Source organism: Triturus cristatus, chromosome 7 (assembly GCF_964204655.1).
Source record: "Triturus cristatus chromosome 7, aTriCri1.1, whole genome shotgun sequence".
NCBI lineage: Eukaryota > Metazoa > Chordata > Amphibia > Caudata > Salamandridae > Triturus > Triturus cristatus.
In genome coordinates this window covers 7,444,310-7,515,663 of record NC_140590.1, presented here as the reverse complement: position 1 = coordinate 7,515,663, position 71,354 = coordinate 7,444,310, and the positions used below count along the sequence as shown (strand labels likewise).

Genomic DNA, 71,354 nt, shown 5'->3' with positions numbered 1-71,354 from the left:
TGGAATCTTAGCATAGTACAATCCTTCCAGCTGCACAGCATTCCCTGGCCAAGGCTCCTCCCCCTGGAATCTCAGCATAGTACAATCCTTCCAGCGGCACAGCATTCACTGGTCAAGGCTCCTCTCCCTGGAATCTCAGCATAGTACAATCCTTCCAGCGGCACAGCATTCCATGGTCAAGGCTCCTCTCCCTGGAATCTCAGCATGGTACAATCCTTCCAGTGGCACAGCATTCCCTGGTCAAGGCTCCTCTCCCTGGAATCTCAGCATGGTACAAACCTTCCAGCGGCACAGCATTCCCCGCTCAAGACTCCTCTCCCTGGAATCTCAGCATGGTACAATCCTTCCAGCGGCACAGCATTCCCCGGTCAAGGCTCCTCTCCCTGGTATCTCAGCATGGTACAATCCTTCCAGAGGCACAGCATTCCCCGCTCAACACTCCTCTCCCTGGTATCTCAGCATGGTACAATCCTTCCAGCGGCACAGCATTCCCCGCTCAAGACTCCTCTCCCCTGAATCCCAGCATGGTACAATCCTTCCAGCGGCACAGCATTCCCCGCTCAAGACTCCTCTACCTGGAATCGCAGCATAGTACAATCCTTCCAGCGGCACAGCATTCCCTGGTCAAGGCTCCTCTCCATGGAATCTCAGCATGGTACAATCCTTCCAGCGGCACAACATTCCCTGGTCAAGGCTCCTCTCCCTGGAATCTCAGCATGGTACAAACCTTCCAGCGGCACAGCATTCCCCGCTCAAGACTCCTCTCCCAGGAATCTCAGCATGGTACAATCCTTCCAGCGGCACAGCATTCCCCGCTCAAGACTCCTCTCCCTGGAATCTCAGCATGGTACAATCCTTCCAGCGGCACAGCATTCCCCGCTCAAGACTCCTCTCCCTGGAATCTCAGAATGGTACAATCCTTCCAGCGGCACAGCATTCCCTGCTCAAGGCTCCTCTACCTGGAATCGCAGCATGGTACAATCCTTCCAGCGGCACAGCATTCCCTGGTCAAGGCTCCTCTCTCTGGAATCTCAGCATGGTACAATCCTTCCGGCGGCACAGCATTCCCTGGTCAAGGCTCCTCTCCCTGGAATCTCAGCATGGTACAATCCTTCCAGCGGCACAGCATTCCCTGATCAAGGCTCCTCTACCTGGAATCGCAGCATGGTACAATCCTTCCAGCGGCACAGCATTCCCTGGTCAAGGCTCCTCTCTCTGGAATCTCAGCATGGTACAATCCTTCCGGCGACACAGCATTCCCTGGTCAAGGCTCCTCTCCCTGGAATCTCAGCATGGTACAAACCTTCCAGCGGCACAGCATTCCCCGCTCAAGACTCTTCTCCCTGGAATCTCAGCATGGTACAATCCTTCCAGCGGCACAGCATTCCACGCTCAAGACTCCTCTACCTGGAATCGCAGCATGGTACAATCCTTCCAGCGGCACAGCATTCCCTGGTCAAGGCTCCTCTCCCTGGAATCTGGGCATGGTACAATCCTTCCAGCAGGCACAGCATTCCCTGGTCAAGGCTCCTCTCCCTGGAATCTCAGCATGATACAAACCTTCCAGTGGCACAGCATTCCCCGCTCAAGACTCCTCTCCCTGGAATCTCAGCATGGTACAATCCTTCCAGCGGCACAGCATTCCATGCTCAAGACTCCTATCCCTGGAATCTCAGCATGGTAAAATCCTTCCAGCGGCACAGCATTCCCCGCTCAAGACTACTCTCCCTGGAATCTCAGCATGGTACAATCCTTCCAGCGGCACAGCATTCCCCGCTCAAGACTCCTCTCCCTGGAATCTCAGCATGGTACAATCCTTCTAGTGGGGCTCTTTCATGGTTGTGAGACCTCACCAGGGAATGTACTTTTAACCATTTTTATTAAGATCTTCACACAGTACATTACCGCAAGTACTACATGTATATATCGTACTCGGATCAGATATATATCTGATATGTTTAAAAAATACATTCCTCCCAGACTGCTTCGCTCAACCTCTGCATCTCTGATCATGGTACCCAAATACCAGAGAGCAAGACTGGGAGGATGGGCTTCCTCTGTGGTTACAGCTCAGGCATGGAACAGACTGCCGCCCCAGTTACGCCTAGAGGCAAATATATTAACATTTTTCAGAGCTCTAAAAACCTGTTTGTTTACATAGGCTTTGTGTTGGACTTGGCCCTTTTTGCGGGGTCATCCAAGAACTTTTTGCCTGCCCCTGTATTTTTTCTGACCTGTTGTTGGTGGTCTTCTGTCTCTGGGCACCTTACCACTGTTGATCAGTGCTTAAGTGCATATGCTCTCTTTTGTAAATTGTGTTATGGATTAGTGTTTCCATTATTGGCATGTTTGATTTACTTATCAGACCCTAGTACAGTGCACCATGTGTGCCCAGGGCCTGTAAATCAAATGCTGCTGGTGGGCTTGCAGCACTGATCGTGACACCCACAGAAGCAGCTTGTAAAGTGTGTCTCAGGCCTGCCATTGCAGAGCCTGTGTGCAGTCTGGGACTGCCATTTCGACTTGGCAAGTGCACACACTTGCCAGTCCCCAAACCTTCACTTTTCTGCATGGTAGTCACCCCTAAGGTAGGCCCAAAGTACCCCTGTGGGGAGGGTACATTGTATGTGAAAGGTAGGACTTGCCCTGATGTGTGCTGCATGTCCTGATAGTGAAATACTGCCAATTTTGTTTTTCACTATTGCAAGGCTATCTGTTCCCATAGGCCAGAAGGGGGAGTTAGTTTATAACATGTTATAAACATAACTAACCCCAGGAACAAGATAGGAAAATAACGTTTAGTATGCTTGAACTCGGAATGTATGGTGATTTTTACATTCTGTGTTTGAAAATTCCACTTTTAGCAAGTAGGTATTTTCTTGCCTAACGATCCAGTGTGCCTCTGCTATGTTTGTGTATTGCATGTTTGGCTTTTGGTTGACAGGGGGCTGGAGAGGGCTGTGGCTCCAGAAGTCTTATGAGTCAGGGCTGGGCTGAAAGGACCTGGGTTGCATTTGGAGTAGGGGGGGGGGAGATTTCCTTTTCACCTGAATGGTCCTGGTCTGCCTTCAATAATGCTGTCTCCACCTCCTGCCAGGAAGGTGAACCAGTGAGGACAGAACTGGTTTTGGCTGGGTACAGACACTCTCTGCCTTCCGAGAACAAAGGATTTGTGTGTATAAAAAGAGGGGCCCAGACATTTAGATCACTTCTGGGAAATCAAGAGGAAACCTTTGCCAAGGAGAAGAGCCGAAGAAGCTGAGGAGGAATACTGCCCCTGTGCTGTTTGCTGTCTGGGGTTGGCCTGCAGTGGCTACTTGCTGCCAAGGAAAGGAGAAAAAGGACTTTGCTGTTTGCTTTGTCAACTGCTTGAAGAAAAGATCTCTAAGTGCTTGAAAGTGATCTTGCCTCCTGTTCTGAATTCTCAGGAACACAAAGTCTTCACCCCATCTGTCTGCCTGCATCTAGAAATGCTGTTTTAGCTGCTACAGAAGGAAATTGCAACCCCAACGCCGGCGAGTGATGCCGTAATCTGCACCGAAGCAGTGAGCGCTGCTCCGACTTGCGAAGTCGACCCATCGCCGGCCTCCGTGCCACACCGACGCCAGCGAGCGGTGCCGTAACCTGCCTGAAGCCATGAGCGCTACTCCGACTTGCGACGTGGGTCCGACGCCTGCTGCTTTGCCGCATCGACTCCGAAGCCGACTTCATCATCATGGAGCCGATCTTCGACGTGGGTGACTCTCCGAATCCATCGACATTGCGCCATCGTAAGGAACAGTGGTTTTGGTGCCATTGTGACGTCATCTCCCCGACGCAGTAAGGAACCGTCGTCTCACCTGCCCTGGGGTCGTAAGGAGTCGAACACCGCACAGCGCCAACAAAGCAGCACCTCTCCAACGCCGTGAACTGTCTTTGTTTTCACCATCTTCCAAGGTACTGTTCTGTGTGGGCCCAACGCTGCACACCTCGCAGTTGGCGCCGTACTTTGGAATTTTCACCATTCACGTCATCATTATAACTCCAAGTGGAGTTATTTGTTGCTACAAGCTTTATTGGAGTGAATAACCTATTTTTGAAGATAACTTGATGACTGTACTGTGGATTTTTGTCGTTTGGTCTTGTTTTGGTTTAGATAAAGACTATTTATTTTTCTAAACTGGTGTGGTGTCCATTTGTAGTGTTTTTACTGAATTACTGTATGTGTTCACAAATGCTTTACACACTGCCTCAGAGATAAGCCTGTCTGCTCGTGCCAAGATACCAAGGAGGTGAGCAGGGGTACCTACCTCTGCCAACTAGAGACCCCCATTTCTAACACTTTGCCTGGTGCCGTTGAGTGTGCGAGTTGCTGTATAGAGCGTATTCATTTGCTAGATCCAGGACACCCTCGGGTAATAGCACGCGCTATATAAACAACAACTAAATAAATTAATGAATAAACAAACAAATAAATAACCTTACAAGCCTGGGTACCCAGAGTTCAATGTACTAGGGATTTACAGGTAATTTACATATGCCGCTCAGGGATTATCCAATACATATGCCACTCAGGGATTATCCAATACATATGCCGCTCAGGGATTATCCAATTTTATACACTTTAAGAGTCAGAGCACATACACTGGGAGTTGGACGTATGCACTCCAGTGCTCAGAATCTGTAAACCATCAGTCAGATAGACTGAACTCCCTGCCCAGGACTGAGGTTACAGCTGGACTCCAGACCCCACAGGTGGCACTTTTCTGGTTACTCTCTTGATCCGACTGCATGTGTGCTCTTGAACGGGAGGTATAGGGCTTGCTGTTCCGATCTGTGAACTCTATGGCGGGTACTGTCATTTACCACTAGTGTCCAGGGCCTAATGTACCGATGCGCTCCCTCTGCCTAACCATGCAACGCCCTTGTACACTTGATTCGCCAGTTCTAGACCGTACAAGCAGCTAAAGGTTTTTTCCAGATTACTGCGGATCATTCAAAGAAGGAAATGGAATTAAACAGATTTGGGAACCTTCTATAGAAGAAAAACACATACTTTAGAAACAAAGGCAATCTGGTGAAGAAAGTAATGTAACGAGTAAAACTCGGATACAAGACTGCAGCTGAAGTCAAAAAAAGAAATCGAGATGGTAGAAAGTTATTAGAAAGAGGGAAACCACTGTATGATAAAGCAGGAAAAAATTAATTTAAGTTTTTGGGGATTAAAAAAACTGGTGAACACCTAAACCTGCAAAGAAGAGAGTTGAGCTTGAAGCTCAGTGAAAAATTAAAATCAGTAAAGACAATTTGGGAGTCATCTAATTAGAAATGTAACTCAAATCCAAAAGAAGAAATGAGAGAAAATAGCATAATAGTGTGAAAAGAAAAAACTTAAAGAAGGGAAACCAAGGTTAAGGATCCTTAAAAATTTGCTGAGGAACAGAAGATGTAGACGTAACACCATTCAAGGACCCGAAGGACAGAAGATGCAGCCATAACTTCCTTCAAGAACCCTTGGGACAGAAGATGCAGGCAGAACCCCCATCAAGGACCCCAGGGACAGAAGGTGCAAGCATGACACACTTCAAAGTCTTCAGGGCAGAAAATGCAGATATGATTTCTTTTAAGGACCCTAGTGACAGAAGATGACACTCTTCAAGGACCCTAGTGACAGAAGATGCAGACATGATATCTTTTAAGGACCCTAGTGACAGAAGATGACACTCTTCAAGGACCCTAGTGACAGAAGATGACACTCTTCAAGGACCCTAGTGACAGAAGATGACACTCTTCAAGGACCCTAGTGACAGAAGATGACACTCTTCAAGGACCCTAGTGACAGAAGATGCAGACATGATATCTTTTAAGGGCCCTAGTGACAGAAGATGACACTCTTCAAGGACCCTAGTGACAGAAGATGCAGACATGACAGGCTTCAAGAAGCCCAGGGACAGAAGATGCAGGCAATAGCACACTTCAGAGCCTCAGGACAGAAAATGCAGACATGATATACTTCAAGAACCCTAGATACAAAAGATGCAGGGATGACACCCTTCAAGGACCCTTGGGGCAGAAGGTGAAGGCATTATACTCTTAAATACCCCAGGAAAGAAGATGCAGACATACACATTTTTAAGGTCTCTAGCGACAGGAGATGACACTCTTCAAGGATCCTTTAGGCAGAAAATGCAGACATTGCACACTTCAGAGCCCCAGGACAGTAGATGAAGACATGACACCCTTCAAGAACCCTAGATACAAAAGATGCAGGGATAACACCGTTCGAGGACCCAACTGATCAAAGATGAAGACATGAAACCCTTCAAGAACCTAGGGACTGGTAGATATAACACCCTTGAACAAACCACGGGCAAAGGATATAGACATTGCATCTTTTAAGCACCCTAATGACAGAGGATGACACCCTTCAAGGACCCTAGTGACAGAAGTTGCTGACATGACACCCTTCAAGGACCCCAGGAGAGAAGATGTAGACATGACACACTTCAAGGACCCTAGAGACAAAAGATGTAAGCAAAGCACCATTGAAAGATCTAGGGGACACAGGATGCAGACATGACACCCTTCAAGGACCCCAGGACAGAAGATGCAGACATGACACCCTTCAAGGACCCCAGGAGAGAAGTTGCAGGGATGACACACTTCAAGGACCCCAGGAGAGAAGATGCAGGGGTGACACGCTTCAAGGACCCCAGGAGAGAAGATGCAGACATGACACACTTCAAGGACCCCAGGAGAGAAGATGCAGACATGACACACTTCAAGGACCCCAGGAGAGAAGATGCAGACATGAAACCCTTCAACAACGTAGGGACTGGCAGATATAACACCCTTGAACAAACCACGGGCAAAGGATATAGACATTGCATCTTTTAAGCACCCTAATGACAGAGGACGACACCCTTCAAGGACCCTAGTGACAGAAGTTGCAGACATGACACCCTTCAAGGACCCCAGGAGAGAAGATGTAGACATGACACACTTCAAGGACCCTAGAGACAAAAGATGCAAGCAAAGCACATTTGAAAGATCTAGGGGACAGAAGATGCAGACATGACACCCTTCAAGGACCCCAGGAGAGAAGTTGCAGGGATGACACACTTCAAGGACCCCAGGAGAGAAGATGCAGGGATGACACGCTTCAAGGACCCCAGGAGAGAAGATGCAGACATGACACACTTCAAGGACCCCAGGAGAGAAGATGCAGACATGACACACTTCAAGGACCCCAGGACAGAAGATGCAGACATGACACACTTCAAGGACCCCAGGAGAGAAGATGCAGACATGACACACTTCAAGGACCCCAGGAGAGAAGATGCAGACATGAAATCTTTCAAGAACCTAGGGACTGGCAGATATAACACCCTTGAACAAACCACGGGCAAAGGATATAGACATTGCATCTTTTAAGCACCCTAATGACAGAGGACGACACCCTTCAAGGACCCTAGTGACAGAAGTTGCAGACATGACACCCTTCAAGGACCCCAGGAGAGAAGATGTAGACATGACACACTTCAAGGACCCTAGAGACAAAAGATGCAAGCAAAGCACCATTGAAAGATCTAGGGGACAGAAGATGCAGACATGACACCCTTCAAGGACCCCAGGAGAGAAGATGCAGTCATGACACACTTCAAGGACCCCAGGAGAGAAGATGCAGGGATGACACACTTCATGGACCCCAGGAGGAAGAAAGATGCAGACATGAAACCCTTCAAGAACCTAGGGACTGGCAGATATAACACCCTTGAACAAACCACGGGCAAAGGATATAGACATTGCATCTTTTAAGCACCCTAATGACAGAGGATGACACCCTTCAAGGACCCTAGTGACAGAAGTTGCAGACATGACACCCTTCAAGGACCCCAGGAGAGAAGATGCAGACATGGACACTTCAAGCACTTCAAGGACCCCAGGACAGTAGATGGCAAAATTACACACTTCAGGTCCCAGGATCGAAGATGCAGGCATGACACACTTCAAGGACCCCAGAGGCAGAAGATGCAGACATGACACATTCCAAGGACCCCAGGAGAGAAGATGCAGGGATGACACACTTCAAGGACCCCAGGGGCAGAAGATGCAGACATGACACACTTCAAGGACCCCAGGAGAGAAGATGCAGGGATGACACACTTCAAGGACCCCAGGAGAGAAGATGCAGACATGACACACTTCAAGGACCCCAGGAGAGAAGATGCAGGGATGACACACTTCAAGGACCCCAGGAGAGAAGATGCAGACATGACACACTTCAAGGGCCCCAGGAGAGAAGATGCAGACATGGCACACTTCAAGGACCCCAGGAGAGAAGATGCAGACATGACACACTTCAAGGACCCCAGGACAGAAGATGCAGACATGACACACTTCAAGGACCCCAGGAGAGAAGATGCCCATTGCATTTTTTAGGGACCCTAGTGACAGAAGATGACACTCTTCAAGGACCCCAGGACAGAAGATGCAGACATGACACACTTCAAGGACCCCAGGAGAGAAGATGCACATTGCATCTTTCAAGGACCCTAGTGACAGAAGATGACACTCTTCAAGGACCCCAAGACAGAAGATGCAGACATGACACACTTCAAGGACCCCAAGACAGAAGATGCGGATATCACACTGAAGAACCAGAACCTTTTGGACCTGGCGGCGCAGGGTACGCCTTAATCTCCTGGGTTCTCCTGCTTAGCTACACAGAGACACGGGAACACTCTGTCGGCGTAAAAGATCAGAATCATTAGCTGCAGCTAGTACAGTTGTCCCAGAAGTACACGAGGTAGGTTCTCAGGAGACTGCCACTACACTCCGTGGCGCACAATCTTTTATAGCATGTATGAAAAATATACATTAACCAAATACACACCCAGAGTACATAAGAAAGAGCCAATAAGGAAAGTTGGAAAACAGGACAGAACCAATAGGACAAGTTTAAAAACAAGTGTCAGATGACTCGAAGAAGCCTTTCCTTCAACTGTGTTTGTCACCCCTCCTTCAAACTAATTCATTAACGAATCTACAACTAACTTGCAGGTGGCGAGATACGTTTGTGTGTATTGGAGGACAGTTGTGAAACGAGAGAATGCTAGCAGGGGACAGCGAAGGCCAGACGATAAGATAAAGTCAGAAAAGAATAGTGTGAGCCAACAGATAGTTGAAACGGGGATTAGAAAAACCAGACAGGGATTAGTGTATTCGGCCAGACCTAACACCAGCTTTGCAAATAGAGGCAGAAGGTTAATTTTGACACAAAGCTGCAGAAAAAGCAGAAAAAGACTTCGACCGTCGTGCTGCCTGAGTGAGGGCAACACAAGATGGCGGCGGAGTTTCCTGAGACCCTCCTTTTGCCAGAACTCAGGCAAGATACTCAGGCTCATATTAATCTGAGTCAATGTCAATGGCCATAAGGTCATCGAGCTGTTGCTGTAGCATCATCCTGATATTCTCCGTTCTTTGTGGCTTGGTTTTAGGGATGCACATAGTGGCACAGAGGTCACAGATGGCGGGCCACAGTGCATACAAAGGCAACAAGAGAATATGATGGCTAAAACTACTCCAAGGAACGTCAATATTTTCCAACCCCATTTGGACAGTAGTCCCCAAAACCACTCCAATAATGACCAATCTCCTTCGTCTCGATGGATCGACTCAGAGATCATGTGTAACTTAGAGATAGCTTGGTATACTGTTGGAGCGTCATTTGGTATAAAAATACAGCAACTTGACCCGATCAATTTGCATACTCCACCACGGTCTGCAAGAACAAAGTCTAAGGCAACTCGGTTTTGTAAAGTCATGAGACGATCTGCCTGTAGTTCTGCCGTGATATTACTTAAGGCTCCTACAGTGATGTCTATAGTGGTTTCTACGACACGAACTAATTGCCTTATATTTCTGCTGTTGGCCATTGGACCCCAAAAAGGAAGAAATCCTTTGAGGAAATCTCCTCCCTCTTGTCCTGCTGTGTCCTCGGAATTAATAATCCCTCTGCCGTATCTATTTCGATGATGATTTGCAGAAGCGGTGTATGTAGGCGGAAGAAGGAAAGCTATATAGCAAGTACCGGAGAAACCTGTTGGTAACCACGTGTAAGCCCTATTATCACAAATGAAATATGTGCCTTGAGACGGCACTAGAGGAGGCGAGTTTTGAGAGGAGTAGACATATGTGTGGGAACAGCTATTTCTTTGTATAGAGTCAGCAGACTGACCATTTATCTGTAAACAGAAATTGCCCTGATGTGGTATAGTCCAAATCGGTGAAGACTTCCCTTTTTTAACTTTATCACTAAGGCTAGTGACATATTGGGTGACATTCCAGTTAGTGTACGCTTTTCTTTCGTCAATGGAGATCTTACTATTTTCCATGATTTTAGCCATAGCTACCATTCCCTTTATCAACGAACTATGACTAAAATCCGGATCACTAACACGTGAACTAACGGATCGTCTGAATTTGCTTTGATAGGCATTGGAGAAGATGACAAAATAAGCCCAAGCAGAACCTTCATAGGAGAACGGAAGGGCCAAATACGGCATTCCATTTTCTACGGTATGTGGCATGAGTCCACACACCCAACAGTCAGTTGTATTGATTACTAATTGATGTTGATGTAACAACTGGACAAAGGAATTGTTGTAATATTCAGTTCTTCTAATGAGTTCATGTTGAGGAAGGGTATGAAAGAGATGTGGAGAGACAGTAGAAGAAGTCGAAGAGGTAGAAGGAGAGACAACTTTTTGCTGCAGAGCCATGACAATCCAATTTATACACGCCAAAAGAATACACAATAATATAATAATACATAAAGCAATACCACAACGACTATATATTTATTTGCAATAACTCTTTTTATCTTTATCTTCTCTTTTGCCTGATGTAGTTTCCATCTTTCTAAGTGGATGCTCAGGGCAATCTTCCTCAATCACTTAATCACGATTGTCTGCCGTCCTATGACACTGCAAGTCCTGCAGGCCTATTGCCACTATTCAGGTCGCAACTAAGACTCCTACCGTGATCTTGCAACCGGGACAGAATACTACATAGGAGAGAGAAATCTTAAGAGTTCTTTGGTCTAGGTCTCAAATTATAATGTTCTTTGTTCGGTGTAGTCTGTTCTTGGAACAATGTTTGTGGATTGGTCGTATTCAAGCGACGATGTGATGGTATTGCTTCCTGAAGAATGTCGTTGTCCTCTTTCTCAGACAATGTTCCATTCAGGTGTGCATCACTGAAAGGTACAAATTGTGGAACTTTCTCATTCTCAGAGTCACCAACACCTCTACGAACCCACTGATCGAAAGGTAGAGGCAAAGGCACTTTCTTACAATGCACACCGTGAATCCAATTTTTTTTTTCCTTTGACTTTAACTGCTGTTCTCTTGGTTAAAAGTACTAAACGAGGCTCCTTCCACCTGGGCTCCAAATTTTTTGTCCTTTGGAAATTCTTGGTGCAGACCCAATCACCTGGTCGGATGGAATGACCTGGGTCTGTGGAAGCCTCCGGTAAAGCACTCTGAACCTGTTGATGGAGAACACGCAATTTAGTCGTAAGGTCATGCAAGTAGTCAATTAACATTGGATATGGTAAGTCTGAGTATTTCTTAGGGTGAGGGACTCCCCATACGTTAGCCGGGCGCCCAAAAACCACTTCGTAAGGGCTAAGTCCCAAACAAGAGTGTACTGCAGTTCTGGTGGACAGAAGAGCTAATGGCAAAGCATCGGGCCAATTGAGTCCTGAACTAGCCTGAACTTTTGCTAGTTTTAACTTTAAGGTTCCGTTGTAGCATTCTACTAAACCCGCTGACTGTGGATGATTTGCCGCATTAAACTTTTGCTTGATACCAAGTCCCGCACAAACTTTTTGCATGACTTGGCCCACAAATTCGCTCACATTGTCACTCCAGACAATGCGCGGCAAACCAAACCTGGGGAAAAATTCTTTTAGTAGAACTTTAGCTGTTGATAAGGCTGTGTTGTCTTTTAGAGGGTATGCCTCTATCCATCTTGAAAAGGCGCATACTACCACCAGAACATATTTGAGGTTGTTGCATCGCTCCATATGAATATAATCGATCTGCAACACCTCGAATGGATATGTCGGAGGAGCAAAGTGACCTGCTGGAATTGGGGTTCCCTTTCCTGGATTGTACATCAAACAAACAATACAATGCTTCACTACATTGTCTGCACAGTTCGGAATTTCTTTATTTTGCCACACTGGAGCTAGAAGCTTGCATATACCTTTTGCACTTAGGTGAGCTGGACCATGTGCCATAGTGTTTGGAAAAATAGGGGTGCCCCTGTAATTTAGTCCTAAATCAGGGTGCTTCTAGCATTTGTTAGCAAAACAATTTAGGAACAATTATTTAAAATCACAATGACCTGCAAGGCGAACAAATCAATAAAATATATGTGACATGGAATACAAAAGTATATATGAAATTCACTTTATTTGTATCACATTAAATGTAAAAAAGGGGGAAAAATTACATGTCATGTTACACCCATTGTAGTGACGTTAACATAGGGTCCATTCTGATCTACTGGAATCGACACAACTCCCTTACTTTGTCCATGGCTGTCCTAGTTAGTGTGAAGACTTTCATTCTCGCTTTCAACATAACAATCTTCATTATAATACTGTGTAGACTTAACATTTTGCTGATCAAAATAGTTCACAGAATTGGGAGGAGGAAGGGAACGTTGTTCTTGGGTTGACATGCCTCGACCTCTACCTCTGTTTGCTGCCTGGAGGCCAGCACGACCTCGTGGAGCAGATGATGCTCCATTGCGCTGCAACAAAATCGGACAACTACTTTTAAAATGATCTTCTTCTCTACAATAGGCACATTGATTAGGTCCTAACAAAGGTCGCGGAATATATGGCTCAGGTTTTTGATACAACCTCTGAAACTGTGGAGGCTGCTGAAACTGAGGCTGAACATAGCGAGGAGGATAAGCTTGCTGCAAGAGAACCTTTGTTTTCAATTCTTTTGTCTTCTTCTCTTGCTTTTCTTTTTCTTCTTTATCTCTGTTTTCATAATATTGTGCAGTAGCCAATATCTGGGCAGAAGAAGAAACAGCCCATGAACTTTCATAATCTTTCAATTTGTATGACAACTCGGGAAGCAAGTTAAATACAAATTTGTCCACAAATAATCGCTGACCACCTTCTGTAGCCATATCTTGACCACTGTGATCAATAAATGACTCTTCGAAACGAGTGAAGAAATCAGAGACACTCTCGTCTTTCTTCTGTTTGCATGCCGCTAATTTATCCCAATTAACTCTCAATGCAGGCATCATCCTTTTCATTAATGTAATAATCCTACCAGGGAGTTCCGAAATCAAAGCGTCAGGCTTTGCGCCACCCACTTGATCTCAATCTGTGGCAGTTATAACATCCCAATTAGCACCTAACTCCTGTGCGTGATTCTCTTTACGAATCTTAGCCCATATTGTCTGTGGAACTACATTTCCCATCAACACATCAATATCAGCTAGGTTCATGATGCAAGCATCAACTGTCTGTGATAATTCTTTGTAATAACCTGCAGGGTTCTTACGAGGATCCGGTAGAGTCTGCTTAAGGGCCAAAACTTCAGATCTCTTCCAGGGGACATGTACCCATATACGTTGAAAGTGAGCAGGAATAGCTGGATTAGAACCTACTCCAGCAACCTCTTCCTTCCATACTGGAGGAACCTCTCTCATGGGATAGCTTTTCATTGTTGGTCTAACCGACGGATCGGAATCAAGAAAAGCCTGAGGGGACAATAAGGATCTACAAGAAACAAGTGTCCTTACAGCTTTCTCAACTTTAGATCCCACAACAAGTCCTTTATCAAAATCAGCCTGAACATCTAACAGATCTTGTGGGATTGGACTCGAATTCACATCTTCCCATTCTTTAATGAGAGTATCGCACATTGCATTAAAAACATATCTTTGCGTAGGCGCATTCCATTGTGAGAAAGTAGGCATAATATCGGGCACACTGTATTGAGGACCTTTCTTGATCCATTTACGTGCGAGAGAGTCCAACCTTTCTCGTTCTTCAAAATCTGGGAACTGACTGCGAGATTGTCTTCGAGCGAAAGCCGGAGACACATTTAAAGCTTCAAAGAAAGGAGATAGAATACCAGTGACGGTGTCTGTGAGACGCTTACGTACAGACGGAGAATTAGACATCAGAATAGGGGACAGGGTATTAGGCGAACTAGTGGAAGGAGAACCGATAATTGCAGGAGGAGCAGAAGGCAATGGAGATCGAAGATCAGAGGATGAGGGCAAAGAAGTTGAAGTTAAAGGCAAAACTGGCAGAGGCGGTAATACTGGAGGAGGCAAATGCGGAAGAGCCGGAACAGGCAGAGGTACTACTGGCAGTTGAACAGGCTGTAACAACTGGGGTGCATTAGTACCTTGTACATAGGGCGGAGGCAACCTCAATAAATGGGACATTAGGGGATCCTCTTCTAAATCTTTCTTGTTATCGGAAGGGGAAACAGGCAATACTGGATAGCATTTATCTATCGCCATACGATGCTGTCTTTCTGAAATTTCCATCGCATTATCAATTTCATCATCTTTAAATTGTTGGGCAGCCTGTATAATTGTCATACCCTGTGCTTTCCTATCTCGTTTTGCTTTCTTAATTTCTCTCTGTTTGGCTTCCTTACGCCAAAGGCGGAAAGAGTCAAACATTGCCGGCCGGGCTTTTCTTTTGAATAGAACTGCTTCCAAATTATCTAACACGTCAGAGTCGAAACTACCATTTTCTGGCCATTTTAAAACACCATCTTTCTTCGTGTATCGGGTCCATGCCTCGTTAAAGGCAATGGGGCCAACACCATGTTTTGAATAGAGCTCATATGTGGGAGTTCCAACCGAAGGAATCGGACAAGAGTCCTCAAGCCGGGAATCCCTATTACAACCTAAGCAACAGAATTCTCCAAACTTAGTCAGACCAGGCATCTCGTGATTTTACCGGACTGTTCACAAACTTTTGCAATAGTCTAATCTAAGGACCACAAATACTAAGAAAACAAAGGACAAAAATTTTGGGCGCGACCCACGAAGATACTTAACTAAGGACGTCTTCTTACACCAACAGAGGCCCGTCTATCGTCTCGCTTTACCATACATCATCAAAGGAAGGGCCAAGGCAGGCCGGCAGTCAGGGCAGCAGTCATTAGTAGCCGTCAGGAAGGAGTAACCACGCTGAAAAAGACCTTCGGACCACTTTCGACATACAGGGGTCGCTTAATGTGGCTCGCGAACCCTCCGGAATTTTCTTGCGAGGTTCCTCACGACCTTCGGACAGAACCGGTACCACTGAAGCCGCCCCACGTTGGGTGCCAGTTGAAGAACCAGAACCTTTTGGACCTGGCGGCGCAGGGTACGCCTTAATCTCCTGGGTTCTCCTGCTTAGCTACACAGAGACACGGGAACACTCTGTCGGCGTAAAAGATCAGATTTATTAGCTGCAGCTAGTACAGTTGTCCCAGAAGTACACGAGGTAGGTTCTCAGGAGACTGCCAGTTCACTCTGTGGCGTACAATCTTTTATAGCATGTATGAAAAATATACATTTACCAAATACACACCCAGAGTACATAAGAAAGAGCCAATAAGGAAAGTTGGAAAACAGGACAGAACCAATAGGACAAGTTTAAAAACAAGTGTCAGATGACTCGAAGAAGCCTTTCCTTCAACTGTGTTTGTCACCCCTCCTTCAAACTAATTCATTAACGGATCTACAACTAACTTGCAGGTGGCGAGATACGTTTGTGTGTATTGGAGGACAGTTGTGAAACGAGAGAATGCTAGCAGGGGACAGCGAAGGCCAGACGATAAGATAAAGTCAGAAAAGAATAGTGTGAGCCAACAGATAGTTGAGACGGGGATTAGAAAAACCAGACAGGGATTAGTGTATTCGGCCAGACCTAACACCAGCTTTGCAAATAGAGGCAGAAGGTTAATTTTGACACAAAGCTGCAGAAAAAGCAGAAAAAGACTTCGACCGTCGTGCTGCCTGAGTGAGGGCAACACAAGATGGCGGCGGAGCACAAAATGGCGGGTCAATACGATCTCAATCGAAAATCGAAGTTCCTCAACACTCTTCAAGGACCCTAGGCAGAGAAAATGACACTTCAAGGACCCTAGTGACAAAAGACAGGACAACCGTCCAGGACCTTAGGGACAGGAGATGCAGTCAAGACACCCTCCAAGAACACTGAGAAAGTGTGATCAGAAATGTATGAATGAAACCATCCTCAGGTAGGGCGGGTAATATGCAGTGAAAATAGAGAATTCTTATGAAATCCTTAGGGATGGTGGGAGGTGGGTGGGTGTCATGCTGGCTTGCCACGTTCATCGTCTTCAAATGTTCTGCATGCCCTCAGAGATTTAAATGGGTCTGTGGATAGGTGCTTGAAAGCTTGGGTGCAAAGTCTGTGTTGCTTGTGGGTGGCAAACTTTTTAGGTCTTACCTGCAGACAGCGTTCAGCTGTTTGTTGTCACAGTCCTATTGTGCACAGCACTAATACCATTTGTGCGTCAGTCTGTGCCTTTTCCTGGGCTAGCTTTCTTGTCAGTGTCCTTTGCCTGCTTCTTATGTGATGGGTTTCCTTCCTCTTGTTGTTGTCCCTTCCTTAGAACATAGCTCCTTTAGCATATTTTTGATTGGACACTTGTGATTGGATGACTATTATCCTTCCATTGCCCACATCAGGGAACTACTTTTTTCTTTTTTTCTGAGAACTCTCTGGCAGCATATGCGCTGTACGCTCTCTCTCTCCCCTGCGCTGCTTCCCCCTAACTTCCCGTCCCCTGCACGCTCTGTGTAGCATCCCACCCGCAGCTCATCCACTATACAAGTATAGTTCGCTGGGCTTTGACTAAAGAGCAGACTTTGCTGGGTGTGCATTGTTTTGTCTATTGTGTGTGTTGGTATTTTGTAGTTGTAGAGCACAAACCTCGCTCAAGAGCAGCAGAGTGCTGACCGCGGGGCCTGGCCCAAGCAAGATAGAATTATTGAGGGAAGTCTAGGGTGGCCTTTGGGTCAGGACTAGTGGTTCTTGCAGTGTTGTGTTGTTTTTCCCTGAAGACACATCTTGCATGAAAGCCCCTTCCTTGGCACACAAAGGCATCATTTATAGATCTGGGGAAGGGTTAGAGCGATGCATTTACTCAGCTGGTGATTGAGGCAGAAGGTGTACGTAGTAAGGAGACGTCTCTTCACCGGGAGGCCCATAAGTCTGCTCTCTGTGCTGCTGCAGAGCTCCAAGTGATCAGTGCATTTATTTGACTTCTGTCTCCTGTAGAAAGTAGATTCGGCCTTGGCAAACGTTTTCCTTTACATTCTGACACTTCTTTTTCAAGGCCTGTTACAGCTGCTCTGCTCTTTTGAGCACCATCAACTAGTCCTCTGTGATATTTTTAGGCTAAATAATGTGCACGTGGACTTTTAAATGTGTAAAATACACCACGTCATGTATATAGATTGGAAATGTTGAATGTATGTCCACTTTTGAGCATCTTAAGATATGTGTTCCTTTTCATTCAGTATATTTAAATAGTTTCTATGTTTTATAAACAAGCAGTGGCAAAGTCCAAAAGTCGCATTATAAAGGTGCAACATAGTCTCTTTGCCAATGCTTGTTTCAGATGGATAGCGCTTATTGAGCCTCTAGGTCAGGGGTCTGCTCCCCTCTGCATCTCAGATAGAGTAGACAGCAACAGGCCTTGTCCATGCAAACAGCATCACTTAGAATCAACCAGGGCTGGACTCGTAATATGCGACATAGAGGAATCCCCTGATAGGCAGAGGGCCAGGGGCTCTATAGCCCGACCATCTGCCCTCAAGGGTTAAGCACAGGACTGTCATTTACAATGATTTGGCGTAGGGCACTGCTGCATAGATACCGCAGCTGGCGTTCCTTGCTGTGCCTGCCTGTCTGCCACATCCAAGGCCCATCAGCGACGGTGAGCTGCTCTGAGTCGCCCACAAGCCTCACATGCTCCAGACACTGCAGCTGCCTGGTGAGAGGTCTGTCAGGACTGTGGCTGCACAGGAGGGAAATAACATGCGCCGAATAATAAGAGAAATAAAAAGAACAACAAAAACAAAGGAGGAAAAGACAAAGGAGAGACAGAGAGACATTCAACAGGACAGACTAATAAGGGCACTTACAGAAGGGACCATTCTGAAGCCCAGCTGTACTGTACCTTTTGCCCTGGTACCCCAGCAGTGTGCCCAGTGACTTTGCCACAGTACACAGCCTACACAGAGGCCGCGTCCCGGGGTAAACCCCCACCAAGTATCAGCCTGCAGGCATCAGTGAGCGGCAACAAACCTGCCCTGCCCAACGCAAGCCTCACCGCCCGCGGCTGCGTGCACCCAACTAGCCCACCATGGCTGCTGATGCCAACGCTGCGCCCCAACAGAGGCTTTGACTCACAGCACGCACTCGTTGGAGTGATGCAGCCTTTGAGCAAACATGCTGACCCAGCAAAGGCATCCCCCTACTGTATTGGGAGGCTGGAGAAGTACTTTGTCGCACCCCGCGAGACCGATGGCGCCATCAAACACTCTCTCCTACTCCACTATGCAGACAAAGAGCACTACAAACTATCACCTCCCGAACACAGGAGAGGCCGATGACTATGACGCTGCCGTGTGCAGGCTCAAACCGATCCACAATGGAATCCGCATTTTGCAAACCCTGACAGGCCCGGAAGCGGGAAGGAAGTGTCCATAGACACCTTTTATGTGCGCCTACGCGTGCCGGCCAGCAAGAGCACAGTGGATGACCAGCCTGAAGGGAAAAGGGCACAAACTTTTGAAGGTTGCAGGAGAAAAACTCTCTGAGGCCTCATCCTTAGGCAACCCAACTTCAGCCGCGATGACATCCTTATAGAGGAAAAACAATGGTTCCTGTGGAATGATATACGATGAGGTTATGATACAGAAGCACAATCGCGATATAGAGGGTTAGATAATGGCAGAGCGCGAAGGAACCACTAACACACCGATTCCAGTGCAGTATATTTTATGGATTTTTTAAACATTAAAGTTAGGAGTAAGCATTATACATCAAAACAACATTTGTGCATAGTGTCCCGATTGTCAAATGGAACCTTAACCTAAGTGACGATGTGAATATTAAATACAAGGTTTCCACAGTGTGTACATGTCGACCATTAGCATAATAATTCCATGTGAACAGCTGCTATATACAGTGATGTGTGCTGGGGGATGGTTCGCTTCTTCTGTGTGTCGACGGCGTTTCGACCCTCAAAACAATGTGGGGCTTCTTCAGGACTAGTGATGAAGGGACATCTGAATGGGATTGAAATACAAAGAGAGCATAAGGCCCATATCCCGGCACAAATGCAAAAAATAGAAAAATAAATAGAATAAGGCCGTTGGATAAAAGGTACCTGAATATCTGGTTGCGCAGCCTTGTGAAAATGATGGGCCACACGTGAAGAAAAGAGGACAAAGGTTTACTCACATGAGGACCCGTCCGGGCACTGTGATTGTGAGAAAAGAAGTAAAGAAGAATGATGCAATTACTGATAGTTGGACAATGCGCTGTGTATAATCAATTGCAAGTTTCACCGAGGTGCTTACCTCAATGTGAGGACAGGCTGTCAATCCAACGGGGTGTGTGGGTGGGCCAGAGGGGCTCAATTAATGATACGCCACAGCCGTAGCGTTGTAGAATCCCTTTGTGGATTAACAGTGAAAATGCACTGAGAGTATTTCTAAAAATTAAAAAATAATGAAGAGGTCGGGTTGCTGAATTAAGGGCTGAGCGCAAGGCCTAAGCGGCCTGGATGCGCCAATTCTTACCTCGGTAGAAGAATGGGAAAGCGGGACAGCGCTCCGCGTGTAGATTCAGAAAGAGCCGCGTCAGTCAGCATGATCAGGTACAATGACAGAGATCCTCATCCAGAGAGGGTTGTTATGTACAGGGTTTCCCGCTCTTTTTGCCAAGGGAAACCGGCAGACCTAACTAGGGAAAACCGCTGCACCGAGCAATTCGGTGCTCCGTTTCCGTGATCGGTAAATGCAACATGTATTCACTAACTAAGAATTATAATTGTGAAATGTTTGCCCACATACAATGTCCACACTCAATGAAGTGCCCAGCATGCGTGTTTGCATATTATAAACACCTGCGTAATTCAGAATTTTGTAAATATACAAAGTATATATGTCTTTTTACCTTCTCTTCCCTATTTAGTACCCATCACCGGTATTTCGCCTTAACAGAGAATTCACCACTGTCATTAGCGCAGCAGCCCCGCCTTTGTGCCGCACATTCCATCTCTTCCCCTCCCACTGAGGTCTTTTTTCACTCTTTACCGATCACGGAAACGGAGCGAGTTCTGCTAGGTATAGGGTTTCTGGGGAGCAGACTAGCTGCTCACTGATAAGGAATGGGACGGAAAGACAGGACTCAGCGTAAAGAATATTACAGGTGAGTAACCGGGCATTCATACAGGGGCAGGGCGCACATTCAGCCGTAGGGCACTTAAATGACCTGTCTAATTGCTGTCATCAACATGCAGATGCAGCCATTAAAAATATAAACTCCTAGGATGCCCGCTGGGCCTCGAAACACAGGACTCTTTAAGAGTTGGAGGCCCCAGGCAGCAAGCAGGCGCAGGGCCCTGGGCAGCTGCCCACGCTGCCCATACCCAGCGCTGGCCGTGGAGGGGTGTAATGGTCACCTAACCCCTCCCCCGTGGCGCCTGGCCAGCTGCCCACGCTGCCCATGCCCAGCGACGGCCCTGAAGGGATGTAATGGCCACCTAGCAACCCCTCCCCCATGGCGCCTGGGTAGCTGCCTACGCTGCCCATGTAATGACCACCTAACCCCTCCCCTTGAGGGCTGGCTGCCCCGAAACTACATTGTGCCCATCCTCTGGTGACACGTGGCCAGGGGCTATATAATAAACAGGCGGGGACGCCCGTGGTCATCGGGCCCATGCCTTATACTAAGCGAATGTGCGTTGTATTTTTGCACCACTGTGCTAAGGCCTTATGATGTGGGTCCAGCCGCGGCCCTTGCAGGCAAGAGTGGTGGGGCCCGGTGGGTAAGGGGGTATTTCAATGGACGATGATGAGGGAAAATCACATAAAAAATCAATGTTCCCTCGTCATCGTCTGTCGCAATACCCCCCCACCAGGCCCACCGCTCTTACCTGCGCGGGCCGTGCCACATGGGTCGCACTCGGACATGCAGCCGCCCCCGCTACACACATCCTTGCTTCAAATGTTGATGCTGGGACACATGTCATGCTGAGATATAGGGCTTCGCAATTTATGTAACTATGTTATGTTATGTTATGTTAAAATAATTTCTATAGCGCTCTGTTACCCAGAGGTGTCCTGGCGCTGTGCACTACCCCCTGAGATTCGCCAATGGTTATTGCTGAAAAAGGAGATTATGTGAATAGCCAGGTTTTTAATTCTTTCCTAAAAGGGAGAAGCTCAGTGATGTTTCTAAGCTGGAGAGGCCTCGGCAGCACCGTGGCAAAAACTCCTGCCTCCCCAATTAGCTTTGTTATGGCGGGGAAGGGTCACTAATTTAGCCTGAGCCGGGCGTAAAGCTCTTCCGGGGACATACCACTGAAGGGCATGTTTCAAAAAATCAGGACCGGCTCCACTGAGTGCCTTAAAGACTATGCACAGGGCCTTGAACTGAATTCGTTGTTTGGCAGGAAACCAATGGAGGGTCCCGAGACAAATCTAGGTGTCCCTGTGATCAGCCTGGCCGCCGCATTCTGCACGATCTGGAGTCTGGCCAAATGTCTCTCTTGGATGTAAATATAGAGACTATTGCAGTCGTCCAGTCGAGACAGAACGAGCGTTGTGACTGCTGTCTTCGGGCTGTCTTCTGGGAGGAGGAATTTGATTTTTCTAAGGGTTCTAAGAATGAAGAAGCAGGAGGAGACAATCCCGCTAATTTGGTCCCCGAAGGAGAGCTTCGAGTCAAGAATTACTCCCAAATTCTTGGCCCGAGCCACAGATGCTGGGGGTGAGCCCATTGCTGTTGGCCACCAGTCTGGTGCCCAGAGGTTAACGATGTTCCCAAAAACAATCACCTCTGTTTTGCCTGCATTAAGCTTAAGGCAGTTAGATGCCATCCAAGCTGAAATCGCCTGCATACAGGTATGGCATCTGGATCCGGTCTCAGCCTCAGACCCCTTTTAATAGACAGCACAATTTGTGTGTCGTCCGCATATGAAGTCAACTGGAATCCACATGATCTGATCAGGACGGCCAGCGGCGCCACATACACATTAAACAGTGTGGGGCTGAGCGAAGACCCCTGCGGAACACCACGAGGAAGGGAAAAAGGTCTGGATCTGTCTCTACCAAGGTCCACTGTCTGGGTTCTATTAGTCAAGAAAGACCTGAGGAGATCCCAAGCCTGGCCTTTAACCCCGGCCGCAAATAAACGGTCCATCAAAGCTGCATGATGGACCGTATCAAATGCGGCTGAAAGGTCCAATAAGATGAGTATGGCAGCGCCTCCTTTGTCCAGGGCCTTTCTAACCTCCTCGGTAGATTTAATCAATGCCCGCGCCGTGCTGTGTTCAGCACGAAAGCCGAACGGTGTCTTGTCAAGCAAGGAGTTGGTTCGGAGGAAAGAACTGAGTTGACCATTCATGGCCTTCTCGATCATTTTACCAGGAAAAGGGAGCCGAGAAATAGGCCTATAGTTACACGGATCAAGTGGGTCCCCTCACACACTGCCCCAGTTACAAACAGACCCCCTCACACACTGCCCATAGATCCCCTCACATACTGCCCACAGGTCCCCTCACACACTGCCACAGTTACAAACAGACCCCCTCACACACTGGCCCAGCAACAAACAGACCCCTTCACACACTGCTCACAGATCCCCTCACACACTGTCCACAGACCCCTCACACACTGCCCCAGTTACAATCAGATCCCCTCACACATTGCCCCAGTTACAGTCAGATCCCCTCACACACTGCCCCAGTAACAGACCCCCTCACACACTGCCCCATTAACAGACCACCTCGCACACTGCCCCATTAACAAACAAATCCCCTCACACACTGCCCCAGTTACAATCAGATCCCCTCACACACTGCCCACAGACCCCCTTACACACTGCCCACAGATCCCCTCACACACTGCCCACAGATCCCCTCACACACTGCCCCAGTTACACTCAGATCCCCTCACAGACTGCCCCAGTTACAATCAGATCCCCTCACACACTGCCCACAGATCCCCTCACACACTGCCCACAGACGGACACATTTATGAAAGATCCCTCCAGTCACGCGCTCGCGAGGCACAAACAACTCCACAGAACAAAGCAGTTGACACAAAAGTTTTGGAAACAGTTTTATAGTCTAAATTGTTTCGAAGAAGCAGAGCAGAGACGTGACCCCCCTTGCAGTAGGGGGAGGGGGCTCTGTACAGGGGGAGGGCTTGGAGGCGGGAGGCGGAGGGTTAATGCTGCGTCTGAAGCAGGAGTGTGACTGGGAGGTAAACTTCGCCCCTCCAACCAGCCGCGCTGACTCCGCGGATACCATCTGACCCCGCTTTATGGCGCTGGGAGGGGGAGGCGCTATATAAGGGGGAGCCGAGGGCAGTTCTGTCAGAAGAGGCGCTGCCAGACGAGGAGGTAAGGGGGCATTGATTGAGCAGCAGCAGTAGATAGCGCGGACTCCACCCGGCGGTATCGGGGCACTGTACATCACACAATGCCACAGTCATTTGTGTAGGCACGGCGAGATTAGGAGATCTGACCAAGATCACAGGATGCTGAGCCGGCGCCGAGACTCAAACCTGGATTACCAGCTTTAGAGTCGGCAGCTCAGGTCCAAAGGCCACATGAGGGGACATGAGCGACACGGACGGGTGGGGGGGGGAGGAGGGAAGGTGTGGCGAGGGGTGCAGTGAGAGGGGCCAGAAGAGAAGGGGGCCCTGGGAGAGGAGGTGAGGTGTCTGGGGAGGGACAAAAGGGAGTGACCTGGGGGAGATGGAAGTGAAGTGAAAGGTGGAAGGAGGAAAGAGGGGGAGAGAGACAGACCAGAAATGCAGGGGCTGAGAGAGAAGGGAAAACCCTAGGAGAGGAGGTGACGGGTCTGGAAAGGGACAGAAGTAAGAAGATGGGGGAGGGGAGAGGGAAGGGAGGGAGTCTGAGAGAGGAGGAGATGGGGTGAGTGGAGGGAGAGGGCGTGGAGAGAGATAGCATGTAAGAGAGTAGGTAAGTGCCGGAGAGAGACTGAAGAAAATGTGGTATCTATGTGAGTGGTGCAGAGGGTAAGGTCAGTGGTGTAGGGGGTAAGGTGAGTGGTGTAGTGGGGTGGAAGTGAAGGGTTGCGTGGGTGGGGCAGAGGGTAAGATGCGTGTGTGGGGGAAAGGTGAGTGGTGTAGTGGGGTGGAAGTGAAGGGTTGCGTGAGTGGGGCAGAGGGTAAGGTCAGTGGTGTAGGGGGTAAGGTGAGCGGTGTAGTGGGGTGGAAGTGAAGGGTTGAGTGAGTGGTGCAGAGGGTAAGGTCAGTGGTGTAGGGGGTAAGGTGAGCGGTGTAGTGGGGTGGAAGTGAAGGGTTGCGTGAGTGGGGCAGAGGGTAAGATGCGTTTGTGGGGGAAAGGTGAGTGGTGTTGTAGTGGGGTGGAAGCGAAGGGTTGCGTGAGTGGGGCAGAGGGTAAGATGCGTTTGTGGGGGAAAGGTGAGTGGTGTAGTGGGGTGGAAGTGAAGGGTTGCGTGAGTGGGGCAGAGGGTAAGACGCGTGGTGTAGGGGGAAAGGTGAGTGGTGTAGTGGGGTGGAAGTGAAGGGTTGCGTGGGTGGGGCAGAGGGTAAGATGCGTGTGTGGGGGAAAGGTGAGTGGTGTAGTGGGGTGGAAGTGAAGGGTTGGGAGTGTGAGACCCACTTTAGCCCCCTTTCTTGAGTGGGATCACGCGCGCCATGTGTGCGTGAATGCCGTTTTATTGACGTCCAGCGCAGACAATGACGCATTTCAGAAGTAGGACTCGGATCGTGTTTAGTCCAGGGTCACACAGTTGGGCCCAGTGGGAACGCTGTGATCGGAGTTACATTTCTAGACTCCAGCCCTGGCACACAGTCCAGGTGTGCCAAAGTAGAACCAGAGCTTACCTGAGCGAGGAGAGGCCGAGCTCTGCCCTGTGGCCTGGAGTCACCGCTTCACACAGACGCAAAGCAAACTCTAGCAAGAGTTAGTACTTTCCAGTGGAAGAGGGTGTTACTTGGGCGTTACTTGGGCGTTACTTGGGAGTTACTTGGGCGCTACTTGGGAGTTACTTAAGTGTTACTTGTGCATTACTTGTGCATTGCTTGTGTGTTACTTGGGTATTACTTGAGCGCTATTTGGTGTTACTTGGGGGTTATTTGGGTGTTATTTGGTGTTACTTGGGCGTTACTTGGGTGTTACTTGGGCATTACTTGGGTATCACTTGGGTGTTACTTAGGTGTTACTTGGGTGTTACTTGTGCATTACTTGGGTATCACTTGGGAGTTACTTAAGTGTTACTTGTGTATTACTTGGGCATTATTTGGGTGTTACTTGGGCATTATTTGGGCGTTATTTGGGTGTTACTTGGGCGTTACTTGGGTGTTACTTGAGTATTACTTGGGTGTTACTTGGGCGTATGTGGGTGTGGGTGTTACTTGGGCATTACTTAGGCGTTACTTGTGCGTTACTTGGGTGTTACTTGGGTGTTACTTGGGTATTACTTGGGTGTTACTTGGACGTTATTTGGGTGTTACTTGGGTGTTACTTGGGCGTTATTTGGGTGTTACTTGGGCCTTACTTGTGCGTTACTTGGGTGTTACTTGGGCCTTACTTGGGTGTTATTTGGGTGTTACTTGGGCGTTATTTGGGTGTTACTTGGGTGTTATTTGGGTGTTACTTGGGCGTTATTTGGGTGTTACTTGGGCGTTATTTGGGTGTTACTTGGGCGTTATTTGGGTGTTACTTGGGTGTTACTTGGGTGTTACTTGGGTATTACTTGGGTGTTACTTGGACGTTATTTGGGTGTTACTTGGGTGTTACTTGGGCGTTATTTGGGTGTTACTTGGGCCTTACTTGTGCGTTACTTGGGTGTTACTTGGGCCTTACTTGGGTGTTATTTGGGTGTTACTTGGGCGTTATTTGGGTGTTACTTGGGCGTTACTTGGGTGTTACTTGGGCCTTACTTGGGCCTTACTTGGGTGTTACTTGGGTGTTACTTGGGTGTTACTTGGGCGTTATTTGGGTGTTACTTGGGCGTTACTTGGGCGTTATGTGGGTGTTACTTGGGCGTTACTTGTGCGCTATTTGGGTGTTACTTGTGTGCTTCTTGGGCGTTGCTTGGGCGTTATTAGGGTGTTACTTGGGCGCACCTGCACAACCCACCTTATATGCGGCGCTGTCAAGGAGAAATGCTTTCCATTCTCACACATTCCGGATATGCACAAGGCCGCGTGAAGTGTTTCCGACTTTGTGTCATGTAGGATTTTGTACTGGAAGGGCACCCCTCTGGAACACATTCTATACTGCACAGGATGCCAAGGTTGTCTGTGGCACTAGCCAGCCTGTACAGCGTGCCCGTGTGGAGGGAGTGGGGGGGGGGGGACACAAACAGGGGCCATTACTAGGGCTGCTGAGACGGCGCATGCACTGTTACTTGGAGACGTTATGTTTACTCTCATTTCCTCGCTTCTCTTTGGTTAGTACGTGCCAGCTTCATATCCTCTTTATATGTTTGTCCATCCCCTGGAGCATGGCCCAATTACTGCTTCCTTCTTTTATTTTCAGCACTGCATAAGAGGGCATGTGTTTACAGACCATCTCCCCATCCCACTCTGTGTTGTTGCAGGCCCCCATCCCATCCCCTTTGTCCACCCTTCCATGTTCTTGCTTGCTTGCCCCTCCCACCCGCCCCTCCCATGTTGTTGTTGCTCGCCCCGGGCACATTTTGCCTTGTAGCCCACCCGCCTCATTAAGGGCTCAGGGGTCTGTGGCACCGACATGCGCAGCAGACACACCTCTGGTGCATCAATGTGTGTGCACATGTTGCCTTGTACCCCGCCAGCCTGCCCTCCGGGGGTCTGTGTGACACCGACCTGTGGTACATGATGTGTTCACATGCTGCCTTCTACCCCTCCGCCCCCCTCGTGGGGGAGGGGGGGGGGAGGTGTGTGTGACACCGACCTGTGGTACATGATGTGTTCACATGCTGCCTTCTACCCCTCCGCCCCCCTCGTGGGGGGGGGGGGGAGGTGTGTGTGACACCGACCTGTGGTACATGATGTGTTCACATGCTGCCTTGTACCCCACAAGCCTGCCCTCCGGGGGTCTGTGTGACACCGACCTGTGGTACATGATGTGTTCACATGCTGCCTTGTACCCCTCCGCCCCCTCGGGGAGGGGGGCGGGGGTCTGTGTGACACCGACCTGTGGTACATGATGTGTGCACATTCTGCTTGTAGCGCATCCACCGGTTTCAAGGCGCTTTGTCTTTGTGTTGTTTACTCCCCACAGTGCCGTCTCTAGGGCGGTGCGATTGGTGCCACCGCACCGGGCGTTGACTTGGGGTGGGGGCGCCCTGTTTGCAAATATATTATGGCTTAAAAACCACCTGCTGCGGTGTTCCTACCCTCCAACAATTTGCAGACACCAATAAAAATGTCAAGATTACTCCAGAGATTAATGTTCTCCCTGGAGAGAGACTGCGTTTTGTCTAGAGCACGTTTTACTCCTCCTAAGGTAGCTCAGAGGGTTAAAATGCCTGCTGCTAAAAACATGTGCCATGCAGATCACAAAGTGCCTGTAATGTTAATTGGTCAATGGGTTATTGCTATTGTCAGAGATATATTTTTGTTACTTGCAGTTTATAAATTAAAACCCTAATATAGAATAATGAGCTATTAACTGTCATCAAAGGTCTGCATGCAAACTGCAAGGTTTATATCTGACCTACATGCCCCCTCCCTTCATCCCCCCCCGTCTTTCCTTAACCTAATCGTGCAAAAAGGGTTCATTTGTGTAGAAATAATTCTTATTAATAAAGACAGCCCCTGACTGTTAGTCTTATGTTCTAAAGTCTGAATTTGTGCTTTTCCAGACCGAGGACTCTTAGACCCTCCTGCCTAGCAGTATGGATGACAAGTGACCCCTACACCTCGCCATCCTCTGTCCCATACAACCGTTCCTATAGACTGATTTAAATGTGTGTATGATGTAAAGTGCTCCGACACCTCACACTGGTATGAGTGGCGCTATAAATGTTCATGAATCTGAGAGACTGGCTATGGAGATTTGAGGGACACTGTAAACTGGTGGTAGTGAGGGAATCTGTGGCAGCGGTGGTCATTGGGGGGGGGGCGCCCCCATTGCTCATGCCGGCCCTGACTCCCCAGGTAGCATGCGGGAGCCAGAGAGAGGCCCCTGGCACCGGCCGAGTCGAGTCAGGCCCTGCCAGCGTCCTCTGCGCCGAGCAGTCCCTGCTTCTAGGCGCTGGCCGCGTGTGCTTTGCCCCTGGTCAGCATCTGTCTGTGGTTTGTTTTTGTCCAGGTTCTGATGACCGCCCCCCCGAAGCCTGCTGCCTGTGTCGTATGGTATTGTGTCTGTTGTATGGTTCTGTGCTGTGTTGTATGGTAATCAAGTGTGTTATGTAGTGTAGTACAGTTGTATGTTGTGTCGGACTGCAGAGTGTTGTGTGGTATACTGCGTAGTGTCGTGTGCTACTATACTGTGGTGTGTGCACTGTAGTATCTTGTGGTGAAATACTGTTTGTGGTCCTGTAGTGTGTTGTGTGACACGGCAGAGTATCACAGAACGCCTTGTGGGTTGTGCTCTGTGGCTCTGCATTGTGTTTTGAGGTGCAGTGCTGTGGTGTGTTGTGTGGTGCTGTGGTGTGTTTAGTGATGCTGAGGGGGTGTTGTCGAAGGAACGAGGGGGGAGGGTGGAGGGGGGCAGTGACTATGACACAAGGTTTTAGCATCTTGCAAGGTCGGCTAGATACTGAACACTCCTGCCCGCGCCTGTATCCGGAGGACAGAGAGGCCCCTCTGGACAGAGAGCAGAAGGGTCCACCCGCCACCCGGCCGGGTCCAGGCTCTACTGCCCTAGCCCTGGAGGGCTCTGGCTCTTCACCCTTTGTGTGAGCAGGGTCGGGCTCTAGACACTCGGTGTGAACAGTTTAGGGCTCAGCACCTATGGTGTCGGCGGGTTCTGCCCCTGAGCCCCTGGCCTAGGCGGGTTCTGCCTCTGAGCCCCTGGTGTCGGCGGGTTCTGCCCCTGAGCCCCTGGCCTAGGCGGGTTCTGCCTCTGAGCCCCTGGTGTCGGCAGGTTCTGCCCCTGAGCCCCTGGCCTAGGCGGGTTCTGCCCCTGAGCCCCTGGCCTAGGCGGGTTCTGCCCCTGAGCCCCTGGCCTAGGCGGGTTCTGCCCCTGAGCCCCTGGCCTAGGCGGGTTCTGCCTCTGAGCCCCTGGTGTAGGCGGGTTCTGCCCCTGAGCCCCTGGCCTAGGCGGGCTCTGCCTCTGAGCCCCTGGTGTAGGCGGGTTCTGCCTCTGAGCCCCTGGTGTAGGCGGGTTCTGCCCCATAGCCCCTGGCCTAGGTGGGTTCTGCCCCTGAGCCCCTGGTGTAGGCTGGTTCTGCCCCTGAGCCCCTGGTGTAGGCGGGTTCTGCCTCTGAGCCCCTGGTGTAGGCGGGTTCTGCCCCATAGCCCCTGGTGTAGGCGGGTTCTGCCCCATAGCCCCTGGTGTAGGCGGGTTCTGCCAGTTTCTGCCTCTGAGACACTGTTCTGGGCAGTTTCTGCCTCTGAGACCCCTGGTCTGGGCAATTTTATCATTTGAGCCCCTGGAATTGACATTTTCTGCCTCCCCTGGTCCGGGCAGTTTCTGCCTCTGAGCCCCTGGTCCGGGCAGTTTCTGCCTCTGAGCCCCTGGTCCGGGCAGTTTCAGGTTCTAAAACCATGCTGTGAACAGTTGACTCCTAGCTCTGATTTCTTTCTCTGGGCATTTTCTGGCTCTGACCCCTTGCTCTGGGAAGTTTCTGGCTCTGACCCCTTACTCTGGGAAGTTTCTGACCCTATTCTCAGAGTTTTTTACAGTTTCAGGTTTTGACCCCTTGCTCTGGGCAGTTTCATTCTCTGCACTGATGGTGTTTACATCACCTGGCCTCCACTCCTTGCTTTGGGCAGTTTCCAGGTGTTATCTCCTTTGAGGGCAGTTTCTGGTCCTGTCTCCTTGCTTTGGGACGTTTCTGGTCCTATTCTTAGTGTGTTTTCAGTTTCTGGCTCTGATCCGTTGCTCTGGGCAGTTTCTGGCCCTGCCCACTTGCTCTGGGCAGTTTCTGCTCCCGTCTTCTTGCTCTGGGCAGTTTCTGGCTCTGACCCCTTGATCTGGGCAGTTTCTGGCCCTGCCCACTTGCTCTGGACAGTTTCTGCTCCCGTCTTCTTACTCTGGGCAGTTTCTGGCTCTGACCCGTTGCTCTGGGCAGTTTCTGCTCCCGTCTTCTTGCTCTGGGCATTTTCTGGCTGTGACCCTTTGGTCTGGGCAGTTTCTAGCTCTAGCCCCTTGCTCTGGGTGGTTTGTGGTTCTGATGCCTTGCTCTGGGCAGGTTCTGGCTCTGTCCCCTTGCTCTGGGCAGTTTCTGGCTCTGACCCCTTGCTCTGGGCAGTTTCTGACACTATACTCAGGGGGGCAGATTTACAAGCCTTTTGCGCCACTTTTGCGTCATTTTTCCCATGTTAAAAGTGACACAAAATTGGTGCAAGGGGCTTATAAATAAGCCCCAAGGTATTTACTGTTTCTGCCCCCCCCCTCTTGCTCTGGGCAGTTACATTCTCTGCACTGATGGTGTTTTCAGCACCTGGCCCCCACCCCTTGCTCTGGGCAGTTACATTCTCTGCACTGATGGTGTTTACAGCACCTGGCCCCCGTCCCTTGCTCTGGGCAGTTTCATTCTCTGCACTGATGGTGTTTACAGCACCTGCCCCCATCCCTTGCTTTGGGCAGTTTAATTATCTGCACTGATGGTGTTTACAGCACCTGCCCCCATCCCTTGCTTTGGGCAGTTTCCAGGCTTTATCTCTTTTGAGGGCAGTTTCTGCTACTGTCTCTTTGCTTTGGGCAGTTTCTGGCCCTATTCTCAAAGTGTTTACCATTTCTGTCTCTGACCCCTTGCTCTGGGCAGTTTCCGGCTCTGACCCCTTGCTCTGGGCAGTTTCCGGCTCTGACTCCTTGCTCTGGGCAGTTTCTAACTCTAGCCCCTTGCTCTGGGCAGGTTATGGCTCTGACCCCTTGCTCTGGGCAGTTTCCGGCTCTGACCCCTTGCTTTGGGCAGATTCTGGCCCTATGCTCGGGGTGTTTACAGTTTCTGCACTCATGGTGTTTACAGTTTCTTGTTGTGACCCCTTGCTTTGGGCAGTTTCTGGCCCTATGCTCGGGGTGTTTACAGTTTCTTGTTGTGACCCCTTGCACTGGGCAGTTTTCATGCACATATACCATCTGGTTTGAGAGGCACACATGTCTGTGGAGTTTGCCCCATTCTGTGCCCTATATTTAAGTAGTGACGCCGAGAGATGACGTCATCGGAGAGTTTGGGTATTCACATATAAACTGGTTCTTGAGGGCATTGGTGGCTTTACTTGTGTGTTTGTTGTCGCCAAAATCAACCCTTTTCAGATGAGCGCACCACTGGCCCCGTATATGGAGGGAGTGAAGAAGGAAGGTCGTTGTGATTGTAAATCAGCGTTGTACTTGTGCAGTGAGTGTCTGTGATCTGCATGTTCTTGTGCGGTGAGTGTGATGTGCGTGCACTTGTGCAGTGAGTGTCTGTGATCTGTGTGTACTTGTGCAGGGAGTGTGAAATGCATGTACTTGTGTAGAGAGTGTCTGTGATCTGCGTGTACTTGTGCAATGAGTGTGTGTGATCTGTGTGTACTTATGCAGTGAGTGTGATCTACGTGTACTTGTGTAGAGAGTGTCTGTGATATACGTGTACTCATGCAATGAGTGTGTGTGATCTGTGTGTACTTACGCAGTGAGTGTGATCTGCGGGTACTTGTGCGGTGAGTGTGATGTGTGTGCACTTGTGCAGTGAGTGTCTGTGATCTGTGTGTGCTTGTGCAGGGAGTGTGATCTGCATGTACTTGTGTAGAGAGTGTCTGTGATCTGCGTCTACTTGTGCAATGAGTGTGTGTGATCTGTGTGTACTTATGCAGTGAGTGTGATCTGTGTGTACTTTTGCAATGAGTGTTTGTGATCTGCATGTACTTGTGCAGTGAGTGTCTGTGATCGGTGTGTACTTGTGCAGTAAGTGTGATCTGCGTGTATTTGTGCAGTGAGTGTCTGTGATCTGTGTGTACTTGTGCAGGGAGTGTGATCTGCATGTACTTGTGTAGAGAGTGTCTGTGATCTGCATCTACTTGTGCAATGAGTGTGTGTGATCTGTGTGTACTTATGCAGTGAGTGTGATCTGTGTGTACTTGTGCAATGAGTGTTTGTGATCTGCATGTACTTGTGCAGTGAGTGTCTGTGATCTGTGTGTACTTGTGCAGGGAGTGTGATCTGCATGTACTTGTGTAGAGAGTGTCTGTGATCTGCGTGTACTTGTGCAATGTGTGTGTGTGATCTGTGTGTACTTATGCAGTGAGTGTGATCTGCCTGTACTTGTGCAATGTGTGTTTGTGATCTGCATGTAGTTGTGCAGTTAATGTCTGTGATCTGCGTGTACTTGTGCAGTAAGTGTGATCTGCGTGTATTTGTGCAGTGAGTGTCTGTGATCTGTGTGTACTTGTGCAGGGAGTGTGATCTGCGTGTACTTGTGTAGAGAGTGTCTGTGATATGCGTGTACTTGTGCAATGAGTGTGTGTGATCTGTGTGTACTTACACAGCGAGTGTGATCTGTGTGTACTTGTGCAATGAGTGTCTGTGATCTGCATGTACTTGTGCAGTGAGAGTCTGTGATCTGTGTGTACTTGTGCAGTAAGTGTGATCTGTGTGTATTTGTGCAGTGAGTGTCTGTGATCTCTGTGTACTTGTGCAGGGAGTGTGATCTGCGTCTACTTGTGTAGAGAGTGTCTGTGATCTGCGTGTACTTGTGCGGTGAGTGTTATCTGCGTGTACTTGTGCAGTGAATGTGTGTGATCTGTGTGTTCTTGTGCAGGGAGTGTGATCTGCATGTACTTGTGTAGAGAGTTTGTGTGATGTGCATGTACTCGAGCAGTGAGTGTGATCCGCATGTACTTGTGCAGTGAGTGTCTGTGATCTGCATGAATTTGTGCAGTGAGAGCAATCTGTGTGTACTTGTTCAGTGAGTGTCTGTGATCTGTGTGTACTTGTGTGTTGAGTGTGATCTGTGTATACTAGTGCAGTTAGTGTCTCTGATCTGCATGTATTTGTGCAGTGCGTGTGAACTGCATGTACTTGTATAGAGAGTGTCTAACATCTGCATGTACTTGTGCAGTGAGTGTGATCTATGAGTACTTGTGCAGTGACTGTCTGTGTACTTGTGCAGCAATGTCCTGTGATCTGCACACATTTTTGCAGTAAGTGTGATCAGTGTGCAATTGTGCAGTGAGTGTCTGCGATCTGTGTGTACTTGTGTAGTGAGTGTATGTGATCTGTGTGTATTTGTGCAGTGAGTGCCTGTGATCTGTGTGTACTTGTACAGAGAGTGTCTGTGATCTATGTGTACTTGTGCCGTGAGTGTGTGTGATCTTCATGTACTTTTTACGTGAGTATCTGTCATCTATGTGTACTGGTGCAGTGAGTGTGATCTGTGCATACTTGTGCAGAGAGTGTCTGTGATCTGCGTGTATTTGTGCAGTTAGTGTGAACTGCATGTACTTGTGCAGTGAGTCTCTGTGGTCTGCGTGTACTTGTGTGGTGAGTGTGATCTGCGTGTACTAGTGCAATGAGTGTCTGTGATCTGCATGTACTTGTGCAGTGAGTGTCTGTGATCTGTATGTACTTGTGCACTTAGTGTGATCTGTATGTACTTGTGCAGTGAGTGTCTGTGACCTGTGTGTACTTGTGCAGTGAGTGTGTATGATCTTCATATACTTTTTACATGAGTATCTGTCATCTATGTGTACTGGTGCAGTGAGTGTGATCTGTGCATACTTGTGCAGAGTGTCTGTGATCTGCATGCACTTGTGCAGTGAGTCTCTGTGGTCTGCGTGTACTTGTGCGGTGAGTGTGATCTGCGTGTACTAGTGCAATGAGTGTCTGTGATCTGCATTTACTTGTGCAGTGAGTGTCTGTGATCTGTATGTACTTGTGCACTTAGTGTGATCTGTGTGTACTTGTGCAGTGAGTGTCTGTGACCTGTGTGTACTTGTCCAGTGAGTGCGATCTGTGTGTACTTGTGCAGCGAGTGACTGTGATCTGCGTGTACTTAGTGAGTGTGATCTGTGTGCACTTGTGCAGCGAGTGACAGTGATTTCCTGCTGTGAACCATATCATTACTTCCAGTCAGCTTGGGTCAGCCCGGTGCTGACCGTTGGCTAGCTTTCTTGTCAATCTCATTTGCTGTCGTCCTCTTTTTGTGTCAGCCCCGCCCCTGGAGCACAGCTTCTTTACCACCTCTTGGTGTCTTCATTTGCATCTTTCCTTTGCTTACAGTTGCTCCTGCAGACTCTGGGCACGCACATTTGTCGCAATGCAAAGCAGCAAGGGAACTTGTTGAGCTGCGTTGCGTGAAAGGGGGAGAGCAGAAATGTGACAAAGCTACTCAGACCCTGCCTGGCAGCAGCGCAGTGTGTCCTTATGCAGGCATCCAGGGCCGGCTTTAGAGATTGTGGCGCCCTGTGCGACAATCTTTGTTGGCGCCCCCCCCGCACCCCCCCAGCAAACATTTTTTGTGTTGAGTTGTATGGTTTCTCAACCGCATATTAAATATATACAATATATATCCCAGACGTGGGACCCGTGCTCACTACGCCACTGGAGTCAAGCTATCCTGGCTGATGACGGCTGATAGCCAGAAACCGGTCCTAGGATGCTTGATTCCGGTCCAGGGAAGACATGGCTTGGCAGTTCGGGCTGGACTGTTCCCATGAGGCACAGGGTCAAGACTGATTTGCATATGGCCATGTCTGAACTGGGGTGGCGTAGTGGGCAAAAGAACGATGGATTTATCCCAGATCTCTTGACTGGGGGAGAATGTATGCATTGTCAGCATTCCGTCCATCGTTTGTTTGTTGTATGTCCTTATGCAGGCATCCAGGGCCGGCTTTAGAGATTGTGGCGCCCTGTGCGACAATCTTTGTTGGCGCCCCCCCCGCCCCCCCCAGCAAACATTTTTTGTGTTGAGTTGTATGGTTTCTCAACCGCATATTAAATATATACAGGATACATTTTAGAATATATAAAATGTATGCTCAAATGTCATGTAAATTAAATAGGGATTAGATGGGGAACAGATATTACGACACCATCAGTCAATTATAGCTTATTTTATAGCCCAAAACAATATACATCTTGTTGATGTAATTATTAACATTTTCTAACTGTTAATTTTGTAAAAACAATTTGCAAATTTCAAGAAAATTGAACTTTACGGGCTTTCATTTTTGCAAATGCCAATATTGATGTGGATAAGTCCAGTTGTTGTGCAATATCATTTTCAATGGATAGGATTGCCAAAGATGATAGCCTTTCATCTTTCATTGTGGATCTTAAATGTGTTTTAATTAACTTTAACTTAGAAAAACCTCTCTCTCCACTAGCTACTACCTCGGATTCCCTCACTGCCACCCTCCAACAGAGCCCCTCATCTTTAAGTAGCCCCTCTCTCATATGCATTTCATTTGTTGTGTAGCGCTACTCATATCAGTGTAGTGTGTGTCAGTACTTTACACCACGCACACATTATACAGAGACAATCAATCATGCCAGTATGTAAATCAGTCTATAGGGAATGCCACATAAGCCAATGAGGATTACAAGCTGTAGGAATCACATTTCATCCATGCTGGTGGGCCGGATATTTTAAGAGGGTTTGGTCTGGGGAAACACAACCTTAGGATTTAAAGAGTATTCCATGGGGTCAGCTTTACTGATAAAAATGTATAGCTGCCCAAACATACTCATTTTAGCAAAATTAGAATAATGAAAGACTGGGGAAGTTCTAACTATACCCTTCATGTTTGTCTGCGGCTGTTTGATTACAGTTCATTGGTCACTGTCCTATGTCAGGATTGTAACTTCTGAACTGCAAGTAACACAAGGATCTCTGTGACAAAGGCAGTAACCCACTGAGCTTCCACAGAAAATACAGTTCATCTGCATTTAAAAACTACTAACAGACAAATGATTGCTCTCCAGCGGATCATTAATCACCAGCGTTATCTGGGCATCTTTTATTGTCTTATTGTTGTCCTGCATCACACACGAAGTATGTGTCCTGCTGGGCCGGCGCATATTTTAAAAAGAAAAACATATTAGTAACACATTCTCTTACCTACTCTATTAGTCAAACTTTGTGTCACAGCCTGCTGTGATAAGCAGCTGCAGGAGTCAGGAAAGGTGAATATGAATAAACAAACTTATTTTCTCCTGCGCTGCAGAGAAAAAGAAATATCCACGCAGCAGAACATTGTGGCCATTGCCGGGAATGTGGAGATGAAGGGGTGAAAAAATAAACAAAGCCTCGTTAACATGAAAATGGTCTTTTAAAGACCTGTGAAGTACTCGGGTGCGGCTGCGATAATCTCTGCAACGTTGTGTGTGTGCACGCCCGGGAAGCTGTCTCTGCCCGGGCTGACACACACGACGTGTTCTTTGCACGCCTGCCTTCAAGCCCTCACTGCGAGGGCCAAGGCTCATGTTTGGGTCGCTAAAACCGGGCCTGAGAAGGAGGGGAGGTCACCACCCTATATTGTTTGTGCACAGTGCACATTTAAATTATTGATTGATTTTAAAAAAGTAGACCGTCACCTAACTCACTTTATGTTGCTGCAGAGAGGAGGCTCGGTCTCTGTGCCACTGCCAAAAATCCCGTGGACTGTCGGAGAGCGCGCGCAACCACCAGCAACATTAGCCGCCGGAAGAGTATCTGCGAGTTTTCCAAGGCCCGCCCCCGCTCGCATCCCGCGATGTAGGTAACGGTTTCAGTTATAGGCCAATCAAACGTTCAACACTTAGTTAGAGGCAGTCAGGCAGAGCAACGCATGGGCGGGCAAAACAAAAGCGTGCCTCCTGATTTGGTAACACGGTTTTCCTCTCTTTCCATTTCTACGAAGATACATCGTAGAAAAGAAAGAGGGGACAACCGTTTAACAGTGCAGGCAGGCTCAGTGAGTGCTGTTTTAAGAGTAAGAGACGTAGGTGGCGGCCGGCGCCCCCCTGACCTTGGCACCCGGTGCGGTCGCACCGCTCGCACCGCCCAAAAGCCGGCCCTGCAGGCATCTTTGCACTATGGTGCGAGGGCTCCTGCATTACAGGAACCATCCTGTGCAAAACAACCCTAAGAGACAATCCCCTCTTTCTGTGTGTGATACAGAGGGCATTAAAAATGAAAAGAGGAAGTAACGAGCAAAAATACAAATATTCCTCCTTACACCATCCTCGGGATGCGAAACACTTTGGTACAACCCCAGGTTTACTGATTTTAGTCAATCTTGGCTTGTGTGACATTCCATGGGTAGGTGAACGGGAGTGCCCACATGGCACCCATGGAATGGCGACTACTACGAAGTAGAATGTAAAAGATTGCAGCTTACTGTGTTGTTTTACATTTCTTTCCGAGCAACCCAAGGCGGCACAAACCCCTTCTTGCTTGGCTTGGTAAATCTCACTTAAGGGCTTGCGGTGCGCAGCTTCCACTTGCGTGACGCAAGGACGATGCCAGTCCTTAGTAAATCCTGGCCTGTGTGTTCCGAGCGTGTTCCCCGACCCCCCTCCATGCTGCTCAGCCGTGTGGCCCACGTCCTTCTGCTGCGCTTCTCTGTTGCTCCTTCGCCCCTTCCTGCCGATTTCTGGCAGCTTTGACCTGCTCATCCAACCCCGCACTCCTGTCACTCTGCTGCCTCTTCGCCTCTCTTTTAAAAGCTTTGCGGGGGGGCTCGGCCGTTGCTATCTGCTACCGGTCTGCTCCTTCCCCTAAATGTGCTTTTGTGCACTTTTTTTTGTTCACCCCTCCAAAAGTTGGGGGTTCACTATCTTGAAACAGTATCTTGAAAAACAAAATGGCCGTTGCATCCTGATGTCTGCGCGTGCAGGCGCGAGGATGCAGGCTCACCCGTACAGCATCATGCGGGGCTGCGGTAACATCATGATGCGTGGTGACAAGTGTGCATATATATCATTGAGAGGAACATTATCTTTTCTTTTTTCTGATGCTGAAAAGGAAAGGCAAAAAGCATTGGCATTGGCAAGCCTATTGTGAGAAGTGATGGCGCTGCGCACAGACGAGGAACCCCTGCACTCACATGGAAACTGACCCTCTCACGTGTCTCCTTTCCACAGATCCTGCTCATCTCTCGGACAATCACAGGATCAGAGGTCGCCATGAAGCTCCTGGGCCTGCTGCTGGCACTAGTGGCTCTGACAGGTAAGATGCCCTCTGGGCCAACAGCTTCCAGCGCATGCTGCTGCACCCTCTTAAACCCCCTGCTGCAGGACGGTGCCCCATGGACCACCATCTACAACCCCCTGCCAACCACCTCAAACACCCGACTGAGGACCGTGACCCACAAACAACCATCTCCAAACCCCTGCTGTAGGACGGTGCCCCAAAGACCACCATATCCAACCCCCTGCTATAGGACAGTACCACAAATCTTCAACTCACTGCTGTGGACCATGGTCCACAGACCACCATCTCCAACCCCCTGCTGTAGTACGGTGCCCCAAAGACCACCATCTCCAATCCCCTGCTGTAGGACAGTGCCACAAAGTCCACCATCTCCAACCCACTGCTGTGGACTGTGTCCACAGACAACCATCTCCAACCACCTGTTGCAGGACGGTGCCTTATAGAACACCATCTACAACCCCCTAATGCAGGACCGTGACCCACTGACCACCATCTCAAACCCCCGACTGAGGAGGATGGCCCACAAACCATCATATTCAACCCCCTGCTATAGGACCATGGCCCACAGACCACCATCTCCAACCCCCTGCTGTAGGACAGTGCCACAAAGACCACCATATGCAACCCACTGCTGTGAAACGTGGTCCACAGACCACCATCTCCAACCCCCTGCTGTAGGATGCTGCCCCAAAGACCACTATCTCCAATCCCCTGCTGTAGGACTGTGGCAAGTGCGCCAGCTCCAGACCCATCAGAGATGGTGAGCTTGTCCGGGCTGTGAGTGCTCAAGCTCCAGAGCCACTAGAGATGGCGAACTTGTCTTTGCTGCGAGCCCACTGTCTCTATAGCCACTAAAGATGGCAAGCTTGTCCCAGCTACAAGTGCGCCGGCTCCAGAACCACCAGAGATGGCGAGCTTGTCCTTGCTGCGTGTGTGCTGGCTCCACAGCCTCCAGAGATGGCGAGCTTATCCTTGCTGCGAGTGCACCGGCTTGAGAGCCACCAGAGATGGCGAGCTTATCCTTGCTGCGAGTGCACCGGCTTGAGAGCCTCCAGAGATGGTGAGCTTGTCCTGACTGCGAGTGCACCGGCTTGAGAGCCTCCAGAGATGGTGAGCTTGTCCTTGCTGCGAGTGCACCGGCTTGAGAGCCACCAGAGATGGCGAGCTTGTCCTTGCTGCGAGTGCACCGGCTTGAGAGCCTCCAGAGATGGCGAGCTTGTCCTTGCTGCGAGTGCACCGGCTTGAGAGCCACCAGAGATGGCGAGCTTGTCCTTGCTGCGAGTGCACCGGCTTGAGAGCCTCCAGAGATGGCGAGCTTGTCCTGACTGCAACCGGCTTGAGAGCCAACAGAGATGACGAGCTTCCCTGCCAGATAGGTGCGGGTGCTGTTCATGTGGAATTTGTAAAGGATGCAGCTGGTTTTAAATATTGTGTGGCCGGCAAGGGGAGCCAGCGGAGTTGGCTGATGTGGTGATACTGCTTCGTGCCCTGCATGAGAGGTGCCACGGTGTGTAGGATGTCCTGATGGTGCAGGAGGGGGGACGTGTGATGTCTCTGAGGCCATGTGCAGGGCAATCACACAAACAGATTCAAGAGTACGATGACTTGAACAGCAGTTCTAAAGTCACTTTCTGGGAGGAACGGCTGGTTCTAGGCTGTGTTTATTTTCTTGTCAACGTGTGGCTGGAGGGTGAGAGGTTGGTGTCCACGGTGGATTCACGTGACCAGGCATTGGATGTCATGTTCTAGTGATTTTTCATGCGCACAGATCACCCCGTGCTGGAAAGTTGGTTATTGGTCGGGGCAAATGTAGGTCTGCACTCGCAATAAGGCCACTAACACAGTATAAGGCTCAAAATAGGACTTAGAAAATGATTCCTATGCTCAACCCTTGGTAACGTGGCTGCGAGCAGACAGGCTTAACTTCAAAGACAGGTATGTAAAGCACTTAAAAACACCAATTCAGTAAATAATTTAGACACAACACAAAATATAAATCCAACCCCAATTTATAAAAATAGGAAATATTTTTATCTTTTAAATGACACCAAAATAATAAAAATCCACTGTAGGGAACCAGAGATATACATTTTTAAAGATTAGTCACTTTCTGGTGCTTAGAAACCAACAGTGCCCTTTTTAGTCATTTCGTTGCCACTGACAGGGACACGTTCACCTTCAGCAATTGTTCTGGAGGATCTCAGTCTTGTGCAGCCCCCTCCAGCAGGCGGGGTCCAGTTTGAACTCCTTCCTGAAGTTCTGCTTGCGGGTCCCAAAGTATCCAACACACAATCCAAGGTTACGGAATCTCCAAGAGGGTCCTTGAAAGTGTGAGACTTCAATTCCCACCATCCACTTGGACAAAACCCTTACAAATCCACTGGTACTCCAGGCTGGGGATTCTTTGTGGGATGTCCAGGTGAGCTCAGTTAACCTGTAGCTTGCAGGGAGTCCACTCTTTAGTCCTTTTGAAGCAGGTTTGATCCACAGGGCTGTAGTGTCAAATGGTGCAGTCTTTTGAGTGCAGACCTTAGGAAGCGCACATCAAGCTTCCAGCATGGCCCGTCTTGCTTTCTTAAGTTTCAAGCAGCAGATCTGAGGGGCTCTGCCCTTCTCAGATGCTTATTCCAACTTCTCTGGGTCAAGCAGGAGGGCACTCCTGTCCAACGGGCTGCAGGGTTCCACCCAAAGGTCTGTCCTCTTCCTGCAGAGTTTGGCACTATTTTGTCCCAGAGTGCACCAATTCTTCCAAATTCATAATGGCAGAATTTTCAGCAGGGAGAGACGAGCTGGCTAAACACACCGGCTAATCTCCATAGTCTCTCCCCCTTGCATCTGCTCATTCCTCCCTTAATCCTAGCATCTGGCTGGAGGTGGACAGGGTAAGGTTGTAAATGACACTGGGATCCTCCCCTTCTCTTGAAGTCCATGACTTATGACTCCACCCCCTGCTCTGGCATTACTGTGCAACAGGACACTGCCCTCCCAGCAGAGCTGGTTAACCCCAGGGGCTCTTTATCACCTCTTCAAGGCAGCTTGGCGAATCCCCTTAACTCTGACCAATCAGGGCAGACCACTGGAAAGCTGAATTGAGACTTACAAACTAGAAGGTCTTATAACTTCTTGTATGTCCATTTTAGGAGAAATTTAACAATCATATAGTTGGATTTAATAATACCATTCTGGGAAGTCTTTGAAAGGTACATTTTTCTTTCTCCTATCAAGAGCTGTTAGTTAATACCTTTCTCCCGTGTTAACCTATGTGGCAGGGGATTTGCAGTGGGAAAAGTGGCTTGGTCAATTTTTCCAGCACCAGGGCTCATAAAAACACCTTTTATAAGTACTCTGCCTATAGATACAGGACCCCCACCCCTGGTACACCTATGGGAGACTTTAGGGGTTCTGAATATGTAAACATACGGCAGATCCTCTCTCCACAGAGCTCCTACCACCAAAGTCGATTTTGGGCAGCACTTTATCACAATGTGGGGAGTGAAATGTGCTATTTCACTTTAACCAGGGCAAATAAAATTAATTGTATAAGGGTCCATCTTATAGATACCGGACCCCCCACCCCTGGGACACCTAGGGGAGACCCTGGGGGTACCCAAAATTAAAATTTTTAAGTGCCCCAAACACAAAAGTTTGGGCACAATTTACTTTTTAAAAGCAGTCCTGCAACACAGGGCCACTTTTAAACTGGCCTCAGGTGTCAGCAGTGCACACATGCACGTGCGGAAAGGGCTGCAGGCCTCTAAGCTGCCATGCCCTATTTATACTAGGGGCTGAGAGGTAGTTTCAACCCCCCTGCCCTATTATGTACTATGGCCCTATGGGGTAGGTCATGCCAATCACAGGGGTACTAACCCTTAGTGTACCCTAGTGTATGTAGGTGTTTTCAGTGTATTCTAAGTTTTTCCAGCATAGCACTGGCTCCAGGCCTGCTGAGGCAGAGCCCAGGGTCAGTCAGAGTCAGCTACCACCAGTACCCGTCAGCAAAACATTGGGGGGTGCTCAGGGCACAGGATGACTTTGCAACACCCCGGCAGGGGTATCTTGGCGCAACAGTGGGTTGGAGGCACGGGGAAACCGCTAATTAAAACAGTATTGTTTTCAGTCTTTTCCTGAAAAGAGAACAGGTCTGAATGCACAGTGGTAATTCGTACCAAAGGATGAAAGGTGAGATAAACATTGCACTAACTAAGCCCGGTTTGTACTATTTCTTGTTTCTTGTTATTGGCGAATAACGTGGATTCTGTCCTGGTGGAAGGGAGCTTCAGGTAAGCGCTGGACATCCGTGTTTGAGGTGTTAGGTGTCTGAAGCGGAGGAGTCTTTGGAGGAGAGTTGTGCATCATCATCACACTGTGAGGCTGTTATCGGTGAGCAGAGCCCAAAGGGGCTCCATGAAGAGGCTAAAGATGACGGGGACTGAACAAAAATTAGAAATGATAACAAGTGTGCATCCTTAGTCTGCAGCAGACACGGCACAGACTGGGCCTCACATGCAGTGAATAGCAATCAATCAATCAATCAATCAATCAATCAATCAGGGTTTATGAAGCACAACTACTCACCCATAAGGGTCTCAGGGTGCAATATAAAATCAGGAACTTATCCCCAGCTCCGCCCATAACTATTATTTAGCATCCCAAAAAAAGCATTCTGAGATGGGCAATAAGTCTGGACAGTTCTTAGCATGGATGGGCAAGAACAAGAAGATGGAAGATGGGTCGACACTGTCCTGGCATTCCCAAATCCCAAAATGACTGTGACCCTTAATATCGTCGAGGTATTTGCTGACCACTGTCGGGATCTATACACCTCAAGCTCGGACTGAGCAGAAGAGGAAATATGGAGCTTTTATTAAATATAACACTGCCGCTCATTGCTGAAGCAGGCAGGGTGACCCGAGACTTGCAAATAACAAGCGGAGAAAATGAGGAAGTGATTGGAACATTGTGAGCCGGGAAGCCCCGTGGACCCAGCGGTCAATCAATAGAAATGGATTTATGTTTGGCTCTAATCCTATCTCCTATCAGAAGGCAGGAGGGCTCCATAATGCGAGGACTCAGACCAGCACAAGTAAAGTCATTCGTAAACCAGGCGATCCCTCCGAATCCTGCCCCTCATATAGACCAATATCTCTTTTAAACGCTGACACAAAAATATTGGCCATAGTCCTCGCGCCATTGATTGCCTTGAGTTGAACAATTTGTTTCACGTAATGAAACCTGTGAACTTTGGCCCCTAACACATGAAAGGAATGAAGCTGCCCTGTCCAGAGCCACATGCCTGTGTACTGCAAGGAATTTACACAGTCAGGAGCTGCGTGCCTGTGTACTCCAAGGCATTTACACTGTCAGGAGCTGTGTGCCTGTGTATTCCCAGGAGTTTTCACTGTTGTGAGCCATGTGCCGGTGTATTCTTCAGAGTTTCCACTGTCATGAGCCACCTGCCGGTGTACTCCAAGGCGTTCCCACTGTCATGAGCCACCTGCCAGTGTACTCCAAGGCCTTCACACTGTCATGAGCCACGTGCCGGTGTACTCCAAGGCGTTCCCACTGTCATGAGCCACCTGCCGGTGTACTCCAAGGCGTTCCCACTGTCATGAGCTGCCTGCCGGTGTACTCCGAAGTATTCCCACTGTCATGAGCTAAGTGCCGGTGTACTCCAAGGCGTTCCCACTGTCATGAGCTGCCTGCCGGTGTACTTCAAGGCGTTCCCACTGTCATGAGCCGCCTGCCGGTGTACTCCAAGGCTCCAAGGCGTTCCCACTGTCATGAGCTGCCTGCCGGTGTACTTCAAGGCGTTCCCACTGTCATGAGCCGCCTGCCGGTGTACTCCAAGGCCTTCACACTGTCATGAGCCGCGGGGCGGTGTACTCCAAGGCCTTCACACTGTCATGAGCCACGTGCCGGTGTACTCCAAGGCGTTCCCACTGTCATGAGCCACCTGCCGGTGTACTCCAAGGCGTTCCCACTGTCATGAGCTGCATGCCGGTGTACTCCGAAGTATTCCCACTGTCATGAGCTAAGTGCCGGTGTACTCCAAGGCGTTCCCACTGTCATGAGCCACCTGCCGGTGTACTCCAAGGCGTTCATACTGTCATGAGCCACCTGCCGGTGTACTCCAAGGCCTTCACACTGTCATGAGCCGCGGGGCGGTGTACTCCAAGGCGTTCCGACTGTCATGAGCCGCGTGCCGGTGTACTCCAAGGCCTTCACACTGTCATGAGCCACCTGCCGGTGTACTCCAAGGCCTTCACACTGTCATGAGCCACCTGCCGGTGTACTCCAAGGCCTTCACACTGTCATGAGCCGCGTGCCGGTGTACTCCAAGGCCTTCACACTGTCATGAGCCGTGTGCCGGTGTACTCTAAGGCCTTCACACTGTCATGAGCCGCGTGCCGGTGTACTACAAGGCATTCCCACTGTCATGAGCTGTGTGCCTGTGCACTCCAAGGCGTTTCCACTGAGCGGAGGGACCTGGCCCCCTCTCCTCACCCATCCTCGTATCAGTGATGGAGTCCTTCTCATGTTGGGTGAGGGAGCACCGCTGATACGCGGCCTGAGATAAGACATGATGATGACACCCTGCCATATCTCACTGACGCTGATCTCTCTGGGGAGAGGGTAATGCAGCTGATAGAGATATTTGGTAGAGTTTGTGGGTTTCGCTGGTCTACCCATTAACAGCCTGGAACCCCAAGAACCCAATGTGGGTGCAGATGCAGGTGAATAATCAGGGCTTTCGCCACTTGGGGATGTTTGTAAGCTGCTCACAAGAGGCTTTCATTAAAGGGCACCTGGATAATATCCTTGATAAATTCAGAGGCATGTAGAGAGATGGAAGGCACTGCCGCTCTCCACGCGAGGCAGGGCTGCCATGTTTAAAAGGACTGTACTCCCTACATGCGTGTACGTGTCACAGAACACACCCTATCCAGTCCCTGAGAGTTCTTTCAAAGCGTCACTAAGGAACTGAGATGACTATGATGGAAAGACGAACGTACCCCCTAGAATCGCATGATCGAAACCAATGAGGCGGGGGGGAATATGACGGCAGCATGGCCCTCCCCGGCACGAGGACTTACTTGAGCACCCAATGAGTGGAGGTCAATGAGTGAGTCTACGCTGATCAAATGGAGCCCTCGGTCAGCCATGATAGGTCCTGGATGGGGGGTGGGGCTGTCTGTCAGCGCTTTATAGAAAACATGCTGAGATCTATCCATCAATATATATATATGTGTAATATTAGAGTTACTGCGACTCTTGGGATGACACGCGGTCCTAACAAAAGAAAACCCACTATGGGAGTGAATAAGCATCAGCAAACTAGGCGATGTTTAGGAGGGCACCGCAGTGACGACCTTTTGTCCCTCAAAGTAGAAGATGAAACGCGGCTGGTGAGGTTTTCCAGTATCTGAGACTTGGACATGATTTCAAAAAGAGATCCCTAAAGACACAAAAGTAAAAGATCACAAGACACTAGAAGACCGAATATTGACTGAACCCTTGAAACGGAAGGCCATCTCCCTTATATATAAAAAAACTAATCAATAACACGCCGATACATTGTCGAGGCAAGCGAGGTCTGGGAGTGGGACATTGTAGACCCCACTGATAGTGACTGGACCGAGCATGCAATATCCTAGGGAGGGGGCCATCAGGGCAGGGGTTAGGGTAATACAACCTGAGGCACTTTATAGCGTCCACTATCCAAGGGCCCTAATGTCGAAACTGAGGCGAACCTGCAACCAGGACCGTCTCCGAGGCTGTGGCCGTCTCTGCGAGAAGCTTTATGCATCAGAAGGGATTCAGTCATATCCAGCTGAGGGGGGGGAGGGGGTTGTCTCAACACCGTCATGGCTTTAACATCTGCTCCGGATCAGAAGCTTCGCATTCTTAGAATATGGGGAGATCAAGACAGTAGCAGATATCAAGAAACATTTTTTTATTCAGTTGGGAAATTTTATAAAGCGCGAACATGACCCATCTGGGTGCGGTGCAGAGAAGCAGACATGCTAAACAAGTGGACATGGAAATAGCAAGAACTGTACATATAACAACAGGTGAAGCACACAAAATGAGAAAAGGAACAACAAGAAACATAGTAGATACAAAGTAACGAAATTGCGCAGTAGAATAGGCTGTCGGAGCTGTAACCACGAAATACAAGTAAAGCTGAGCGGCTTCAGGTCTGTTGTTGACGGTATTTATTCAGGAGCAACTTTACTACTCCTAAACTGAGAAAAATCCTAACTTTAAGACTTTCTGTATTCACAGACGGCATTTAGGAGTCCTAAAGTTAGGACTCCTAAATGTGAATACCGAAATAAGTAAGTGCCTTGTGTGAATACCAAAATGGTAGTAAATTTAGGATTTTGTCTTAAGTTAGTTCTGTGAATCAGGCCCTAGGTGTATGGTTCCGGGTGGGGTCCCGGGGATGTATAGCTGACAACAACTAGACTGCTACATCCCATCCCCAATTGGTTCAAAATGAAACAACACAAAATAATGATTAACACACAAAATCAGCAAGTCTTTGACTCGGCTTCGGGTTAGGCCTCAGGTCATACCGGTGTTGACTGGGGCTACCCCTCGGGCTGGCTAACCCTGCTGTGCCGGGTAAGTCTCTTGGTCTGGTGTCACCAGGTACAGCTGGCTCTGCTGGGTTTGGATCTGGGTCTTCAGCCGCGCTCGGGATTACCTCTTCACTCACTCCTTCACCACTACAGTAGGCCTCGGGCCTTGGTCTTTCGTTTTCTGGATTGGGACTCTCTTGAACCATGAGACATTTCGTGTGATGACTTCTCCGTTCCTTTCAGAGGTGACAGCTGTCCCTCTGACATCCTTGACGAGCCATAGTCCTGGTTCGTAAGATGTTCGGAATTTCCCACCGCTGCGACAGTTTCTCACCAGGACAGCACATCCTGGAGTCACCGGTCGGACCCGTGCTCTCCGTCGCCGGCTTGCTTTCTCATTGGTCGCTGACCTCCAGGCTTGAGCACTCACAGGGTCGTATGGTTCTGCTTTCCATCCTTCAGCTACTGGGATGGTGTCCCGCCGGTGTCCAGAGAACATCAGTGGCCACGGGGATCTCTGGGTGGTGCAGTGGGGCGTGCTCCGATATTCCCGCAGGAAATGCTGGAGCGTGACCTGCCAGTCCAACTGTCCAGCTACGGCTACGCGTAATATTTTATTCAGGGTCTGCATGAATCGTTCAGCCTCGCCGTTGGCTTGAGGCCATTGTGGTGTGATGCTGTGGTGCCTTATTCCCAGCCGGGACAGGAATTCCTTGAACTCGTTCCCTTGGAATTGTGGTCCATTGTCTGTCTTAATTACGTGTGGTAACCCAAAAAGTGCAAAAGTATTTTCCAGCATTGGTCGGAGGTGGTCGAATGCGGTAGAAGGCAGTACTTCCACGACTGGGTACTTTGTGTAGCTGTCTACCAGGACGGCAGTGACTCGTCCGTCTGGAAAACTCCCGAAATCAAGGCTCACCCATGTCTAGGGCGATGGGGCCGGGTCTTCCGTTATGACGGGAGCTGGAGATTCAGGGCCGCCAGTGAGTTGACATGTTCGGCACCCACGCACAAAGTCATCTACGGCTTCTTCCAGACCAGAGAACCACACCTTTTCTCTCATCCTGGCTTTCATCCTTCTCGTGCCTTGATGGCTTTCATGAGCCAATGCACTTTTTCATTCTTGAAGGCTCAGGGGCAGGACAATACGTGAGCCTCTCAGTACTATGCCAGTTGTTGTGGCGCTCAATGCCTCATGGATTCTCCAGACGTTCCCTAGGCGGGATCGGTCGGATTCGTTCCATCCGTTGATGTCGTGGAGAAACCCAGTCCATGAGCCCTTCTGAACCGCTTCTAGCACTTTCCTTAGAACTGTGTCTCTTTGTGTGTGTTCTTCGATTTCTGCGCTAGTGAGGGCTATTGGGCACGCCCCTTGGACGACCATGTTGACTAAATCTTCCATCTGTGTCTCTTGATTAGAAACTTCTTCTGCGAGGATGGCTGGATAGCGCGACAAGAAATCAGCTGGGTTTTTGGCGCCCGGCCGGTAGACCAGTTCTACCTGATAGTGTTGGAGTTGGATCGCCCACCTCTTGATCCTGGGCAGCGGATGAGGTGCAGTTCCTTTAAACAGCAGAATAAGTGGTTGATGGTCCGTTACCACCCAGAACGTGTGTCCACTGAGATATAAATGAAAGTGATTGCAGGCCCACTTGATGGCGAGTGCTTCGCGTTCAATTTGTGAATATCGGGTTTCTGTTGCCGTTAGCGATTTGCTCGCAAAAGGCAGCAGGACCCACGTCCCTGGTTCAGTTTCTTGCATCAGCAATGTCCCCAGCCCCATGGGACTGGCGTCCACTATTAGCTCCGTCGGTCGGGCGGTGTCGAAGTAGGCCATGGTTGTTTTTTCCAACAGGGCCGACTTCACATTTGCGTAAGGCGTCTTCTTCAGCCTGGCCCCATGTCCACCCGGCATCCTTCTTCGTCAGGTTACGCAATGGCTCCGCGATGGTTGCGAGGTTGGGTATGACCCTCCCACAATACGTCGCCATGCCTAGGAAGCTCCGTACTTCTGACACTGTCGCAGGAGCCGGGGCAAGCTGGATGGCCTGTGATTTTCGGGAATCTACCTCCACGCCGTCCTGGCTGAAGACGTACCCGAAAAACTCGATGGATTTCTTGAAAAATTGGCACTTCTCTTTGTGGAGGGTCACGCCGTGTTCTGTGAGGCGTTTGAGAGTAGCGCGGAGCTGGCGGTGGTGGTCCTCGAGTGTCGCTGATTGTAGCAGAATGTCGTCTCTGACATTTAATACTCCTTGAAGTCCGGACAATATCTCTCTCACTGCATTTTGGAATATCTCGGCAGCTGACGATATACCAAAATACAGTCTCTTTTAGCGCCTGAGCCCCAGGTGCGTTGAGAAAGTGGTGATGTACCTGCTTTCTTCAGCTAGCCTCAACTGGTGGTATCCTGCATTGAGGTCCAGTTTGGAGAACCACCTGGACCCATTAAGGTCCACCAGGATGTCATCCACTGTGGGTGTCAGGTGTCTTTCCCTTCGTATCACCTGGTTGGGCATTCGCATGTCTATGCAGAGTCTGATTTGTCCGGGCTGTTTCGGCTTTTTTGCCATAACAATGGGGGACACCCATGGAGTCGGTCCTGTTACTTTCTCTATTACTCCTTGTTGCTCTAGTTTTAGTAACTCTTGTTCTACTAGCGGCCTCAAATGAAATGGTACCCTCCGGTGTCGCAGAGCAACGGGCTTTACTGACGTGTCGTTGTGTAGTTGTACAGGTGGTCGCTTCATGCTCCCCAATCCTTTGAACAGTTGTGGAAATAATTCTAGAATGTCTTCTGTCTGTAAGGTCTTCACGGCATTTGCGAACGTTACCAGGCTTAGGTCCTCCGTGGTGTGAATTCCTACAAGGATGTCTGCCTCCCTGTCGACTACATGAAATGTTGTTGTGAGTTCGTGACCTTCTGACTTTACGTGTACAGTCATCTTTCCTTTAAGGGGAAGTTGTGTTTGGCTGCCATATGTTAGGATCCGAACTTTGGAAGGCGTGAGTGCAGGCTTAAGATTTAACTTCTTGTAGTGTTGATTTCCCATGACATTTACCGATGCTCCGGTGTCGATGAGGGCTGTGACGGGGGACCCTGTGAATTCAATGGCACACGTCGGTTGAGGACGCCATCTTCGTTTGAGATCGCTTGCAAATGATGTAAGAAAACATTCCTCTTCTTCGTCGGTGGAAGGGTCCTCGAGGTACGACCTATACTGCGAAGGTGCTCTCGGTGTCCAAGCCGTGTCCGGCTCATCCAGCGACAGGTGTCTCACAGACCTACCTGGTGGTTTTCGTCCTGAGGTTCCTCTGCTCCACGCTCCTTCGCGGCAGACACTCGAAAAGTGATTGGGGATCCGACACTTTGAGCAGGTCTTGCCTCTCGCTGGGCAGTCATTTGGAGCATGTTCCTCTCTGCCACAGTATCCGCATTGCAGCTAACGCGGTCTTCGGGTGGGTCACCATCCTCGGCCGCTACGGGCTGGTGTGCGGGCTGCGTCTACTCGCTTTCTCTTGACTGCCACTGTTTGATCAGTGGTGGTAGTGAGAGCCGCTTCCATGGCCATGGATCTGACTTCGGACAGGTCGTGCGACTGTGCTAATACTAGCATGTCTTCTAAACTAATCCGGGGTTGTCGGAGAATAAGCGTCCTCAGGGTTTTGTTTCGACACCGTTGGATGAGCGGCGCCCGTACCTCTTTGGCTTGATCATCCTCGGTGCATGTGTTTGCTAGCTCTCTCAGGCGTGCATGGAAAGCATCCATAGATTCGCCCTCCCTCTGCCGGGCTTGACGCAGCTTGAATCCCTCGTAATCTGGGTTGAGTAGAGGGTCGAAATGGGCATTGAGCGCCCTGACCGCCGCGTCGTAGTCTGTGGGGGGTCCCGTGTTTGGTAGATGTGCGAACAATTTATAGATTTCGTCACTTGCGAAGTGTAACTGCTTCGATCTCTTGACTGCCCTGTCTGTTGCTCTGGTGGCGATAAAGTAATTGGCTAAATGGCTGACCCACACGGTCCATCTGGGTGATGCGGTGGCAGAGTCAATTAGTTCACTGAATGGGGGTAGTGCACTAACTTGAGAATGAACTTGTGCCGCTGGACCCGCGGGGGCTGCTGCTTGTGGTGCTGCCGCTGCCTGGTCAGTCATGGCGGATTGAGTAACTACGGTTATCTTGGTTTAGAGAAACCTGTACCTGGTGCTCTGGTGCGTGTCTTCGCAGCGCCCCTGTGCCAGTGCATGTTTTCCCCTGGGACAGTGGACTGAGCTAGTGCCAGCCGTTGTGCTCTTCGCCTATGCTGGGGTGATTTAACCAGGCCTTGTCACTGCTTGCCTAGTCGAGACGTTGCATTTGCCAATGCTTGTTGGGTTTGCAGTCTCTGCTTGATGCTGCACTTGTGTCTTCCAGCGTTGCCTTTACCAATGCTTTATGGGACCGTCGTTTACTTTCGTTATTTACATTTTTTTTCTTTCTCTGTGCTCACTCGTTGAATTGCTCAATGCTTGATGGGCTCTGCTTGCTGCTTTGATTAGGGTGTACCCTACTTAGGGGAGGTTCTGTTGTTTGTTGGTAGTCAATGCTCCATTTCAAGTCATCTCTACCAGAGAATTAATTTCCACAGCCGGTTTCCGTATTTCTAAAAGCAAGAGACTCCATGAAGCTGGTGAAACATTAAGGGGATATCAAAGCACAAGCTGTACCGATGTGAAGCGTGGTGCGATTGTAAGCTGGCACACTGTTATTAAACATTGATGGTGCCCGCCAGTTATGTTCATGATGCACGCAGAAATGTCCTTCTAATTCCGATCATTTGCAAAGATGTTGTTCAATCGAAGAATAAATTAAATAGCTTTGTCAGACACATCGTCCCTTTTCTTTTGACCTAGGACAGCGCAGCAGGAAGGCTTGAGGTGCTGCCCTATGCCAAGAATTGGTAAATTAGGCCTCAAGTTTAGAACTAAAGTCTAAGTTTAGATCTGATACCTAACTTCAGGCCTGAATTCTAAAGTTAGACTCCTGGTCTAAACTTAGACTTCAGGTCTAAACTTAGACTTCAGGTCTAAAGTTAGACTCCTAGACTAAAGTCAGACTCCTGGTCTAAAGTTAGACTCCAGGTCTAAAGTAAGATTCCAGATCCAAAGTTAGACTTGAGGTTTAAAGTTAGACTCCTGGTCTAAAAGTTAGACTTCAGGTCTAAAGTTAGACTCCTGGTCTAAACTTAGACTTCAGGTCTAAACTTAGACTTCAGGTCTAAACATAGACTTCAGGTCTAAAGTTAGACTCCTGGTCTAAAGTGAGACTCCTGGTCTAAACTTAGACTCCTGGTCTAAACTTAGACTTCAGGTCCAAACTTAGGCTTCAGGTATAAAATTAGACTCTAGGTCTAAACTTAGACTTTAGGTCTAAACTTAGACTTCAGGTCTAAATTTAGACTCCAGCCCAAAGTTAGACTTGAGGTCTAAAGTTAGACTCCTGGTCTAAACTTAGACTTCAGGTCTAAACTTAGTCTTCAGGTCTCAACTTAGACTTCAGGTCTAAACTTAGACTTCAGGTCTAAACTTAGACTTCAGGTCTACACTTAGACTCCAGATCCAGAGTTAGACTTGAGGTCTAAATTTAGACTCCTGGTCTAAACTTAGACTTCAGGTCTAAACTTAGACTCCAGATCCAGAGTTAGACTTGAGGTCTAAAGTTAGACTCCTGGTCTAAACTTAGACTTCAGGTCTAAACTTAGACTTCAGGTCTAAACTTAGACTCCAGATCCAAAGTTACACTTGAGGTCTAAAGTTAGACTCCAGATCCAAAGTTAGACTTCAGGTCTACTTCAGGTCTAAAGTTAGATTCCTGGTCTAAAGTTAGACTTCAGGTCTAAAGTTAGACTCCAGGTCTAAAGTTATACTTCAGATCCAAAGTTATACTTCAGGTCTAAAGTTAGACTCCAGGTCTAAAGTTAGACTTCAGGTCTAAAGTTAGAATTCAGATCCAAAGTTAGACTTCAGGTCAACTTCAGGTCTAAACTTAGACTCCAGGTCTAAAGTTAGACTTCAGGTCTAAAGTTAGACTCCAGGTCTACAGTTAGACTGCAGATCCAAAGTTAGACATCAGGTCGACTTCAGGTCTAAACTTAGACTCCTGGTCTAAACTTAGACTCCAGGTCTAAAGTTAGAATTCAGATCCAAAGTTAGACTTCAGGTCTAAAGTTAGACTCCAGGTCTAAAGTTAGACTTCAGGTCTAAAGTTAGACTCCAGATCCAAAGTTAGATTTGAGGTCTAAAGTTAGACTCCTGGTCTAAACTTAGACTCCAGGTCTAAAGTTAGAATTCAGATCCAAAGTTAGGGCCCGATTCACAGAACTAACTTAAGACAAAATCCTAAACTTACTACTTTTGGTATTCACAGAAGTTAGGATTTTGTCCTAAATTTGACTTAAGACAAACTTAAGACAGACTTTAGACAAACTTAAGACAAACTTAAGACAGACTTAAGACAGACTTAAGACAGACTTAAGACAGACTTAAGACAGACTTAATACAGACTTAAGACAAACTTAAGACAAACTTAAGACAAAATCCAAGTTCTGTGAATTGGGCCCACAGACTTCAGGTCTAAAGTTAGACTCCAGGTCTAAAGTTAGACTTCAGGTCTAAAGTTAGACTCCAGATCCAAAGTTAGATTTGAGGTCTAAAGTTACACTCCTGGTTTAAACTTAGACTTCAGGTTTAAACTTGGTCTTCAAGTCTAAAGTTAGACTCCAGATCCAAAGTTAGACTTCAGGTCTAAACTTAAGGCCCGATTCACAAAGGCAATTATGGCGGCAGTCGGGCGAGAATCTCCACACCCTGGCCGTACTCGGTTCGTACTCTCCGTACTCGGACCGTACTCTCAGGCTCGGGCCGGATGAAGTGTAATCAATAGGCCGGAATACACATTTTTACAAATGAGAACATTAGGAACGAGTGATCATGTGGTCACAGCACATAATTCACTCAAGGATCAACCTTGACTGGACTTAGTTTGCACCAAGTCTTGCCCTACTCATCACCGACATTCACCAAGAGTGCAAGAACAACATTTGCAGCCATAAAGCGGTGTTTTTGCGTTAGCACTTGCAGCAGCGGTAGCCTCTGCACCCGCCCGTCGTGCAGACATTGGTGGAGATTCAAATGTTCTGGAAGGTTCCAGGGCATGCGGTGCACCAGGGAGGAGGGTACCACTCTTCAGCTCAGAGCTTTCTGGCCCAAGACTTTCAAAAGGCATCAGACGCCACTGGGTTCAAGCTCTGTCTTGTGAGCAATTGTGCCATCCCATCAGGTGTACATGGGTCCATCGAATACACCATAAATCTCTTTTTTATTGGTGTTTCCACAGTTGCTTCTAGGTCACAAATAAATCGTGCGAGACAGAAAAATTACTGCACTGATACTGTGCTGTCTGTAAACTTTGTAATATATATAAACAATGGTTCTATCGGGATTAGTCAATTTCTTTGGAGTGTTCACAACGTATATACATTTAGTGTAACATAAAACCAACAAAGCAAAGGGGATGACACACACCAACAAGAAAATTCAATTGGCTATTTTAAAGAAAAACATATATTTTATGTATTATAGGCTGACGAAATACATAGGACACAGTATGGGTGAATTGTGGTGAAGCAGTGACATATAGTGAAATATACAGTGCACTACATAAGACAATGGTAAATGTGTAAACAATAGGGAAGGTTACAATTTATATTTGAGTCTTTATGATTTTTCACATAAGCTTCGCGATCTGTATTTATAGTGAATTTTGATCAGAACCGTTGTGTAGACATGTACAATGCGTCGACGTTTCGACCCCTTGTGTTGCGCAAATTCTAATAAGCGTCACAGCGGGTCTGCAAACTTTGTGGCAGAGAAACATGTGCCAGTCGGGCTCTTCTGCGTAGATGTCAGTGTTGCATCTGGAGAACCCGCCCTTGTAGATGTTTGATGTGACGTCCTTGATGTTTCTACTGTTGGCGATCCTAGCAATGGTCATTCCAGGCCTCCCGGGCCACAAACAACAGCCACTCTGTTGAGGAAGTCCATGGCCACAGACTGCGCCCTCTCTGTGTAGCGAGGAGTTCCTCTCACAGACCACCATCTTTCTGACAATGAAACACTCCAGCTGACAGACCCGGCTTCCCTGAGGGGAGGGAGTGACCAATGGTGTCTCCGAGCATGGCCTCCCTCAGAGGGGAGACAGAACCAGAGGTTCCAGGCCTTGCCTTTTCCTTACAGACAAACGTCATCTACTTAAGCGCTTTTAGCACCAGGGAGTGAATTTGTCTACTGTTTTATTTCTCATCGTTATGTGGACCCTGCCAAAAACCGCCGGACTCTGCACCAAATGACTTATTGTTGTATTCTTTCCTTTGTCGCCTCAGGATGTCAAGCCAACCTCTTTTTCAATGACGAACCAAAGACCAAGTGGGAGACGGCGGTGGACACCTTCTGGGATTATGTGGCCCAGGTGGGACAGGTCGCGGACGATGCCACATCCAAGATTAAGGAGTCGCAGCTCAGCAAAGAGCTGGAGTAAGTGTTCATCTCCTACATCCCTTTCTCTCAAATATGGTGTCATCCTGGTCGGTGTTCTCTCCTTTGACACACCATGTGACATCATTGCTGACAGCAGTCAATTTTAGAAAAGCTCAGAACCATGGGTGGTAAAGGCAGTGTCCAATCTTAGACCAGCTCAGAACCAAGGGTAGTAAAGGCGGTGCCTAATCTTGGCCAGCTCAGAACCATAGGTGGTAAAGTCGATGCCTAATCTTGGACCAGCTCAGAACCACGGGTGATAAAGGCGGTGCCTAATCTTAGCCCAGTTCAGAACCATGGGTGGTAAAGGCGGTGTCTAATCTTAGACCAGCTCAGAACAATGGGTGATAAAGGCGGTGCCTAACCTTAGACCAGTTCAGAACCATGGATCGTAAAGGCGGTGTCCAATCTTAGACCAGCTCAGAACCATGGGTGGTAAAGGCAGTGCCTAATCTTGGACCAGCTCAGAACGATGGGGGGTAAAGGTAAAGCCTAATCTTGGACCAGCTCAGAACCATGGGTGGTTAAGGCAGTGCCTAATCTTGGACCAGCTCAGAAGCATGGGTGGTAAATGCGTGCCTAATATTAGACCAGTTATGAACCATGGGTGGTAAAGGCGCTGCCTAATCTTAGACCAGTTCAGACACATGGGTGGTAAAGGCGGTGCCTAATCTTAGACCAGTTCAGAACCATGGTTGGTAAAGGCGTCGTCCAATCTTAGACTAGCTCAGAACCATGGGTGATTAAGGCGGTGCCTAATCTTGGCCAGCTCAGAACCATGGGTGGTTAAGGTGGTGCCTAATCTTGGACCAGCTCAGAACCACTGTTGGTAAAGGTGGTGTTTAATCTTAGACCAGCTCAGATCCACACGTGATAAAGGCAGTGCCTAATCTTGGACCAGCTCAGAACCACGGGTGGTAAAGGTGGTGTCTAATGTTAGACCAGCTCAGAACCATGGGTGATAAAAGTGGTGCCTAATCTTAGCCCAGTTCAGAACCACGGGTGGTAAATGCAGTGTCTAATCTTAGATCAGCTCAGAACCATGGGTGGTAATGGCAGTGTCTAATCTTAGACCAGCTCAGAACCACGGGTGGTAAAGTTGGTGCCCAATCTTGGACCAGCTCAGAATCATGGGTGGTAAAGGCGGTGCCTAATCTTGGTCCAGCTCAGAACCATGGGTGGTAAACGCGGTGCCTAATCTTGGACCAGCTCAGAACCATGGGTGGTAAAGGCGGTTTCTAATCTTAGACCAGCTCAGAACCACGGGTGGTAAAGTTGGTGCCCAATCTTGGACCAGCTCAGAATCATGGGTGGTAAAGGCGGTGCCTAATCTTGGACCAGCTCAGAACCATGGGTGGTAAACGCGGTGCCTAATCTTGGACCAGCTCAGAACCATGGGTGGTAAAGGCGGTGCCTAATCTTGGACCAGCTCAGAACCATGGGTGGTAAAGGCGGTGTCTAATCTTAGACCAGCTCAGAACCATAAGTGGTAAAGGCAGTATCACCAGCTCAGAACCATGGGTGGTAAAGGCAGTGCCTAGTCTTGGACCAGTTCTGTACCAATGGCTGGTAAAGGCGGTGCCCAATCTTAGACCAGTTCAGAACCAGGTGGTGCCCAATCTTAGACTAGCTCAGAACCATGGGTGGTAAAGGCGGTGCCTAATCTTAGACCAGCTCAGAACCATGGGTGGTAAAGACGGTGCCTAATCTTTGACCAGCTCGGAACCATGGGTGGTAAAGGCGGTGCCTAATCTTGGCCAGCTCAGAACCATAGGTGGTAAAGTCGGTGCCTAATGTTGGACCAGCTCAGAACCACGGGTGATAAAGGCAGTGCCTAATCTTAGCCCAGTTCAGAACCATGGGTGGTAAAGGCAGTGTCTAATCTTAGATCAGCTCAGAACAATGGGTGATAAAGGCGGTGCCTAACCTTAGACCAGTTCAGAACCATGGGTCGTAAAGGCGGTGTCCAATCTTAGACCAGCTCAGAACCATGGGTGGTAAAGGCAGTGCCTAATCTTGGACCAGCTCAGAACGATGGGGGTAAAGGCAAAGCCTAATCTTGGACCAGCACAGAACCATGGGTGGTTAAGGCAGTGCCTAATCTTGGACCAGCTCAGAAGCATGGGCGGTAAAGGCATGCCTAATATTAGACCAGTTATGAACCATGGGTGGTAAAGGCGCTGCCTAATCTTAGACCAGTTCAGAGACATGGGTGGTAAAGGCGGTGCCTAATCTTAGACCAGTTCAGAACCATGGTTGGTAAAGGCGGCGTCCAATCTTAGACCAGCTCAGAACCACGGGTGATAAAGGCGGTGCCTAATCTTAGCCCAGTTCAGAACCATGGGTGGTAAAGGCGGTGTCTAATCTTAGACCATCTCAGAACAATGGGTGATAAAGACGGTGCCTAACCTTAGACCAGTTCAGAACCATGGGTCGTAAAGGCGGTGTCCAATCTTAGACCAGTTCAGAGACATGGGTGGTAAAGGCGGTGCCTAATCTTAGACCAGTTCAGAACCATGGTTGGTAAAGGCGGCGTCCAATCTTAGACCAGCTCAGAACCATGGGTGGTTAAGGCGCTGCCTAATCTTGGCCAGCTCAGAACCATGGGTGGTTAAGGCGGTGCCTAATCTTGGACCAGCTCAGAACCACTGTTGGTAAAGGTGGTGTTTAATCTTAGACCAGCTCAGATCCACAGGTGATAAAGGCAGTGCCTAATCTTGGACCAGCTCAGAACCACGGGTGGTAAAGGTGGTGTCTAATCTTAGACCAGCTCAGAACCATGGGTGATAAAAGTGGTGCCTAATCTTAGCCCATTTCAGAACCACGGGTGGTAAATGCAGTGTCTAATCTTAGACCAGCTCAGAACCATGGGTGGTAATGGCAGTGTCTAATCTTAGACCAGCTCTGAACCACGGGTGGTAAAGGCGGTTTCTAATCTTAGACCAGCTCAGAACCACGGGTGGTAAAGTTGGTGCCCAATCTTGGACCAGCTCAGAATCATGGGTGGTAAAGGCTGTGCCTAATCTTGGACCAGCTCAGAACCATGGGTGGTAAACGCGGTGCCTAATCTTGGACCAGCTCAGAACCATGGGTGGTAAAGGCGGTGCCTAATCTTAGACCAGCTCAGAACCATGGGTGGTTAAGGCGGTGTTTAATCTTGGACCAGCTCAGAACCATGGGTGGTAAAGGCGGTGTCTAATCTTAGACCAGCTCAGAACCATGAGTGGTAAAGGCTGTATCACCAGCTCAGAACCATGGGTGGTAAAGGCAGTGCCTAATCTTGGACCAGTTCTGTACCAATGGGTGGAAAAGGCGGTGCCCAATCTTAGACCAGTTCAGAACCAGGTGGTGCCCAATCTTAGACTAGCTCAGAACCATGGGTGGTAAAGGTGGTGCCTAATCTTAGACCAGCTCAGAACCATGGGTGGTAAAGACGGTGCCTAATCTTTGACCAGTTCAGAACCATGGGTGGTAAAGGTGGTGCCCAATCTTAGACTAGCTCAGAACCATGGGTGGTAAAGGCGGTGCCTAAACTTAGACCAGCTCAGAACCAAGGGTGATAAAGGCGGTGCCTAATCTTAGATCAGCTGAGAGCCATGGGTGGTAAAGACGGTGCCTAATCTTTGACCAGTTCAGAACCATGGGTGGTAAAGGCAGTGCCCAATCTTAGACTAGTTCAGAACAATAGGTGGTAAAGGCGGTGCCCAGTCTTAGACCAGCTTAGAACTATGGGTGGTAAAGGGGGTGCCTAATCTTAGACCAGCTCAGAACCATGGGTGGTAAAGGGGGTGCCTAATCTTTGACCAGCTCAGAAACATGGGTGGTAAAGGGGGTGCCTAATCTTTGACCAGCTCAGAACCATGGGGGTAAAGGCGGTGTTTAAGCCAGATCTGTCTCGATCTGTCCAACACCATCATGTCGAATCCTGCCAAGGAGGTCCGAACAGGGATTTCAAAGCTGATCTAACAGCAGTATCCCCAAGAACCTTTCGAGTCTTTTGTGTATGCCTCAAGTTTCTCTCATTGTCACTCTTTCTCTTTCTTGGCCCGGTTGTGCTCCAGGTTCTAACCCCCCATGCCACACTCTCACTTCTTCCTGCCCCCCACTATTGCTTCTGATCCCATATCATGTGATTGCTCACACAGCTCCTCTCTTACCCTCACTCACACACACGCACTCCCTACTCTCAACTCTACACTCTCCTGAACTCCTTCCCTCCCAATGACACTTGGTCCTCTCAGTCTGAATGCTCCCACATTTCACTGTCTCCTGCCCTTTCTGTTTTATTCTTCTCTTATATTTCAGCTCCCCTCACCCTGCTGTGTAATTCTCTAGCAATTTTCATCTTTTTTGATCCATTTTCACTTCTTACTTTTAATCTCTTTTAGCCGGGTTTTCTCTTCTCTCTCCATCTGAGCTCTCTCATGTATTCTGAAACCTATCTGCTGCTTGCCTTCCAGTGTCTCCTCTCCTTCTATTATCTCCCCTTCCGGAGTCTCCTGTGCCATGTCTCCTTTTCCAGTTTCTCCTCTTCTTCTTTTATCTCCTCTTCTAATGTCTCCTCTTCTGTTATCTCTTCTTCTGGTGACTCCTTTTCTCTTATCTCCTCTTCTGGTGTCCCCTCTTGAATTGTCTCCTCTTCGAATGTCTCCTCTTCCATGATCTCGTCTTCCATTGTCTCCTCTTATATTATATCCCCTTCCGGTGTCTCCTTACGTTCCTCTTCTTCCAGTGTCTCCTCTCCTTCTATTATCTCCTCTTCTGGTGTCCCCTCTTCAGTGTCTCCCCTTCCAGTGTCTCGTCTTCAATTGTCTCTCTTATATTATATCCCCTTCCAGTGTCTCCTTTTCTGTTGTCCTCCCCTCTGTGTCTCTTCTTCCAGTGTGTGTCTCCTCCACAATTGTCTCCTCTTCTATTATCCTCTCTTACGGTGACTCCTCTTCTATTATCCCCCCTTTCCGGGTGTCCCCTCTTCCATTGTCTCTTCTTGCAGTATCTCCTCTTCAACTGTCTTCTCTTCCATTGTCTCCTCTTCTACTATCTCTTCTACTGGTGATTCCTTTTCTCTTATCTCCCCTTCTGGTGTCTTCTCTTTCATGTCTCCTCTTCTATTATCTCTTCTTCTTCTGGTGACTCCTCTTGAATTGTCTCCCCTTCAATTATCTCCTGTTCCAATGTCTCCCATTCTATTATCTCCCCTTCTCGTGCCTTCTCTTCCATGTCTCCTTTTCTAGTGTCTCCTCCTTCTTTTTTCTCCTCTTCTGGTATCTCCTCTTTTAGTGTCTTCTCTTCTTTCGCCTCATCTTCAATTGCCTCTTCTTCTATTATCTCTTCTTCCAGTGACTCCTTTTCTCTTATCTCCTCCTCTAATGTCTCCTCTCCTATAATCTCCAGTGTCTCCTCTTCTTATATTATCTTCTCTTCCGGTGTCCCCTCTTCCATTGTCTCTCTCTTGCAGTATCTCCTTTTGAATTGTCTCTTCATTCTCCTCTTCTGGTATCACCTCTTCCATGCCTCCTCTTCTAGTATCTCCTCATTCAGTGTCTCCTTTTTTATCTTTTCATCTTCAATTGCCTCCTCTTCCAGTTATGCTCTTTCATGATCTCCCTTTCCATTGTCTCCCCTTCTAATGCCTCTTCTACTTTTGTCCTTCGTCTTGCTTGCCGTAGTTCTATATCGTCTCTCATTCATTTCTTCCCCTTTGCTTACCCTTGTCTCTGTTTATCTCTTTGCCTCACAGTGGCCTCATAACGGACACCATGGATGAAGTCAATGTCTACACTGAAGACATCAGAACCAAGCTGGTTCCCTACGCTCAGGACATACAGGAGAGGTTCAACACTGAGGTGTCGGCCGTCTCGGAGAAGCTGAAGACCGACATGGAAGACACAAAGAGCAAAGTCATTCAGTACTCGGGGGACATCCGCATGATGTTCGACCAGAACATCGAGGAGGTCCGCACCCGGCTCAACATGTACTTGAGGAAGTTGAAGAAGAGGCTCAACAAGGACACCGAGGACTTGAAGAAGAAGCTGAACGCCTACGCCGAGGAGATGCGCAGCAAAACCAATGAGAAGGTGGAGGCTGTGCGGGACTCGGTAGAGCCTTACGTATCTAGCATCCGGGACAAGAGCCAGCAGCGCCTGGAGACCCTCCGGCAAGTGATGGATGAACAGAGCAAGACCGTGCGTGACAAGCTGAACTCCAGAGCCGGGGAGTTCCAGGAGAAGGTGAAGGAAAAGATGGAGATTGTGCGCGGCTCCATGGAGGAGGGATCCGATGTGATCAGGAAGTGGTTTACTCCGTACCTGGATAGCATGCGCGCCCAGTTCCAGTCCTTCCTGGAGACCCTGCAGGGGAAGCAGCAGTAAACCTGGGTCTAGCTCTCTCCATGTCCACCCCTTCGACAACCTAGTACTCTAACTCTCACTGCTATCGACACCTCAACGTGGACGAAGTCGCGCTTGGCCTGAAGCCTCACTCCCAATGTCCAAGGACTCCAGAGGTAGCAAACGTCAGAGGATCTGTCCCTCCACAAGGCAGGAGTAGAGGATGCTGAACTCTAGTCTCACTTCTGCTCCACTGACACTCTCAGCCAATACTGAAGTAATCGCGTCTGCGGCTTGCAGCCCCCGCCAACCCTTGAGTCCCGAAGACGCCTTTTTCAGACATCTCTCCTCTGTCTGTCCGTAGCTGAACTCAAGAAAATAACGTGTTAAATCATTTCATGTTTCTGGGTTGCTTTTGTTGTCTTGGTGCTGGTTTCCTCTGAAACCAAATAAAAATGCTGCTTAAAATACTCTGGTGAAGGACTCCAAGAGGTTTCTCCACCTCTCTGTGTGAGCTGCAGTGTTTGTGCGGGACCTAGCACTGGTTTACTCTGCAAAAGCTGCCATGCCTCTCTGTGAGTGCGTGTGAGTATGTGTGAGGGTGTTTGTGTGTGCAAATGCTGGTTTACACTGTAATAACCTCTTCTGCCTCTGTGTGCATGCGAGAATGTACTTGAGGGTGTTTGTGTGTGCCTTAAAACTGGTTTATTCTATACAATCTGTGCACACATCTGTGTGCGTGTGAGGCTGTAAGCGAGGTTATGTGTGAGGTGTTTTTGTGTGCTTGAGTTCTGGTTTACTCATTAAAAGCTGTGCAGTATAAGTGCACTCGTGGGTGACAGTCAAGATGCAAATTACCAAGAAGGAGTTGTTCTGCTGTTCCTCAATATACAAAAAAGAGGAAAAGGAAGAGTCAAAGGAAAGGCTGGATCCAACTATATGCACTGTGCGTTTAGAGTTGGCGATCCATTGGCTGGATAATAATGCCCTCACACACCCTTGCAGGTGTCATGCTTCATCATATGGGCTGCTCCTCGTCAGGCCGGCCGTGCAATGCCTAACGAGCTCCCTTTGTAAGGGGCACTTTATCGGAGATCTTCAATCCAACTGCCGTATGCTGAAGTGCGGGTGTGGGGGCCTGAGTGGTGTAGATGTGAAAAAAGTGATATAAAACAGGGTTGAGAGTGCCAGCTGGGAATTAATTTTATTCTGGGGGCCTCCTTCCCTGGTTAAAAACATGAAGGTGTAGCACTCAACAGAGTATAATGTCTCATGTAAGAGTGGCTTATGTTAGTATTTGATGCACTTGACCCCTCCCCAGGCCATGAGGCTCGCTTTGCGGCGTGCAGCGTTTTACTATGACTTAGTAAATGGCAACATTTGGAAGCAAAAGCAGGAAGAACTCTGTGACATCGATTTTTTCCTTTAGACTTGAATGAGCCTGGGCTAGGAAGGCTGTAGAGTGGAAGAGCACGCATGCTGCAGGGTCCCAGGATCTTAAAGGAGTCTGTGCTAGGAATGCATTAGAGTGGGTGAGCACGCATGCTGCAGGGTCCCAGGATCACAAGGAGTCTGTGAGTGCATGCAGCATGCTCCCAGGATCTTATAGGAGTCTGTGAGTGCATGCAGCATGCTCCCAGGATCTTATAGGAGTCTGTGTGTGCATGCTGCATGCTACCAGGATCCCCAGGAGTCTGTGTGTGCATGCTCCCAGGATCACAAGGAGTCTATGTGTGCATGTTGCATGCTCCCAGGATCACAAGGAGTCGGTGTGTGCATGCTTCATACTCCCGGGATCACAAAGAGTCTGTGAGTGCATGGTTCCAGGATCACAAGGAGTCTATGTGTGCATGCTGCATGCTCCCAGGATCACAAGGAGTCGGTGTGTGCATGCTTCATACTCCCGGGATCACAAAGAGTCTGTGAGTGCATGGTTCCAGGATCACAAGGAGTCTATGTGTGCATGCTGCATGCTCCCAGGATCACAAGGAGTCGGTGTGTGCATGCTTCATACTCCCGGGATCACAAAGAGTCTGTGAGTGCATGGTTCCAGGATCACAAGGAGTCTATGTGTGCATGCCGTATGCTCCCAGGATCACAAGGAGTCGGTGTGTGCATCCTTCATACTCCCGGGATCACAAGGAGTCTGTGAGTGCATGGTTCCAGGATCACAAGTAGTCTGTGTGTGCATGCCGTATGCTCCCAGGATCACAAGGAGTCAGTGTGTGCATGCTTCATATTCCCAGGATCACAAGGAGTCTGTGTGTGCATGCTGCATGCTCCCAGGATCACAAGGAGTCCATGAGCGCATGCCCCCGGGATCACAAGGAGTCTGTGTGTGCATGCCGCATGCTCCCAGGATCACAAAGAGTCTGTGAGTGGATGGTTCCAGGATCACAAGGAGTCTGTGTGTGCATGCCGCATGCTCCCAGGATCACAAAGAGTCTGTGAGTGCATGCTCCCAGGATCACAAGGAGTCGGTGTGTGCATGCTTCATACTCCCGGGATCACAAGGAGTCTGTGTGTGCATGCTCCCAGGATCACAAGGAGTCGGTGTGTGCATGCCGTATGCTCCCAGGATCACAAGGAGTCGGTGTGTGCATGCTTCATACTCCCGGGATCACAAGGAGTCTGTGTGTGCATGCTGCATGCTCCCAGGATCACAAGGAGTCGGTGTGTGCATGCTGCATGCTCCCAGGATCACAAGGAGTCGGTGTGTGCATGCTTCATACTCCCGGGATCACAAGGAGTCTGTGTGTGCATGCTCCCAGGATCACAAGGAGTCGGTGTGTGCATGCTTCATACTCCCGGGATCACAAGGAGTCTGTGTGTGCATGCTGCATGCTCCCAGGATCACAAGGAGTCGGTGTGTGCATGCTGCATGCTCCCAGGATCACAAGGAGTCGGTGTGTGCATGCTGCATGCTCCCAGGATCACAAGGAGTCGGTGTGTGCATGCTGCATGCTCCCAGGATCACAAGGAGTCTGTGTGTGCATGCTGCATGCTCCCAGGATCACAAGGAGTCGGTGTGTGCATGCTGCATGCTCCCAGGATCACAAGGAGTCTGTGTGTGCATGCTGCATGCTCCCAGGATCACAAGGAGTCGGTGTGTGCAGGCTGCATGCTCCCAGGATCACAAGGAGTCTGTGTGTGCATGCCGTATGCTCCCAGGATCACAAGGAGTCGGTGTGTGCATGCTTCATACTCCCGGGATCACAAGGAGTCTGTGTGTTCATGCTGCATGCTCCCAGGATCACAAGGAGTCGGTGTGTGCATGCTGCATGCTCCCAGGATCACAAGGAGTCGGTGTGTGCATGCTTCATACTCCCGGGATCACAAGGAGTCTGTGTGTGCATGCTCCCAGGATCACAAGGAGTCGGTGTGTGCATGCTTCATACTCCCGGGATCACAAGGAGTCTGTGTGTGCATGCTGCATGCTCCCAGGATCACAAGGAGTCGGTGTGTGCATGCTGCATGCTCCCAGGATCACAAGGAGTCGGTGTGTGCATGCTGCATGCTCCCAGGATCACAAGGAGTCGGTGTGTGCATGCTGCATGCTCCCAGGATCACAAGGAGTCTGTGTGTGCATGCTGCATGCTCCCAGGATCACAAGGAGTCGGTGTGTGCATGCTGCATGCTCCCAGGATCACAAGGAGTCTGTGTGTGCATGCTGCATGCTCCCGGGGTCACAAGGGGCCCGATTCACTGAACTAACTTAACACAAAATCCTAAACTTACTACCATTTTGGTATTCACAGAAGGCACTTACTCATTACGGTATTCACAGAAGTTAGGAGTCCTAACTTTAGGACTCCTAAATGCCTTCTGTGAATACTAAGGGCCCGATTCACAGAACTAATTTAAGACAAAATCCTAAACTTACTACCATTTTGGTATTCACAGAAGGCACTTACTCATTTTGGTATTCACAGAAGGCACTTACTCATTTCGGTATTCACAGAAGTTAGGAGTCCTAACTTTAGGACTCCTAAATGCCTTCTGTGAATACCGAAATTCTTAAAATTAGAATTTTTCTCAGTTTAGTAGTAGTATAGTTGGGACTCCTAACTTTAGGACTCCTAAATGCCTTCTGTGAATACCGAAAGTCTTAAAATTAGGATTTTTCTCAATTTAGTAGTAGTGAAGTTAGGACTCCTATCTTTAGGACTCCTAAATGCCTTCTGTGAATACCGAAAGCCTTACAATTAGGATTTTTCTCAGTTTAGTAGTAGTAAAGTTAGGAGTCCTAACTTTAGGACTCCTAAACTGAGAAAAATCCTAATTTTAAGACTTTCGGTATTCACAGAAGGCATTTAGGAGTCCTAAAGTTAGGACTCCTAACTTCTGTGAATACCGAAGTGAGTAAGTGCCTTCTGTGAATACCAAAATGAGTAAGTGCCTTCTGTGAATACGAAAATGGTAGGTAAGTTTAGGATTTTGTCTTAAGTTAGTTCTGTGAATCGGGCCCCGAAAGTCTTAAAGTTAGGATTTTTCTCAGTTTAAGAGTAGTAAAGTTAGGACTCCTAACGTTAGGACTCCTAAATGCCTTCTGTGAATACCGAAAGTCTTAAAATTAGGATTTTTCTCAGTTTAGGAATAGTTAAGTTAGGACTCCTAACTTTAGGACTCCTAAATGCCTTCTGGGAATACCGAAAGTCTTAAAATTAGAATTTTTCTCAGTTTAGGAATAGTTAAGTTAGGACTCCTAACTTTAGGACTCCTAAATGCCTTCTGCGAATACCGAAAGTCTTAAAATTAGGATTTTTCTCAGTTTAGGAGTAGAAAAGTTAGGACTCCTAACGTTAGGACTCCTAACTTCTGTGAATACCGAAGTGAGTAAGTGCCTTCTATGAATACCGAAATGAGTAAGTGCCTTCTGTGAATACCAAAATGGTAGTAAGTTTAGGATTTTGTCTTAAGTTAGTTCTGTGAATCGGGCCCTATGAGTCTATGTGTGCATGCTGCATGCTTCCAGGGTCACAAGGAGTCTGTGAGTGCATGCTGCATGCTCCCAGGATCACAAGGAGTCTGTGAGTGCATGCTGCATGCTCCCAGGATCACAAGGAGTCTGTGAGTGCATGCTGCATGCTCCCAGGATCACAAGGAATCTGTGTGTGCATGCTCCCAGGATCACAAGGAGTCTATGTGTGCATGCTCCCAGGATCACAAGGAGTCTGTGTGTGCATGCCGCATGCTCCCAGGATCACAAGAAGTCTGTGTGTGCATGCTGCATGCTCCCAGGATCACAAGAAGTCTGTGTGTGCATGCTGCATGCTCCTAGGATCACATGAAGTCTGTGTGTGTATGCCGCATGCTCCCAGGATCACAAATAGTCTGTGTGTGCATACTGCATGCTCCCAGGATCACAAGGATTCTTTGTGTGCATGCCGTATGCTCCCAGGAGCACAAGGAGTCTGTGTGTGCATGCTGCATGCTCCCAGGATCACAAGGAGTCTCTGTGTGCATGCTGCGTGCTCCTGGGATCTTATAGGAGTCTGTGTGCATGCTCCCAGGATCACAAGGAGTCTGTGTGTGCATGCTGCGTGCTCCCAGGATCACAAGGAGTCTGTGTGTGCACGTTGCGTGCTCCCAGGATCTTATAGGTGTCTGTGTGTGCATGCTGCATGCTCCCATAATCTTATATGAGTCTGTTTATGCATGCAGCATACTCCCAGAATCTTACAGGAGTCTGTGTGTGCATGCAGCATGCTCCCAGAATCTTACATGAGTCCGTGTGTGCATGCTGCATGCTCCCAGGATCTTACAGGAGTCTGTGTGTGCATGCTGGGTGCTCCCAGGATCTTAGAGGAGTCTGTGTGTGCATGCTGCATGCTCCCAGGATCACAAGGAGTCGGTGTGTGCATGCTGCATGCTCCCAGGATCACAAGGAGTCTGTGTGTGCATGCTGCATGCTCCCGGGGTCACAAGGGGCCCGATTCACTGAACTAACTTAACACAAAATCCTAAACTTACTACCATTTTGGTATTCACAGAAGGCACTTACTCATTACGGTATTCACAGAAGTTAGGAGTCCTAACTTTAGGACTCCTAAATGCCTTCTGTGAATACTAAGGGCCCGATTCACAGAACTAATTTAAGACAAAATCCTAAACTTACTACCATTTTGGTATTCACAGAAGGCACTTACTCATTTTGGTATTCACAGAAGGCACTTACTCATTTCGGTATTCACAGAAGTTAGGAGTCCTAACTTTAGGACTCCTAAATGCCTTCTGTGAATACCGAAATTCTTAAAATTAGAATTTTTCTCAGTTTTAGTAGTAGTATAGTTGGGACTCCTAACTTTAGGACTCCTAAATGCCTTCTGTGAATACCGAAAGTCTTAAAATTAGGATTTTTCTCAATTTAGTAGTAGTGAAGTTAGGACTCCTATCTTTAGGACTCCTAAATGCCTTCTGTGAATACCGAAAGCCTTACAATTAGGATTTTTCTCAGTTTAGTAGTAGTAAAGTTAGGAGTCCTAACTTTAGGACTCCTAAACTGAGAAAAATCCTAATTTTAAGACTTTCGGTATTCACAGAAGGCATTTAGGAGTCCTAAAGTTAGGACTCCTAACTTCTGTGAATACCGAAGTGAGTAAGTGCCTTCTGTGAATACCAAATTGAGTAAGTGCCTTCTGTGAATACGAAAATGGTAGGTAAGTTTAGGATTTTGTCTTAAGTTAGTTCTGTGAATCGGGCCCCGAAAGTCTTAAAGTTAGGATTTTTCTCAGTTTAAGAGTAGTAAAGTTAGGACTCCTAACGTTAGGACTCCTAAATGCCTTCTGTGAATACCGAAAGTCTTAAAATTAGGATTTTTCTCAGTTTAGGAATAGTTAAGTTAGGACTCCTAACTTTAGGACTCCTAAATGCCTTCTGGGAATACCGAAAGTCTTAAAATTAGAATTTTTCTCAGTTTAGGAATAGTTAAGTTAGGACTCCTAACTTTAGGACTCCTAAATGCCTTCTGCGAATACCGAAAGTCTTAAAATTAGGATTTTTCTCAGTTTAGGAGTAGAAAAGTTAGGACTCCTAACGTTAGGACTCTTAACTTCTGTGAATACCGAAGTGAGTAAGTGCCTTCTATGAATACCGAAATGAGTAAGTGCCTTCTGTGAATACCAAAATGGTAGTAAGTTTAGGATTTTGTCTTAAGTTAGTTCTGTGAATCGGGCCCTATGAGTCTATGTGTGCATGCTGCATGCTTCCAGGGTCACAAGGAGTCTGTGAGTGCATGCTGCATGCTCCCAGGATCACAAGGCGTCTGTGAGTGCATGCTGCATGCTCCCAGGATCACAAGGAGTCTGTGAGTGCATGCTGCATGCTCCCAGGATCACAAGGAATCTGTGTGTGCATGCTCCCAGGATCACAAGGAGTCTATGTGTGCATGCTCCCAGGATCACAAGGAGTCTGTGTGTGCATGCCACATGCTCCCAGGATCACAAGAAGTCTGTGTGTGCATGCTGCATGCTCCCAGGATCACAAGAAGTCTGTGTGTGCATGCTGCATGCTCCTAGGATCACATGAAGTCTGTGTGTGTATGCCGCATGCTCCCAGGATCACAAATAGTCTGTGTGTGCATACTGCATGCTCCCAGGATCACAAGGATTCTTTGTGTGCATGCCGTATGCTCCCAGGAGCACAAGGAGTCTGTGTGTGCATGCTGCATGCTCCCAGGATCACAAGGAGTCTCTGTGTGCATGCTGCGTGCTCCTGGGATCTTATAGGAGTCTGTGTGCATGCTCCCAGGATCACAAGGAGTCTGTGTGTGCATGCTGCGTGCTCCCAGGATCACAAGGAGTCTGTGTGTGCACGTTGCGTGCTCCCAGGATCTTATAGGTGTCTGTGTGTGCATGCTGCATGCTCCCATAATCTTATATGAGTCTGTTTATGCATGCAGCATACTCCCAGAATCTTACAGGAGTCTGTGTGTGCATGCAGCATGCTCCCAGAATCTTACATGAGTCCGTGTGTGCATGCTGCATGCTCCCAGGATCTTACAGGAGTCTGTGTGTGCATGCTGGGTGCTCCCAGGATCTTAGAGGAGTCTGTGTGTGCATGCAGCATGCTCCCAGGATCTTACAGGAGTCCGTGTGTGCATGCTGCACGCTCCCAGGATCTTACAAGAGTCTGTGTGTGCATGCTGGGTGCTCCCAGGATCTTACAGGAGTCCGTGTGTGCATGCTGCACGCTCCCAGGATCTTACAGGAGTCTGTGTGTGCATGCTGCACGCTCCCTGAATCTTACAGGAGTCTGTGTGTGCATGCTGCACGCTCCCAGAATCTTACAGGAGTCCGTATGTGCATGCTGCACGCTCCCAGGATCTTATAGGAGTCTGTGTGTGCATGCTGCACTGTTGAAAGGCGGACCCCGAGGAGTCGGCGAGACCACCAAGGGGGGCCCTCACACTGTACGAAGTAGCCGAGCGCTGCCGAGAGGTCTCCTGAGAGATCCTTCTCCTATCACGTACTAGCACAGTAACACCACCACACAGGACTCAAGGAGGTTGTCTCAAGACAAGCAATTCTTTATCAGCAATAAAAAGGTTACGAGGTCAATATTTACACGAAGGGATCGAGGGATCCACCAAAAGTCTCAGTGTCTCTTTGGAAGGGTAGGGGTAGTGGGACAGTCTTTGGCAGGAGTGCGGTACGAGGGTACCTGGGGCCCAGTTCTTATCCTCAAGCTGGAGGACCTCCGGATCTCGGAGGGGTCGAGCCGCGACGGCGTCAGCAGGGCTCTGGCGTACAGTTCGTGGAGAGCCGCGATCCAATCAGCAGGGCTCTCAAGATGGTTTCTGCTCAGCTCGAGCCGCGACGTCGTCAGCAGGGCTCCGAGGGAGGTTTCAGCGAGGTTGGGCCGCGACAGCGTCAGCAGGGCTCCGATGTTCCAGGTGGCTTCAAAGTGTTCACAAGAAGGAGCCGCGACGCAGGGCTCGTGATGGTTCCGACGAGAGTTCTTCTCCGTAGGGTCAGCCGCGATTCAATCAGCAGGGCTCTCGACTCCGGGATACAACTGCCGATCTGTGGCGGGGTTGCCCCAGATATAGGTCTGGAGCCCTTTGATGTCCGGACCCAGGCGCCCGGTGGGGGCGGAGAGGCCGGGTGGAGGTGGCCAGACGCCCAGCAGGAGAGGCGCCAGGCCCAGGGGAGTTGCAGGGCGATCACACCTCGAGAGGGGAGGACAGTTGGGGGTCCCATCGATACTGTCCTCCGCCGGGGGCGATGAATGGTTCCTGCGGCACCCCCTGGCCAGTTCGTGGTGCCTCGATGTCGGGGCTTCGCTGGGGTCGAGGCCGGGTTG

General features: G+C 48.8%; 1 protein-coding gene across 7 annotated transcripts; it reads left to right on the top strand.

The window, feature by feature from the left end:
* Positions 1-23,493: 23,493 nt before the first annotated feature.
* APOE (apolipoprotein E) lies at positions 23,494-62,519 on the top strand. 7 transcript variants are annotated; one of them, XM_085615472.1, is made up of 5 exons: positions 33,600-34,070; positions 34,132-34,798; positions 37,432-38,579; positions 55,569-55,719; positions 61,463-62,519. In XM_085615472.1, exons 3-5 carry the CDS (start codon positions 38,537-38,539, stop codon positions 62,091-62,093), a joined length of 825 nt encoding a protein of 274 aa, XP_085471598.1. In that variant the 5' UTR covers positions 33,600-34,070; positions 34,132-34,798; positions 37,432-38,536; the 3' UTR covers positions 62,094-62,519. The 7 variants fall into 7 exon arrangements, with proteins under 7 accessions (XP_085471593.1, XP_085471597.1, XP_085471596.1 ...); XM_085615473.1 differs by lacking the exons at positions 33,600-34,070; positions 34,132-34,798; positions 37,432-38,579 and adding exons at positions 49,969-52,326; positions 52,385-53,154; positions 53,223-53,493 and having other exon boundaries at positions 53,771-55,719; XM_085615467.1 differs by lacking the exons at positions 33,600-34,070; positions 34,132-34,798 and adding an exon at positions 23,494-23,698 and having other exon boundaries at positions 38,495-38,579.
* Positions 62,520-71,354: the final 8,835 nt, after the last annotated feature.

What these genes read in the sequence shown, in the direction of transcription:
- APOE (XM_085615467.1), top strand. Translation starts at nt 38,537, where the DNA reads ATGAAGCTCCTGGGCCTGCTGCTGGCACTAGTGGCTCTGACAG. An exon ending in GGCACTAGTGGCTCTGACAG is followed by an intron (nt 38,580 to 55,568) that starts GTAAGATGCCCT and finishes TTGTCGCCTCAG; the next exon opens with GATGTCAAGCCAACCTCTTT. An exon ending in CAGCTCAGCAAAGAGCTGGA is followed by an intron (nt 55,720 to 61,462) that starts GTAAGTGTTCAT and finishes TTTGCCTCACAG; the next exon opens with TGGCCTCATAACGGACACCA.